Source organism: Apodemus sylvaticus, chromosome X, assembly GCF_947179515.1.
Source record: "Apodemus sylvaticus chromosome X, mApoSyl1.1, whole genome shotgun sequence".
Classification (NCBI taxonomy): Eukaryota; Metazoa; Chordata; class Mammalia; order Rodentia; family Muridae; genus Apodemus; species Apodemus sylvaticus.
The window spans coordinates 12,970,364-13,042,452 of record NC_067495.1 but is presented as its reverse complement, the minus strand read 5'-3'; the positions used below and the strand labels follow the sequence as shown (position 1 = coordinate 13,042,452).

The 72,089-nt window shown below is 41.8% G+C and overlaps 1 protein-coding gene across 1 annotated transcript; it reads right to left on the bottom strand.

Annotated features, from left to right (window-relative positions):
• Positions 1-37,974: 37,974 nt before the first annotated feature.
• On the bottom strand, positions 37,975-41,163 carry Usp27x (ubiquitin specific peptidase 27 X-linked; the record flags this gene model as incomplete). The annotated part of the gene is made up of 1 exon (XM_052171619.1): positions 37,975-41,163. A coding segment is annotated over one exon (2,253 nt), but the record flags the coding sequence as incomplete, so codon positions are not given.
• Positions 41,164-72,089: the final 30,926 nt, after the last annotated feature.

Sequence of the window (72,089 nt, the reverse complement as noted above, 5' to 3'; positions counted from 1 at the left end):
TCTTGGAACCTGTCCACAAGACCACCAGAAGCAATTTGCTTTCAATGGGCAAGACCAGCGGTATTCCTTTACAGTTTTAAATCAAGGATATATTAACTCTCCCGCTCTCTGTCATACCTTAGTTAGAAGGGATCTTGATAGTTTATCTCTTCCACAAAATATCACATTAATACACTATATTGATGGCATTATGCTGATTGAGCCAAGTGAGTAGGAAGTAGCAACCACTTTGGATTCATTGGTAACATATATGCGTATCAGAGGATGGGAAATAAATCCAACCCAAATTCAAAGTCAAAGAAATTCTTATAGGTCCATTGGTGTGGAGCATGCAGAGATATTCACTCTAGGGTGAAAGTTATTGTACCTGCCCTTTCCACCAGCACAACATTTAGTGGGTCTATTTGGATTCTGGAGGCAGCACATTCCTCACTTACACCAAGTAACTCAGAAAGCTGCTAGCTCTGTGTGGGGCCTGGAACAGAAGACTCTTCAACAGGCCCAGGCTTCTGTGCAGGCTGCTCTACCACTTGGACCATATGATCCAGCAGACTCGATGGTACTTGAGGTGTCAGTAGCAGAAAGAGATGCTGTTTGGAGTCTTTGGCAGGCTTCTATAGATGAATCACAGAACAGACCTTTGGGATTTTGGAGCAAAGCTCTATCATCATCTACAGATTCTCCCTTTGAAAAACAGCAATTGGTTTTCTATTAGACCTTAGTGTGAAGTGAAAACTTTTGGTTTCTTTGTAAAGTCAGTTATGTCAAAGGGTATTTTCCTGAAGCAGACACAGGCAAAAGGTTGTTTTGCTAAAGCAAACATGTAAAAGGACACATGATGTTAAGAAGGCCCCAACACATGATGGAAAACACTGGATGGTGCTGGTACGCCTTGCCATTCCTTAACAGTCATTGTTCGGCATGACTTCATAGAAAGAAATGCACCAAAAAACTTCTAATGGTATTCTGGTGACCTCTTGCTGCTTGCCAGGACTCAAACCAATTGCCAGGATGAGGTCAGATGATATAGATTCACATGGTAGGACAAGACCCGTACATAGGAGGACACATGATGTTTGGAGGAAGTATAAATAGGACTCAACAGTGATGGGGGCCTGCACAGCCAGCTTTGCAATGCTTTGTTGGTCTTGAGTCTTAGCTGATCTTCATTTCTTTGAGAATTTCTCCTGCTGGCCCTCCTGGCCCTGATTGCTCCTGCTGACTTGTGCCAATTTGACAAAGGCCTGGCTATTTCTGCTGGGTCGTACCACCACTGCTAATTCATATTTGCTATTTTGACACTACTGAACTGCTGGTATATATCCTGACAATGCAGATTGGATTGCTCAAAAAAAAAAACTATTTCTAAATAGGTCCACTTCCCCCCATATCCTAATAACCTTTCTTTCCCCCTACCTCTGATGGGTGATGGGCTAAAAGGAAGGTTAAAGCATTTAAGAACCGTCATTAAAAGAAGGATTTGAAAAATCTGAGCCTACATTAGTGGAAACTGAATGTTTGACAATGACACTAAGTTACCATGTGATGTGAGGTGCCCATCATGAGCTGGGTGTTAACTGACCCATTAAGTCATAAAGATGTGCACAGCAGCAACCCATTATCAAATGGAAATGGTATGTACCCGATCAGCCCTAAGCAAATCCTGAAGGAACAAGCACGTTATATGTAGAAGTTGCTCAAATTCCTGTTACACTGCTGTCAAGCATGCAGCTATAGCTTCATGCATGTGCCCAATGATTGGTTGACTGAGAGAGAAATGACTGAGGCTGCAAGTGATGCAGACATCACCCAGAAGTGGACAGCTGCAGCATTACAACTTTGAGAGACATTGCTGAAGGGAAATCTTCACAGTGGGCAGAACTTTGGGAAATAGATATGGTTATAAATTTTGTCTGGAAAGAGAAATAGCCTGTTCACTAATTCATGGGCTGTAGCCAATGGATTGACTGGATGGTCAAGGGACTTGGAGGGGGCATGATTAGAAAACTGATGAGAAAGACATCAGGGAAGAAGTATGTGGAGAGATCTCTCTGAACGGGCAAAGGCTGTGAAGATACTTGTATCCCATGCTCATCAAAAGGTGACTTCAGTAGAGGGAGAGTTCAGTTATCAAGTAGATAGGATGACCTATCTGTGAACAGTCAGCCTCTTTACCCAGCCATTTTTGTGCTTGCCCAATGGGTCTATGAACAAAGTGGCCATGGTTGCAGAGATGGGGGGGAGGGGTATGAATGGGCTTAACAACATGGATTTCCACTCACCAAGGATACAGCTGGATACAGCTGATGCTGAGCCCCAGATATGGCACCATTTCCCAGGGTGACCAGCCAGCAACCTGATGATACTGGACAATTTCCTCTGTGATAAGGACAACACTTTATCCTTACCGGAGTAGATAATTATTAAGGATTTGCCTTTCCTGCATGCAACGCTTCCACCAAAAACACCATACATGGACTTACAGAATACCTTATCCACCATCATGGTATTCCACACAGTATTGCTTCTGACCAAGGAACTCACTCCATAGCCAGAGAAGTGCAACAGTGACCCCATGATCATGGAATTCCATGGTCTTACCATGTTCCCCATCATCATGAAGCAGCTGATCTGATAGAATGATGACCCTTTGAAGGCTCAGTTATAGAGCCAATTAGGATGCAGCAGCCTGGAGGGCTGGGGCAGAGTTCACCAGAATACACTATACACTTTATTTTTTCTTTTTTTAATATTTTTATTTTCTATATTCTTTGTTTACATTCCAAATGATTTCCCCTTTACCGGATCCCCCCTCCCCATATGTCCCATAAACCTTCTCTCCATCCATTCTCCAATCACCTCCATCCTTTTTCTCTGTCCTTATATTCCCCTCCAATGCTAGATCAATCCTTTCCAGGATCAGGACCTTCTCCATACTTCTTCATGGGAGTCATTTGTTATGCGATTTGTGCCTTGGGTATTCAGGGCTTCTGGGCTAATTAATATCCACTTATCAGAGATTGCATTCCATGTGTATTCTTTTGTGATTGGGTTACCTCACTTAGGATGATATTTCCAGATATTTTCCATTTGCCTAAAAATTTTGTGAATTCATTGTTTCTAATTGCTGAGTAGTATTCCATTGTGTAAATATACCACATTTTCTGTATCCATTCCTCCTTTGAGGGGAATCTGGGTTCTTTCCAGCTTCTGACTATTATAAGGTGCTATAAACATAATGGAGCATGCGTCTTTACTGCATGCCGGGGAATCCTTTGGGTATAAGCCAAGGAGAGGTATAGCAGGGTCCTCCGGAAGTGTCATGTCCAGTTTTCGGAGGAACCGCCAGACTGATTTCCAAAGTGGTTGTACCATCTTACAGCCCCACCAGCAGTGGAGGAGTGTTCCTCTTTCTCCACATCCTCGCCAACACCTGCTGTCTCTTGAGTTTTTGACCTTAGCCATTCTGACTGGTGTAAGGTGAAATCTCAGGGTTGTTTTGATTTGCATTTCCCTAATGACTTCCCTAATATTGAGCACTTCTTAAGGTGCCTCTCGGCCATCCGAATTTCAGGTGAAAATTGTTTAGATCTGTACCCCATTTTTAATAGGGTTATTTGGTTCCCTGGGGTCTAATTTCTTGAGTTCTTTGTATATATTGGATACTAGCCCTCTATCAGATGTAGGGTTGGTGAAAATCCTTTCCCAATTTGATGGTTGCCGTTTTGTCCTTTTAACAGTGTCCTTTGCCTTACAGAAACTTTGTAATTTTATGAGGTCCCATTTGTCAATTCTTGATCTTAGAGCTTAAGCTATTGGTGATCTGTTCAGGAACTTTTCCCCTGTGCCCATGTCCTCAAGGGTCTTCCCCAGTTTCTTTTCTATTAGTTTCAGTGTGTCTGGTTTTACATGGAGGTCCTTGATCCATCCACTTGGAGTGAAGTTTAGTACATGGAGATAAGAATGGATCAATTCGGGCAGTGGCGGCAGTGTAGCAGTGGCTGGTCCAGCTGAAGGGCCATCAGCAGTGGAACCAAGGTGACACAGGGTCCAGTTAGGCCCTGCGCCCACGACCACTGACCTTCTCTGGCCAGCCGGGCTGCAAGCAGCTGCGGATTTATGGTACCTTTCACCTCACAGAAGCCACTTCAGAACTCTGCTTCCCACCAGTCAGGAGAGACTCACCTCCATCTTGGTTACGGACTCCAGAGAGATCAGACAGACTGAGGTACACAAGCATAACCCGAGGCCAACATTGTGGGGGTCTAAGCCCGACGGGCATTGGCCTGCACCCAGGCCCTGGGCTGTTCGGGAGGGGGGGGGGGGCATCGGGGTGCCAACCCAGCCAGGAGGTTTTTTTTGCCCGGGCTGGCACGCGTGCCGCCATTTTGCCTACAGGTCTCCAGAGAGCTCTAGCAGGCAAAGCCGGCTAACAGACATAGCCCTAGGCTAACAGAGCGAGGGTCTAGGTCCCGACAGGCCCTGGACTGACCCCAAGAACTGGGCTGCTCGGTGGGCGATCTGTGTGTCAACCCGCCCAGGAGGTTGTTAGCTCAGCAGACTCTGGGCACTTTCAGGGAGCGTGAGCGCACATGCCCGCCATCCTGGCCACCTGACAGACCCAATTAACAGTCATAGCCCGAGGGGAACTTTGCTCGGACCTTGGCCTCCCAGGCTTTTGCATGGACCCAGGGCCTGAGCAGCCAGGCTAGCCTTGTGTGCACCAACCTGGTTGGGAGATCGGCTGCCCAGCAGAGTGATCAACACGCTGAAAAGGTCCCGGCAGCATACACCATCAGCACTCCCTGAAGGAGCAAATGGGCACCATCTGGTTCACAGTCACAATCTGAAGCAAAGCACACTAGAGTTGCAAGGGCACCCAAGAGGAGGACAGCACATCAGCAATCTGCTACAGGGGAAACCCAGCCATATAGTGTTGCAGTAATAGCCCCAGAGCCCCTCAGAAGGCCCAAACACCAGCCAGGGACAAGACCAACTAACTCCAGAGAACAAGATGACAAAGGGCAAATGCAGGAACACTACTAACAGAAATCTAGGCAATATGGCAGCATCTGAACCAAACTCTCCAACATCAGCAAGTCCTGGTTATGCCAACACACCAGAGAAACAAGATTTGGATTTAAAATCACTGATCATGATGCTGCTAGAGGAACACAAAAAGGACATAAATGAATCTCTTAAAGAAATACAGGGGAACATGAATAAGCTAGAAACCCGTATAATGGAAACACAAAAATCACTTAAAGAAATGCAGGAGAATAAGGCTCAAGAGATAGAAGCCAATAAAGAAGAAACGCAAAAAAAAAAAAAAAAAAAAAAAAAAACTTAAAGAAATGCAGGAGAACTTGAGTCAAGTGGCAGAAGTCATGAAAGAGGAAACACAAAAATCACTTAAAGAATTACAGGAAAACACAAACAAATGATGGAACTGAGCAAAACCATCCTGGATCTAAAAAAAAAGAAATAGAAACAACTAAGAAATCACAAAGGGAGACAACTTTGGAGATAGAAAACCTTGAGAAGAAATCAGGAGCCATAGATGCAAATATAAACAACAGAATACAAGAGATGGAAGAAAGAATTTCAGATGCCGAAGATACCATAGAAACCATTAACTCAACAGTCAAAGAAAATGCAAAATGCAAAAAGCTTGTATCCCAGAACATCCAGGAAATTCAGGATACAATGAGAAGACCAAACCTAAGGATTATAGGTATAGATGAGAGTGAAGATTTACAACAGAAAGGGCCAGCAAATATCTTCAACAAAATTACGGAAGAAAACTTTCCCAACTGAAACATAGAGATGCCTATGAATATACAAGAAGCCTACAGAACTCCAAACAGACTGGATCTGAGCAGAAATACCTCTCGCCACATAATAATTAAAACCCCAAATGCACTAAACAAAGAAATAATATTAAAGGCAGTAAGAGAAAAAGGCCAAGTAACATATAAAGGAAGACCTATCAGAATCACACCAGACTTCTCACCAGAGACCATGAAAGCTAGAAGATCCTGGGCAGATCCCATGCAGACTCTAAGAGAACACAAATGTCAGCCAAGACTACTATATCCAGCAAAACTCTCAATCACAATAGATGGAGAAACCAAGATATTCCATGACAAAACCAAATTAATACAAAACCAAATTGGCTACCGGTTTGCTGTATATTGCTTTAACAATGTTTAGGTATGGGCCTTGAATTCCTGTTCTTTCCAAGACTTTTAGCATGAAAGGATGCTGAATTTTGTTCAGTTTCTGTTTTCCTGATCGGTCCATTGAGGAAAGTGTAGTGTTGAAGTCACCCACAATTATTGTGTTAGGTGCAATGTGTGCTTTGAGCTTTAATAAAGTTTCTTTTATGAATGAGGGTGCCCTTGCATTTGGAGCATAGATGTTCAGGATTGAGAGTTCTTCTTGTTGTATTTTTCCTTTGACCAGCAAGAAGTGTCCCTCAGAGTCTCTTTTGATGACTTTGGGTTGAACGTCAATTTTATCTGATATTAGAATGCCTACTCCAGCTTGTTTCCTGAGACCATTTGCTTGTAAAATTGTCTTCCAGCCTTTTACTCTAAAGCAGTGTTTGTCTTTGACCCTGAGGTGTGTTTCCTGTAAGCAGCAAAATGTAGGGTCCTGTTTACGTATCCAGTCGGTTAGTCTATGACTTTTTATTGGGGCATTGATTCCATTGATGTTAAGAGATATTAAGGAATAGTGATTATTACTTCCTGTCATTTTTGATGTTATTTTTTAAATTTGATTGGTTAACTTCTTTTGGGTTTGATGAAAGAAGGTTACTATCTTGCTTTTTCCAGAGTGAAGTTTCCCTCCTTGTATTACTGTTTTCCTCCTATTATCCTTTGTAGGGCTGGGTTTGTGGATAGATACTGGGTAAACTTGGTTTTGTCATGGAATATCTGAATTTCTTTCAATGATTTTTGTGTTTCCCTTGTAAGGGCTTCTAACTTTTGATCCATTTTCTCCTGAATTTCTTTAAGTATATCCTTCATGTGTTCCTCTACCAGCATCGTGACCGGTGATTTTAAATCCAAATCTTGTTTTTCTGGTGTGATGGGGTATCCAGGACATGCTGTTAAAGGAGAATTGGGTTCAAATGCTGCCATATTGCCTTGATTTCTGTTAGTGACATTCCTGAGTTTGCCTTTTGCCATCTAGTTCTCACTGGTATTAGTTGGTCTTGTCAATGCTGGACTCACCAGTGCAAGCTGCCTCTTCCCAGGTGGCCTCTGGTGCACAGCTGACCTCCTGCACTGCCTGGAGACAGGGTACTGTGGCCCAGGCTGTTCAGATCCCGAAGCAGACACCTGAAGGCTCCCGCTGGGGCCTGCTGGACTCACCAGAGCACACTGACTCCTCCCAGCTGGCCTCCCGGGTGCCCCTCTGGCCTCTTGCAGGACCTGGAGATGTGGCGTTGCAGCCTAGGCTGTTCTGGATCCTGAAGCGGAGATCTGAAGGCTCCCGCCAGAGGCCTCAGGACTGGAACCTAAGCTCCGTGCCGCCGGAGCAAGCTGTGCCACACTATGTGCTTTAAATCAGCGTCCAATATATGTTATGGTTTTTCCCAAATCTAGGATTCATGGGTCCAGGAACCAAGGAGTGGAAAAGGAAATGGTTTCATTCACTGTCACCCCTAGTGACTCACTGGAAAAATTTTTGCTTCCAGTTCCCTGCAACCCTAAGTTCTGTTGGCCTAGAAGTTTTCGTTCCAGAGCAGGGAGTACTCCAGCCAGGATCCACAGCAAACAATCCATTGAACAGGAATCTCAGACTTCCCCTGGACACTTTGATTTTCTGATGCCCTTAAGCCAACAGGTTAAGAAAGGAATAACAGTATTAGGAGGGGTAATTAATCCATATTAGCATGGGGAAATTGGATTGCCTCTCCACAGTGGAGGTAAGGAAGATAATGTCTGGAGTACAGGAGATCCTTTAGGGCATCTATTGGTGCCGCCATCTCCTGTGATTAAAGTCAATGGGAAACTACAACAGCCTAATCTAAGCAGGATGACAAAGGGCATCGAACCTTCAGGAAAGAAGGTTTGGGTCACTCCTCCAGGAAAAGAGCCAAGACTTGCTGAGATGCTTGCAGAGGGTGGAGAAAATATAGAATGGGCAGTAGAGGAAGGTAGTTATAAATACCATCTAAGGCATGAGACCATTTGCAGAAGCAAAGATTACAACTGACATGAGTGTTTACATCATATTTTGTTAAAAATGCATTTGTACGGATATTTGTGTTAATTTTCTTTATCATTTGACATAACATCAATTAATAGACTATCAATACTTATGCTCAAGTTTCAAATTCTAAAATGATATCCCTCAAGGGACATTGCCACCTATTCTAAATTTATAATGCATCTTCTGATCTACAAGTTATACAATGTTTTGGCATTCCTGGTTATTGTTTTCATTTGGAAATTAATGATAAAATAAGGAGATTTGATTGTGTATCAATTGACAAGGGATGGACTTGTGATGGCTAGCTGATCTGGTATTAGCTAAAACCAGAAATGGAGGGCACACTGTGAGGAGTTCTTGCTTAATCTGAAGTCAGAAGATCCACTTCTAATCCAGAGCTTTGAGGTAGGAAAACACACCTTTAATCCATATCTTTTGATCTGGCAAATCCCCCCCCCAAAAAAAACTAGAACATGCTTCTACAGGACATGTAAGGACATGGAAGGAGGAAGCTTTTGTTCTTTGCCTGCTTACTCTTGCTTCTATACCAAGTTTCTTCCTTAACTGGCATTAGAGCCTACTTTTACAGGATTGCAGTGTATGCTGAAAACCAACTGAGACGTCCAGCCTCCTGGACTGAGCAACAAGTGGATTCTTGGACTTTCTGTTCCTAGCCAGCCATTGTTGGATTATATGGACCTAAACTTGGCAGCAGTGGTTCAGGTCTTTGATTCCAACACCCAAGTGGCAGAGGAGGGCAGATCTTTAGGTTTGCGGCCAGCTTGGTCTACAGAGTGAATTCCAAGACAGCCAGAGATATACAGAGAAACCCTGTCTCAAAAATCCAAAGGAGGAAACAAATAGGATTAGCATCACAGCCTGTAAGCCACTCTAATAAATCCTCTATATACAACAGGGTTGTTTTATTTTGTTTCCTTCATTTTGGTGGGTTTTGTTTTTGTAGGATGTTTGTTTGTTTGTGTGTTTTGAGAAAGAATTTAAAGTTGGATGGATAAGAATGGGGAGATTACCTGGAAGGACTTATAAGTTCAATAATATGATCAAAATATATTTACGTTTTAAATTTTGTTTTAAATAATTAAAATATAGACCCAATTGGATTTTTTTATTTTTGAGGGGTTTTTTTGGGGGGGGGGGGGGTTGTTGTTGTGGTTGGTTTTTTGTTTTTTTTTTTTTTTTTTTGAGACAGGGCTTCTCTGTATAGCCCTGGCTGTCTTGGAACTCACTCACTAGGCCAGTGCTGGGATTAAAGGCGTGCGCCACCACTGCCTGGCTATGTAGACCCAATTGTAACAGAGAGTTGAATGAGTTATTCCAGAAGTATAGAAGATGAAATAAGGGAGAATTTTTTTTTACCCAAAGAGTACACAAAATTAAATATATGATGAATATGTACTAGAAGGTTATTACACAGAATGGCTAGAATTAATAGTGATGTCATTTACTTTAAATTTGTTGAGAACAGACATGAAATATTTTTGCCAAAATAAGACAATAAATATATGAGGTGGTGAATATGCTACCTAGATTGGGTGTGATAATAATTTTTAAAGCATTTGCATCTCAAAGAATCATTATATAGTCTTTTGGGGGGTGCATTTTCTTCTATTGAGGCTATACAAGGTAGACTGGCTAGAGAAAAAGGATCCAAATGCAGGCAACAGTCAGAGACAGCTCCTACTGTTTATATATATATGTATATATATATATATATATATATATAATGAATCTGGGAATATTCATATTAATTTAGTGTATATATATATATATATATATATATATATATATATATATATATATAATATGTGTGTGGGGAAGGGAATTGTGCCATTTGTGACACATGAAATGAGCCTAGAAGACACTGTTCTAATATAAAAATAAATATTGCTGACCACTTGTAAAAAAAGTAAGGAAAGTCTCTGTCTAGGCCCAATTTCTCCTCTAAACTCTTTATTACTTATCTGTCTTAAATTACATTTTCATTCTGTGTGTGTGTGTGTGTGTGTGTGTGTGTGTGTGTGTGTGTGTGTGTGTATAAGTGCATTGCCAGAGGGTTGCATCGCATGCTATGTATCTGGAGTTATAAGTGGTTATGTGCCCCTCTGCTTGAACACTATGCACTCTCAGATAAGAGCCATCTCTCTAGTCCTCTGTCTTCATTTAAAAAATAATGCTGTGATAATTTATTATAAGAAACTATTGCTAAAAATACTTCATATTAATCTAAGGAAACATGTTATTATCATTAAAAAATAACCTTTAAAGAAATGTCTTTGTTTCTTCTAAGGAATGTCCTTGAGCTTTTTTTAGATCTTTCATTTTTATTTTCTGTTTAGCCTGAGATTTTTTTTGACTAGTATATATTAATTATACAAAATAATGAGGTTTATTATGACATTTCCCTTTGGCTCTTGCACATACCCCTAAATTCTACAAGGAGGAGAGGACATGGTATTTGTCTGAGTCTGGCTTTTTGTTTAACATGATGTTATCCAGTCCCATCCATTGTCTTATGGACATATTTTCATTTTTCTACATAGCTGAATAAAATTTTACAGTATATTTACATGTGCATGTACATATACATGAGTATGTATATATATATGGGTATGCACATTGTCTTAGTCACTATTCTGAATTCCACATGAAAGAAAAGACACCATGTCCACAGCAACTTTACAAGAGAAAGCATTTACTTGAGGACTTATGCTTACCTAGTCTTAGCCCATTATCATCAGGGCAAGAAGCATGGATGGCTACAAGCATGGCATTGGGGTGCTACCTAAGAGCTACATCCTGACCTGCAAGCCACAGCAAGAGAGAGCTGGGTGTAGCATGGGCTTTGAAACCTCAGTGCCTATCCCCATGATTCCTCCAACAAGGTCAAACCTTCTAATTTTTCTCAAATAGTGTTACTCCTTGATGATAACATACTCAAATATATGAACCTATGGGAACCATTATTGTTCAAACCAACACACACATATACATGTGTACATAACATATAAATGTGTTTGTATGTGTATATGTATGTTACCTTTTTGTACACAGTAATGGGTTTCATTGGGACATTTTCATATATGTATATATATGTATACATATATATAAATATATATGTATATATATTTAGTATTTTGACTGTATGTGATTGCCTCCTTGATATCTCAACTTGAATGTCTAATAAATATCTCAAACTTAATATGTTCCTTAAAAATTTATATAGCCTCATCCAATATGTCTCATACCTGTTTCTAGAAAAATGTCCCTCCTGTCACTCAATCAAAATATGTCCACCATAACTTTAACCTTGGTTCCATCTCAAATTCTCTTCAGTTTGACACATTTTTGTATCCTGCATTCAACCTCCATATTACCAAAACATTCTGAGTTCCCTTCAAAATATACTCAGGGTTGTATTGCTTTCCACCTTCTCCATCACTAGCACAGTGTTCCTAGACACCATAATCTCTGGCTCGAATGACTCCAGTGTTCTCCTAGCTGCTCTGTATTCTGCCTTGCTGCCCTGTATATTCTCTTCACAAGAAAGAAGTTATAAAAAGTACTCGTTTGTGACACAAATTGGATTATGCCATTTCTTTGTTCAATACCCTTCAATACCTTCCCCCATCTTACTCAAATGAAAGTTCAGGGGCTGAAGTTATAAATGATTGATTTAGTGCTTGCTTACCATGTATAACACCCTAGGTTAAATTCCCATCACTTTAAAAAAAAGAAAAGAAAAGAAAAAAAGAAAAGGATGCGCTATAAGGGAGGAACTTATGATTCAGTGCATGTATAACTCCAGAGCCTCATCTCAACTGCTGTCCACCTCATCCACTCCTGTAGATGCAGTGATTTTATGTTCCTGGTTTTAGACTTGCCATGGTCTTCTCATCTCAGGACCTTTGTTCTTGCTACTCTTTCTCTATGGAAATCTCCCCTCCCTTCCCCCTGGACATCCTGTTGTCAAGCTTCCCCCTTCTGGGTCTCTGTTATATGTCTTTCCCTTGCCATCTACCATCATGGCTAAAGCTTTATTTCATTAACCATTATATTTATTGGATCCAGAACAGTACCCATGATATACTAGGTGTTCAAAAACTCTTACTGAATTGAAATAGAAGTATAAATAAATAGATTGGTCAAAATAAAATTGAGGATCATTCAGATAGATAGATAAATAGATAGATGGATGGATGGATAGATAGATAGATAGATAGATAGATAGATAGATAAATATTTTTGGTTTTACATCTAATTCTAGATAATTTATAGATTCTATTATACTGAAATTGGATCATTCTTTTAGATTTATTTATTTTATGTGTGCAAGTTTTTGCCTGCACATCTGTATGTGCATTATGCACATGCACAGTCCCCTGGAACAGAAGTTATGAATGGTTTTGTTCATCATGTGAGTGCTAGGCACAGAACTCAGGACCTCTATAAAAGGAGCAAGTACCTTCAGGGGCTAATCCATCTCTGCAGCCCCTACACCCTTCTTTTAAATTATACTTAATAAATTGCTACAGTGAAGGAATTATATAAATATAATCTTTTATTCTACTAAAATTATATTTTTAAATTTGTTAAATATTTGTTTCTTTTATCTCTTAGTGCATGTCCTAAGAGATTTCTTTCCCATTGCTGTTATAAACCTTATAAGCAAAAAGAATCTGAGGAGGAAAAAGTTAATTTCATCCTCAGTCCATCACTGAAAGAAGTCAAGGCAGGAACTCTAAGTAGAACACTACTTACTGGGTTTCTCTCTCTCTGTCTTTTTTTTTTTTTTTTTTTTAGCTTGCTTTCTCATATAACCAAGGACCACCTCATGGGGTGGGTGGCGCCCCCTCACAGTAGCCTGGGCCTTTCCATATCAATCATTAATCAAGAAGATACAACACAGATTTGCGTCCAGGCAATCTAACAGAGGCATTTTACTCAATTAAGAGCCCCACTTCTGAGATCATTCGAGCTTGTGTCAAGTTGGGGGCAGGGGCAGCATAGTACATTTACCAGAACTTCCAGCATCATGTTCAATGGTACTGATATAGTACAACAATGATGCATGTACAACTTTTACACCTGTAAAGCAAGAATTCGGAAGCCTGGGGAAGAAGGAGCCTGGGCTACACGGTGAGACTATGTGTCAAAGAAAAGAGCAACAGCATCAGTAGTTAATATTATTAACTGTAGGCTGGAGTAGATATACCTTTTCATTTCAGTATCTTTTGCATTTTGTTAGTTTTAAATTATGAATGGGGATTAAATTTTAGTTGCTTACCTAAAACTTAAATGACCCTATGGTTTTTCTCCACTTTATTTGTAATAACACTAGTAAAGTGGTAGTTGTAAGTTGATCTGCAAGGTAGTTTGTTAGGTTTCCAGTACTAGGCATGGTTTCGCTCTTGTTGCTAAATCCAATTAGAGAGTTTTGGGTAACCACCAACCTATGCATACCTTTGCAGCACGCTTTGAGTTACCATGTCATGATGGTCGTTGTGGTCCATCAGCATCATTTCTGGGTAGGACTCTTGGTTGTTTCCCTCCTTTGGAAGCTTGCATGAGGCCTTCTGGTACCATGAAAACTAGTTCTCAAAGAGGAGGATTTCAGGTTAGTTCCATTTCAGGGGCCTCTGGGCCCTGCATCTGAAGTACATGGTATCTTCAGCAATAGAACTTACCTTCCACCTCTGGGGGACAATCAAGAGCCACAATAATAGTCTGGTTTGTTTGGGAGGACTCTTTTTTCTATATTCTTTGTTTACATTCTGAATGCTTTCCCCTTTCCAGGTTTCCCCCTTCCCCATAGGTCTCATAAGCCCTCTTCCCTCCACCCATTTTCCAATCACCCCCTCCCATTTCCCTGTCCTGGTCCTCCCCTACAATGCTGGATCAACTCTTTTCAGAACCAGGGCCCCCTCTTTCCCTCTTCTTGGGTATCATTTGATATGCTAACTGTGTCTTGAGAATTCAGAGCTTCTGGGCTAATTAATATCCACTTATCAGTGATTGCATTCCATGTGTATTCTTTTGTGATTGGGTTACCTCACTTAGGATGATATTTTCCAGCTCCAACCATTTGCCTGAGAATTTCAAGAATTCATTGTTTTTAATTGCTGCATAGTATTCCATTGTGTAAATATACCACATTTTCTGTATCCATTCCTCCATTGAGGGACATCTGGGTTCCTTCCAGCATCTGGCTATTATAAATAAGGCTGCTATGAACATAGGGGAGCATGTGTCCTTATTACATGCCGGGGAATCCTCTGGGTATATGCCCAGGAGAGGTATAGAAGGGTCCTCCGGAAGTGCCATGTCCAGTTTTCTGAGGAACCACCAGACTGATTTCCAAAGTCGTACCATCTTGCAACCTCTCCAGCAGTGGAGGAGTGTTCCTCTTTCTCCACATCCTCACCAACACCTGCTGTCTCCTGAGTTTTTAATCTTAACCATTCTGACTGGTATGAGGTGAAATCTCAGGGTTGTTTTGATTTGGCGCATGCCTTTAATCCCAGCACTTGGGGGGCAGAGGCAGGCGGATTTCTGAGTTCGAGGCCAGCCTGGTCTACAGAGTGAGTTCCAGGACAGCCAGGGCTACACAGAGAAACCCTGTCTCAACAAAACCGGGAAAAAAATGTTTTCCAGGCAGTGGTGGGAGGACTCTTGAATAATCCTGACCAACCAAAAGAGGGCTTCTCATGCCTAGTGTTGGGGATTTTGTTAGATGGTCTTTGGTGCTTAGGGAGAACTATGAGCCCAGGTAGAAAAATTTAATTAAAATAATACAGGACATGAGGAGACAGAAAGAGACATGTGTTTTATATTTTTTCAGACATCCTTACTGTTGTGTTGCCCTCCCCACTCTTCAGTATTTATCTCATTCCCCATTTCCCCCTTCATATCACTTGCATGTCATACTCCTCCCTATAGTCCCCACCCCCGGTCCCCTCACCCCAAAGGTGGTCTTTTTTTTTTTTAACTTTCCTGGTTTCTGTGGTTTCTCCAGGCTGTGTATTCACAGCTGATGTTTTGGTACTAGAAGCCAAAGTGAGAAAGAACATATGATGTCTGTTCTTCAGGGTCTGGGTTATCTCATTCAATATGAGATTTTCTTGTTTGATCCACTTACCTGGAGAGTTCATGATTACATTTTTCTTTACAGCTAAATAGTATTGCATAGTATATATGTACCACATTTTCTTTATACAGTCATCAGTTGAAGGACATTTAGTTTATTTTTACTTATTGCAAATAGAACAGCAATGAATATCCTGAAGCAAGTGTCTGTGGAATAAGATGTCAAGTCTTTGGGGAGCAAGCCAAGGACTCATGTGGCTGGGTCATTATGTATATATTTTTAAGACTGTTCTAGACTCTGGACTGATTTCCAGAGTGGATGGACCAGTTTGCATTCCCACCAAGGGTAGATAAGGGATCCCTTTCCCCCACAACTCCTCAAGCATTTGTGGCTGCTTGTTTTGTTGACTTTGACTTCTGACTGGGATAAGATGAAATCTCACAGTTGTTTTGATTTCCATTTCCCTATTAACCAGGAACAATGAATAATTTTTTGAGATCTTTCTTTCTTTCTTTCTTTCTTTCTTTCTTTCTTTCTTTCTTTCTTTTTCTTTTCTTCTTTAACTGTTTTTTACAGTTCAGACTTTATACCCCTGTGGGTCCATCTTCTGACTATACCACATCCCTTACCTGCCCCCATCTCCATGAAGATGGCCCCACCCCACCCCATCCCACCAGAACTCCCTACTCCCTGGGGCCTCAAATCTCTTGATGGTTATGTGCATCTTCTCTGGCTGAATCCAGACACAACAGTCCTCTGCTGTATATGTGTTTAGGGCCTCATAACAGCAAGTGTATGTTGCCTGGTTAATGGCTCAGTGTCTGAGAGATCCCAGGGGTCCAGGTTGGTTGAGACTGCTGGTCTTCCTATGGGGTCACCCTCCTCCTCAGCTTCTTTCAACCTTTCCCTAATTCAACCACAGGGGTCCCCGGCTTCTGCCCATTGGTTGGGTGTAAGTATCTGCATCTGACTCTTTCATCTACTTGTTGGGCCTTTCAGAGGACAGCCATGCTAGGTCCCTGTTCATAAGCACACCATAGCCTCAGTAATAGTGTCAGGCCTTGGCGCCTCCCCCTGAGCTGGATCTCAATTTGGGTCTGTCACTGGACCTCCTTCTCCTTGAGCTCTTCTCCATTTTTGTCCCTGCAGTTTGTTCAGACAGGAACAATTCTGAGTCAGAGTTTTTGACTGTAGGATGACAACCCCATCCCTCCACTTGATGCCCTGTCTTTCTACTGGAGGTGGACTCTACAAGTTCCCTCTCCCCACTGTCAGGCATTTCATCTAAAGTCCCTACTTTGAGTTCTGAGAGTCTCTCACCTCCCAGGCCTCTAGTACATGCTAGAGAGTTCCCCCAACCTCCTACCTCCCAAGGTTGCTTGTTTCCATTCTTTCTGCTGTCCCTCAGAACTTCAGTCCATTTCCCCCCACCAATACCTATCTGATTATGTTCCCCTCTTCCCCTCCCTGTCCCATTTCCCACCGACATCCCTTCCTCCCTCCCTCCCCACTTGCTATTGCTTTCTTCTCCCTCCCAAGTGGGACTGAGGCATCCTCACTTGGGCCCTTCAGCTTGTTGACCTCTTTGGGTTCTGTGGACTGTATCCTGGGTATTCTGCACTTTACCCTAAAACAAAAGAATATACCTTCTTCCCAGCACCTCATGGTACTTTCTCCAAAACTTGCCATATAATCAGTCACAAAACAAACCTCATCAGATACAAGAAGATTGAAATAATCCCATGCATCCTATCAGATCATCATGTCTTAAGGCTGGTCTTCCATAACAGCAAAAACTACAGAAACCCCGCATACCCATGGAAACTGAACAACTCTTTACTCAGTGATAAGTAAAGGGAAGAAATAAAGAATGAAATTAAAGACTTCCTGGAATTCAATGAAAATATTGACACAGCATACCCAAACTTATGGGACACAATGAAAGCAGTGCTAAGAGGAAAGTTCATAGCACTAAGGGTCCTGGTAAAGAAACTGGAGAGAGCTTACACTAACAACTTAACAGCACACCTGAGAGCTCCAGAACAAAAATAAGCAAACTCACCCAAGAGGAGTAGAAGGCAGGAAATAAACTCAGGGCTGAAATCAACCAAACAGAAACAAAGAGAACGATACAAAGAATCAACAAAACCAAAAGCTTTTTCTTTGAGAAAATCAACAAGATAGATAAACCCCTAGCTAATCTAACTAAAGGACACAGAAAAGTATCCAAATTAATAAAATCAGAAATGAAAAGGGAGGCATAACAAGAGAAACTGAGAAAATTTAAAAAATCATCAGATCCTTCTACAAAAGCCTATACTCAACAAAACTGGAAAATCTAGATGAAACGGTTGGTTTTCTAGACAGATACCACATACCAAAGTTAAATCAAGAGCAGGCAAACTATCTAAACAGGGTCATATTCCCTAAAGAAATATAAGAAGTCATTAAAAAACCTCCCAACCAATAAAAGTCCAGGGTCACATGGCTTTAGTGCAGAATTCTACCAGACCTTCAAAGAAGAACTAATAACAATATTCCTCAAACTATTCCATAAAATAGAAACAAAAGGAACACTACTTAATTGAGTCTATGAAGTCACAATTACTCTGATACCTAAACCACACAAGGACCCAACCCAGAGAGAGAGAGAGAGAGAGAGAGAGAGAGAGAGAGAGAGAGAGAGAGAGAGAGAGAGAGAGATCTCAGTCACTTTATTCTTCATTTGAGAAATCTCTGGTTCAAAAATCTGAGACCTATATTTTGAATGGGCTAGGTTCTTGGTTTTGTTTTTGTTGTTCTTGGTTTTGTTTTTGTTGTTGTTGTTTTTGTTGTTGTTGTTGGTGGTGGTGGTGGTGGTGGTGGTGGTGGTGGTGGTATTTGGATTCATTATGTGTTTTGTATATAAGTCTCCTGTACAGCCAGCAAAGAAAGTTATTGAAAGGTCCTTGTGGGCTCCTTGAAGGAGATATAGGAAGCCAATTCCCTTCCTCTTCCTTCCCCTTTCTCTCCCTTTTCTCCCCTTTTCCCTTGGGCTGAATAGTTTTATGTCAATATGATACAAGCTAAAGTCATCAGACACAGAGAGCCTCAATTGAGAAATTGCCTTCATAAGACAAGGGTTCAGGCAAGCCTGTAGGACATTTTCTTAATTAGTGATTGAGAGAGGAGGGCTCTGCCCATTGTGGGTGGTGCCATCCCTAGGCTGGTGGTCCTGGGTTCTATAAGAAAACAGGCTGAGCAAGCCATGGGGAACAAGCCAGTAAGCAGCATCCTCTATAGCCTCTGCATCAGCTCCTGCCTCCAGATTCCTACCTGTTTGACTTCCTGCCCTCACTGCTTTCAATAATGAGAGTAAGCCAAATAAACCCTTTCCTCCCCAATTTATTTTGTTTTGTCTTATTTTATTTTGTTGTAGTGTTTCATTGCAGCAATAGAAACTCTAAGATATCCCTCTTTCCTCCTCCATTTCTTCCCCTACTCTTTCCCTTTCCCCTTTTCCACAACACTTCATCAGCCATTCCACACATACCCTATGAGTCTAATGACTTTATATTTCTTCTTTTCCCAGATTTATTCAAGTGTGGATAACATGATTGTGTGTGTGTGTGTGTGTGTGTCTGTGGCACACTTGAGATCTCTCCTGGTGAATTTCAAGTATACAGTTCACATTGTTAACTAGTCAGTATGCTACTACTCATTAGATCTCCAGTACTTACTTGTGTTTCCTTGATGCAGAGAGACAGTTAAACTCTGATGCATTGTGCCCTGGCCTAGCCAGTGACCTGAAGTGCTCATGGACTCACTTGGTTTTTGATTTCTCAAGTATCAGTTATGCTTTGCTACCTGATGCCCAAAGCCTTTACTATAATTCCTCCATTCTTTTTAGTTGTTTATGGCAAGAGAAGAGGAGAAAGTCCTGTGTTTTCTTTTAACCATATTTTTCCTTCCTCCCATTTTAAAATCTCTCTGAATAGTCACTTAAGTATTTTGTCTGTTTCTTAATTTATTTTGACTTTCTCTGTCTCCTCACTCATTGTCCTGATAAACTGGCAAAATTCCTTGCCACGTTTAGGCAACTTTGCCAGTTTCCTTTGTAAGAAAGGCTACTTCATGGACCAATGGATGGAAATCAGTTTTTGGTTCATAGACTCATCTACCTCTGACAGTGTATTAAAATTCCACTGTCAGTGGCTTGGAATATAGCTCAGTTGGTAGGATGCTTGTCAAACATGATCTCAATCCTCAGCACTGCACCAACTGGACAAGCATGATGGTCCACGCTGGTCATCCGGGCATGTGGGAGGTAACGGCAGGACAATTAGTAATTCAAGGTCATCCTTTGATCCTTAGCAAATTTGAGGCCAGCCTGTGCTATATGAAACCCTATATTAAAAAACAAACAAAAAATGAAATAAAGTACAATTCTAGCCCCCAGATCTATTGCTTCCCGAGCTTTATCATCCTAAGAGCCATAGACACTTAGAAATTACTACATTTTGTTCAGGGTAATATAGTGTAAACAAATTTTGTCCTGTCTCTCATGCAAAAATCTATAAAATCTAGACAGACTTCAGGGAGCAACTACTGGAAAAGTCTAGAAGTAGAGAATGGATTGAGCAGGAAGATAGATACCATAGTATTATGGAATTTTTCCAGTGTGTTTACCACTTTAAAATTCTTGGCAATCTATAATCCAAAAGCATATGCTAAAAATTTTAAAGTGCTAATGGAAAAAAGTCAGTAAAGGCCAAAATAAATATAAGAAAACATTAACTTCATTTTTAGAACATCAACATAATGTCAGTGTTTCCCAAGTTGATGTATGTTTATCACAATTCCAATGAAAATCCAAACAATATTTCTATCACCATTGACAAGTGGTTTACCAAAATTTGTATGAAAGAATGACAACAAAAATAATCATAAGACCATTTTGGAAAAAATAAAGTAAAAATATTCATACTACCTGATTGTAAGATTTAATTTAGATGTTAAATATCCTCAACAGGATCGTATGTTTGAATTCTGGCTGCCTAGCGAGGGTACGCTCTTACACATTGAAGATAGAGGCTTAGCTGGAGAAAGCAAGCTGCTGGGGGGCGAGGCAGAAGGAAGTCTTCAGGAGTTACAGCCTGGCTCTGCCTTCTCTTTTGCTATTCCTAATCAACCAAGATATGAGGAAGTTTGCACACACTCCCACTACCACACTTGCCAGTCATTCTGCACTGTTTCTGCTCCAACTGTGAGAAAAAAATAAGTCTTTCCTCTTATAAGTTGCTTCTTGTCAGTAATTTGGGTACAGCAACAAAAGAAACAAACCAAGGCAGTGTTGTACTGACAAAAGAACACACATAATGATTAATGCAGAATAGAGTCCAGAAAGACCCACACCAATGGTAATTTGATCTTTGATGAAGATAAAAAATGCAATTTAGTGGAGAAGAGATGGTTCCTTCAACAAATTATTTCAATACAACTGAATTATTTTATACAAAATAAAACTATTAACTTTCTGGCTCTTACAGTCTTTCTGCCTCCTCTTCCACAAAGTTCCCTGGGCACTAAGGGGAGTGATTTGATAGAGACATCTGATTAGGGCTATGTTTCCCAAGGTCTCTCACTCTGCATGATGCTTCTCTGTGGGTCCCTGTATTTCTTCTCATCTGCTATAAGAGGAAGCTTCTAGGATGATGGCCGAGCAAGACACTGATCTGAGTATAGCAGAATGCCATTAGGACTCATTTTCTCACCACAGGAATTTTTGCTTTTAAGGCTCTCTATAGCAAAATGACCAAAGCTCATATGAACTCACAAGACTACACAGCCCCTGCGCAGGTCCGTACTAGATCCTCTGCTATACACCATGGCTTCCAGTTTAGAGGGTTTTTTTTTTTTTTTATGGGATTCTTGAGCATGCAGTCAAGTGAGCCTTTGACTCCTGTGCCTTCTCTTGGCCAATTGTCCTTCTGTCTGTCTCATCCAACTTCAATGTCATACTTTTTGTTGTACTTTATTCTATTTAACTTTATAATACATCTTTAATTGACATTAACATTCAACCTTAACCCTATGTCTTACACACAATTCAAAATCAATGGGATACCTAAATATAGAACACAAAACTATGAAACTTCCCAAAGCAAACAAAGGACAAACACTGTGCAACTTGGTGTTACATGAGCTTAGATTGACTTTCTCAAAACCTATGATTCTGCAAAAAGCATTGTTTAGAAAATACAGAAGCTGAACACAGGAGAAAAGATTTCAAATAGTACACCTGACTGAAGGCTTATTTGCAATATACATTAACAACACTTACAGCATAACAGAAAGAAAACTAAAATTCCACTCAAATCTGGCCAGAAAAAACTTGAAAACTGTTGTGAACAAAGAGGGCATGTGGAACACACACACACACACACATATATGTGTGTATATGTGTGTGTGTGTGCGTGCATATGTAAAATCACTACACACTGATTAAAATGATGAGAATTAAAAATATGGACCCAAACCAACTGGCAGCAATATGGTAGAGCCGCCAGAGCTCTTGACATGCTTTTCAAGATGATAAAGTTGCTTTGGATGACAATTTGAAATTCCTCATAAAGTTAAACATTTGCTTACCATATGATCTAGCAATCCTCTTCCTGGGCATTTCCCATTGGGAAATAGTCACATGAGACAAATGAAAATGGCCATAGCAGTTTTGTTTGTAATAGCACCAAAGCAGAAACAATCCAAATGTTCTGCAGTGGGTGAGCGGATAAGCAAACTGGTACTACTCAGCCACTGAGATGGGCAAACCTAACAAACTGAATCTCAAAGGCATTATGCTGAAGGAAAGAAGTGTGTCTCAGAATGTTACATGTTCTGAAGTTCCATTTATGCAGCATGGGGAAACAGAACTATCACAGCAGAGAAGAGATTAGTGGCTTCAGGGCTTAGGGCAGAGGTATAACAAAGGAACAGCAAAATGGAGTCTTGCTTGGATAATAAAAAAATTCTTGGGTTGAACATGGCAGCTCACGACTGTAACCTCAGAACTCAGAAGGCTAAGACAAAACAATGATGAGTTTGAGGACAGTTTGGCTACATAATGAGACACTGTATTAGAACAAGACAGAAGAGGAGAAGGAGAAAGGAAATAAGGGATGGGAGGGAAGAAAGAAAATGAAAGGAAAGGAGGAGAAGCAGAGAAGAAAAAAGGAAGGAAAAGGCCTCTTTATTTTTATTGTAGTGATAGTTACTAAAGATCTTTTTTAGTGTGTGTTATATCTACCAATATTTTCCATACTACAAGTTGAAAGTAATAACAACTTCCAATTTTATTTCATTACTTCATTTTAAAATGATCATACCAGAAAGACATGGCACATTATATAAGTGTTTTTAAAGAAATTAATTGTGGCTCAGAAGTAAGCGAAAACTTTACTTCCATTGTTTTGCAAAGCTCTTTTTTATCTGGCTCAATAAAACACAGCTGGATGCTCACATCTGCTTCTACATACAATCCATTTAGCCTCAGCAAAACTCCTCTGAGCAGTTTGATTGAGAGAATGATAACAGTATTGTAACAGTAGCTTTGACTCGTTTTCAGGAAGAACTTGTGGTCTTCCAGAGGTTCCAAATGTCCCTTTTCATGATCATTTCAAATGCATTCTAAATCTGATGCCCATTTGAGGCAGTTCAGGTTCGTTTCAGATTGTCCGAACAAACTTCTGCTATCTTTCTTCTTTAACCCTGGAATGTGGGGGTCTCCCTTTTTTGATTTCGAAGGAGGATAGACCTATTACCTGAAACTTGTGTATTTGACATGGAATGTGTGACTCCTCACAACAGCCTTATCTACTTTTTATCAATTGTAATTTGTCTGTTACCATGGTGATTTTGGTAATCTCCAATTTGCTTGTGTGCTTTCCTCCTGCCTTTTCCTTGTGATTTCCATCTTTTTAGAATTGTGTTTTTGTTTGGCTTCTATTATAGCTTTGTAATTTATTTCCCTTCTCCCGTTTGTTCTGAGATTTATAACTGTGACTTCTGAATATCTCAGTCTCTTATCTGAACCTTAAATGAACCCATACAATCCCACATTGGACCCTCCTAAAGAGCCATATGTATCTGTTGCATTCAATGCCTACAATACTTCTAGTGTTTCCTGGAGAAGAGCCTCCCTTTATCTATGCTGTCCACCTGTCTTTGCTTGGGTTACTATCTCCTTTCCTCATTTTCCACAGGTTGTATGTGTGGTCCTTGAACTGCTTCCTTTTCAATTACCATTCATAATTTGATGGGCTGGGTATCTGTCTTAGCGTTTCTATTGCTGTGAAGAGGCACCATGACCACAGCAACTCTTATAAAGGACAGCATTTAATTGGAGCTGGCTTACAGGTTCAGAGGTTCAGTCCACTATCATCTTGACTGGAAGCATGGTGATGATGTACAAGCAGACATGGTGCTGGAGGAAGAGCTGAGAGTTCTACATCCAGACCCACAGGCAATAGGTCTGGCTTGAGCATCTGACACCTCAAAGCCTATACCCACAGTGACACACTTCCTCCAACAAGATCACAGCTACTCCAGCAAGGCCACACCTACTAATATTGCCACTCCCTGTGAGCCTATGTGGGCCATTTTCTTTCAAACCACCACAGTATATGTGTTTAAAATATTGTAAAGTAGGAGCTGAGAGATAGTTCGGCCATTAAAGGCTAGACTCACAACGAAAAATAAAATATTGTAATATAGTTCATATTCTTGACAAATATCCTGCTTCAAATTATATTAATTTTTTGTTCTAGGAGAATATCTCTCCTTTGTATTTGTCATATCCTACTGTGTTGTTTGAATATCCCCTATGGGTTTGGCTATTTGAACACTCGGTGCCCAGTTGCTGGTAGGTTTTGTGAAGGTTGAGAAGGTTTCCTTCAACATTGATGTTGTGCCACTAGAAACAGGCTCTGAGAGTTTGTTTTTAAAATGTGTATTTATTTAATTGTGTGTGTACATGTATGTGCCCTAATGTATGTATGTGCACCATGTGCACACAGGAGTCTGTGGTGGTCTGAAGAGGCCAAATACCCATGGAGGTCAGAGGAGGGCTCCAGGTTCCCTGAAAGTTCAGTTATAGATTGTTATGACTCTCCATGTGGCTATTAGGAATTGATTCCAGGTCCTTGCAAGAGTAATAGATGCTCTTGATCACTGCATCATCTTTCCAGCCAAGGCTTTGAGAGGTTAAAGCCGTGTGCCACTTACAGTTTGTTTTCTACTTCCGTTTGTTTTTGAAGATGTGAGCGCTCAGCTTCCTGCTACAGAAGCCATGCCTGCTGTTTGCTGCCCTGCTTCTCCATCATACTGGATTCCTAACTCTCTGGAGCTCCAGCCCAAATAAACTCTTCTATAAGTTGCCATTGTTGTATTTTATCAAAGCTAAAGAAAAGGAACTTAGTCAGGGTTTCTATTCCTGCACAAGCAGTGTGACCAAGAAGCAAGTTGGGGAGGAAAGGGTTTATTGAGCTTACACTTCCATGTTGCAGTTCATCACTAAAGGAAGTGAGGACTGGAACTCAAGCAGGTCAGGAAGCAGGAGCTGATGCAGAGGCCATGGAGGGATGTTTCTTACTGGCTTGCTTCCCCTGGCTTGCTCAGCCTGCTTTCTTATAGAACCCAAGAACACCAGCCCAGGATGGTACCACCCACAAGGGCCCTCCCCACTTGATCACTAATTGAGAAAATGCCTTACAGCTGGATCTCATGGAGGCACTTCCCCAACTGAAGCTCCTTTCTCTGTGATAACTCCAGACTGTGTCAAGTTGATGCACAAGACCAGCCAGTACAGGAACTAATACAGCACAAGGGCAGGGGCACAGGTAGCAGCCTTCTCACTGGATGGCATGGCAATGAAGAAGTGTATTGTCCTTAATTTGAAATCATTTTAAAATAATAATGAAAACTATTAAAAGTTGATCTGGATTTTATTATCAGCAAGCACCAGAAATCCTAAACAATGTCTATCAAATGATTTCACTCTCAAAAGAAATGCTCTATTGCCTCCATTCGCATGCTGCCTGGGCCACTGATTAAACCAGATCCATGAGTCAAGCCCTTGATGCCATACTTCATGAGAAGTTGCCCAGTTTTTACTAGTGTATTATTATTTTTTTTTTTTTTGGTTTTTTTCAAGACAGGGTTTCTCTGTGTAGCCCTGGATGTCCTGGAACTCTGTAGACCAGGCTGGCCTCGAACTCAGAAATCGCCTGCCTCTGCCTCCCAGAGTGCTGGGATTACAGGTGTGCGCCCCCACTGCCCGGCTTGCTAGTGTATAATTTGAAGCCTTTTGCATTTAACACCTTTCATCAAACATGACGTTCTCAGGATTTATTCCTGTTGTATCAGTATGTTGTTCTTGATATACCTATCATTTTGTCACATAGGAATGTCATTTTTTGTTTCCTTATTCATAAACTACATACATGTTGGATATTATGAATAAGATAGCTATGAACATTCACATATAAGTTTTGTGTGCGTATATGTTTTCATTTCTCTTAGGAATACACCTAGAAGTCAATTTGCTAGACTATATGGTAAATCCATGTTTAATACTGTGAAGAAATGACAAGCTGTTTGTTAGGCAGATGTTCTCTATATATTCCTACTGCCAATGGATGAGGGTTCTAACTTTTCCTTATCATTCCAATTTTTTGTTCATGACTGGTTTGTGTTAAGTATATTTCTGCATTTATTGTGATAATAATGTTTCCCTTCACTATATTAATATTGCACATTATATTGACTTATTTCCATATCATTTTTATAGCACTGATTTTTGAGCCCAGGGTCTTGTGCATACCAGGCAATGAGTCTCTGATATTTACAACTCGAACTAACTTTGCATCAAAGAATAAATCCCATTTAGCTGCAGTGCAAATCCTTTCAATATGCTGCCTCTCTAAGTATTAATATTTTGTTGAAGATTTTTTACATGCATGATTTCTCTTTATTTTTTTTGGACTATTTATTCTTTGTGAGTTTCATGTCATGCACCCCAGTCCCATTCACCTCCCAGTCCCCTCATATCTGCCCTTCACCTTTGTAAACTCCTCCACAGAGTAAAACACACACACACACACACACACACACACACATACACACACCAAAAGCAAAGCATAGAAAAGATCTCATCATGGAAGATGTAGTGTGTCACAGTGTGTCCTAAATTATGCCCCTCTCTCTGTCCACACATCTGCACTTGCAACATCTGTTCATTGCAACAGCTCTCTCATGAACCTTCTATCTCTGCTTTCTTTCAATGTGGACACTGCCTTTGGTTCTCTTCGGTATGCTTTGGTGTGCGCTGTGGGGGGTGGGGGTTGCTTTGATGTTTTCTGTTTCCTGGTATTCCCTGAGCTTTGTGATTTGTTGCCTGTTGCTACTTTTGTATAGCTGAGCCATCCTTGTTTCTGATAAGTCTGCCTTTTCTTAGTGAGAGCTCTCCAGGGAACCAGAATGAACAGGAGACAGACAATAGAATATAAAGTTTGTTTACTGCCTGTTGTGGATGAAATGACAAGAGGCTTCAAGTCCTTCAATGCCCTTATTTTAGTTTCAGTTCCCTGCTTTGGAATTTCTTTGCATATTGCTCCTCAGAGAGCATCTGCCCTGCAGTTCTTTCCATTGTAAGTCCCTGCTGTGCAGGAGGCTAGCTGGTGTGGCAGTACAGTGCTGGGGAAGGCATTGGCCTATACTCTTCTGATTACATTTTAGTCTCTTCATGTGCCCAAGTCTTAACCACTGTGGCCTACATGAATGTTTCTGTCTTTTCTCAGGAATTTGAAGCATCTTCCATAATAACCGCCCCCCCCCCCCTTTGTGTGGCATTTTTAACTTTATTTCCAATAAGCCTTCTCTGTTACAACTATGGGATTATTCAAGAAGCCCTGAGTGGGGTAGAAGGCATCTAAGATAACATTTCTGCATTATCCTATGATGAAGTTTCCTCTATCCCAAGGGTAGACTTCTGTTGTAGAGAAATACCTTGTATGACACTATATACCTACTAGAGCCCCTATCAGTTTTGGTTTTGGTTTGTTTTGGTTGGTTTTGGTTTTGGTTTTGGTTGGTTGGATGCTTGTTTTTTCTCTGGTCCTCATATTGCTGGCTAGTTTTATGCCAACTTGACACAAGCTACTTTTATTTTGGAACAGAAAACTTCAATTGAGAAAATGTCCCTATCAAAATTGGCCTATGGGCAAGCCTGTGGGGCACTTTCTTGATGATCTATAGGCGAGGGCCCAGCCCATGGTGGCTGGTGCTGGCCTTGGGCTGGTGGTCCTGGGTTCTATAAGAAAGCAGGCTGAGCAAGCCATGATGAACAAGCCAGTGAGCAGCACCCCTCCATGGCCTCTGCATCAGCTCCTGCCTCCAGGCTTCTGCCCCAACTTCCCTAGTAAGATGAACTTTCTTTCCCCTTTCTTCCCCGACAATGATTTTAGTCATGGTATTTTGTCACACTAATCAAAAATCTGAGACACTCGCCGTGAGAACTAGGTGAGGTTATTGTAAGGAAAGTCTTCAAAAGTTTGGGGCTTCTGGAATTGTGCCCCGCCCCCTTGCACCGCCTGCCAGATGTTATACATCTTTATGCAACTCCACACTTACTTTGCAGCAATTGTCCAAATTACTAGTCAAGTGTATGGTCTTACCATTCATTTACAGATTCCACAAACTCCTGGTGCAGTTAAGCACATCTCAGGCCCTGAATTTCTTTGGATCTGCTTTCTCCGGATTTCAGGATCAATTTTGCAAGTGATTTCTGCCGTGGTTTCAGTTCTCTGCTAGGCTCCAGGAGAAGCCTTTCAGTTTACTAAGTTCTCACGTTGCAGGGACCTTAGTGCTGATGTCTAAGCCTCTTACATGTCAGAATTGAAAGCAGAGCTGCTTCACAGGGTCTCATTAGTTTATCGTTGCTTTCCTCTTGGCTGCATGTCCCCTCCCTGGATCCCTTTATTATCATATTAGTGAGGTCTGGGGGTGGAGGAAAAGCTATCCAAAAGCCTCCTTAGATTTGCTAGCATTAAGCTGTCCTGTCATTTCTTGAAATACATAAAATGTCACCATAATATTGCATTCTCACATACACAACTAAATCGTCTTGGTAGTATTTTTCACATTTATTTTTTTTTTATAAATGAAATTAGCGAAAATATTCTTGATACAGTTCTTACCCACTTTTGAAAAGATCACGTTATAGTTGCATCAGATGATGTTGTGCGACAGTTTCCTTCAGTTTCCTGGAATAGCTTTTACACAGAAAGGTTTGGCAGATACCAATTTAGAAAACGTGTTTTTACAGTTCTAAGAAAGAGTGCATTTATACTACTGATTTGATGTTTTAAAAATATTTGCCTTTTAAACTTCATCTCCTTCAAGTTTTATAGTTATATTCTAGAAAATTGTTCACATTACCAACTATTTTATACTTATTGGTAAACAAGTTGACCGTAGCATTTTTTTAAAGTTATTTTTAGCTTTCTTGCTATGTCTCCGTACTTTTTGCATGCGCCTTCTCCTCTGTTTTCTTGTGGAGTCTAGAACTGTGCCCCTTGTCTACTCAGAAATTTGTCTTGTTTATCTTGTTGCTTTATCTACTGTTTCTGTTTGTGTTGTTACTTTATCTACTATTTCTGTTCCATTCATGTGTAATCTCACAGGAATTATACTTCATCTTCAGCTTAAAGCTTCATTTTGTGTGGATTTCCTAACTTGTGAGATTAAATTTTTTGATCCTGTGCAGTACATTGACTATTTCTTACAAGTTTCCACTCCTATATCTCCATCAGTTCTAAATGGTTTCTGCTTACAGTATGAGTTCTTCCTCAACCCAGTTGAGTTTCTAAACTATTAAAATATTAAGGAATTTTATTGTTGCTCTTTATTTCTAATTTAATCCCAATATAGTTAGGGAATTGTGGGAACAAAACCACTTCTGTGATATTTGCTGAACTTTGCTTCATAGCAAAGAATGTGCTCAGTATCCCAGTGGGCTTGGGTAGGGGGGAACCGTGTATTATTAACTCTTAGATACATAGAAAGTATTGGTGTGTCCACATTAGATCAAAATTGATAACTGTGCAGATCAGACCTTTGTTTTAGTGCATTTTTGTCTGAGTTATCAAACAGTCTATGAAGTAAAAATGTCTAAATCTTCCATGGTGGTTATAGATGGGGTTAGTCTTTTCTCCTTGTAATTCTGTCCATTTTGCTGTATAATTTGAAACTATGCTACTGAAACTCATGGTTTGTTTGTTTGGGTTTTGGGGGTTTGGTTTGTTTTTTTTTTTTAACATCTTCCTGCTGAATTGTTTCCCTTATTTTGGCCTTATACTTGATTTTGTAAAATTTAAAAGCAGACTTATACTAGCTTTCTTTCAGTTGGGATTTTCATACATTTTTTCTCCATCCCTTAATACTTCAAGTCTTAGGAGCTGGAGAGATGATTGCTCGGTGGTTAAGAGAACTGACGGTGGGCCGGGCGGTGGTGGTGCACGCCTTTGATCCCAGCACTTGGGAGGCAGAGGCAGGCGGATTTCTGAGTTCGAGGCCAACCTGGTCTACAGAGTGAGTTCCAGGACAGCCAGGGCTATTCAGAGAAACCCTGTCTGGAAACACCACCCCCCCCCAAAAAAAGAGAGAGAACTGACTGCTCTTCCAGAGTACAGGATTCCCAGCATCCACATGGCAGCTCACAACTGTCTGTACCTCCAGTTCCAGAGTATCCGACACTCATATACAAACATACATGCAAGCAACATCAATACACATAATGTAAAAATAAAAAGCTTCAAATCCATGATCTTATGTTTTGATATGTCTCTCTTTGATTATATTTATTGTTATTATTTAGTAGTAGTAACAGTAGTAATAGTAGTAGCAGTGTGTGTGCTCGCATGCTCACACACATGTATACCACAGCATGTGTTTGGAGTTCACAGAGCAACTCTGTAAAATTGGTTTTCTCTGTCCATTTCTATGTGAGTTCTGGGGACACTGCCCTTTGATATGTCTCTCTTTAAGGTCACATAGCTGGTTTTATTTCCCATAATGCATCATGGCATTCTATTAGCTAGAAATGTAAGTAAATGCACATTTATTATTACCTGTACTGGCTAGTTTTGTGTGTCCACTTGACACAGGCTGGAGTTATCACAGAGAAAGGAGCTTCAGTTGGAGAAGTGCCTCCATGAGATCCAGCTGTGGGGCATTTTCTCAATTAGTGATCAAGGGGGAAGGGCCCCTTGTGGGTGGTTCCACCTTTGGGCTGGTGCTCTTGGGTTCTATAAGAGAGCAGGCTGAGCAAGCCAGGGGAAGCAAGTCAGTAAGAAACATCCCTCCATGGCCTCTGCATCAGCTCCTGCTTCCTGACCTGCTTGAGTTCCAGTCCTGACTTCCTTTAGTGATGAACTGCAATGTGGAAGTGTAAGCTCAATAAACCCTTTCCTCCCCAACTTGCTTCTTGGTCATGATGTTTGTGCTGGAATGGAAACCCTGACTAAGACATTACCATTGCACTCTTTGGATTTGTATTGTGCTCTCTTTTCACCTTTGGTTCCCCCACCCCACCCCATCCCACACAAACTGTTTAGTTTTCCTTCTCCTTTGCTATCATTGGTTTGATTGATGGGATTCCCTATCCCCCAACTTCTTCCTTAAGTAGCTTGAAGATTATATATTCTTTCAGTCATTCTGTTTTCCCTTTATTCTGGTATGCATGTTAGGAAGTCATGATTTCATTTTCCAAATTGCTGTCCCAGCACTGACAATGTGTACATTTCCTATTTCTTGTTCTTTGTTTTTCCAAGTTTATCTCAAAGCTCCCTCATCACTAATGTCCACAACTCTAGCATATACGGCCATTGAGTTGGTGGTTTATTCTTTTATAAATCCATTTCCCCCAAAAATGTCATCTCACATTTTAAAGACTTGCTGTCTTTCTTGTAGATGTCTTATAAATTAGCACCCTGCCTCTTTAAAATATGCCTCACATAGCCAGGCGGGGGGGTTGGGGGGGGCACGCCTGTAATCCCAGCACTTGGGAGGCAAAGGCAGGCAGATTTCTGAATTTGAGGCCAGCCTGGTCTACAGAGTGAGTTACAGGACAGCCAGGGCTAAGCAGAGAAACCCTGTCTCGAAAAAAACAAAACAAAACAAAATGTCTCACATGATTGTTTCAAAGTAAATGTGCAGTAACCAGGATCTGAGTCTGCATGGGTTTGTTTTCATTGTTTCCTTACCCAGCATGCTCTCTGGTCATTCTCCATGAATATTTATTGCAGGAGGTTCCCTGAGACCTTTAGAGACTTTGCTTTGTTTTTACTGAGCACCGGTAGAGTATCACCTGTCTGATTACCACTGGAAACCAAGTGTGTGGCTTGAAGTTCATTGGCTCCCCCAGGCCATTGGTAGTAGTGCATAAATCTATGTAAGGCCTGGAGTGTCAGGAAAGGATTTGTAACACAGGGTCCTAAGTTACCCTTTCTTTTTCATCAAATGAGCTCTATTAGATGCCAAGGCAGCCTTTCGTGTAGTTTTCTAGAACTGTTAGTTATGGGAACAGGCTTTGTTTCCTCTCTCATATTGTATCAAAGCTCAGGCATACAATACAGGTAAATGCCCTCACAACAAATTGGCTTACGTACTCCAGTGGCCATCTTACCTGTCTGATTTCAAGCTTCCATCTAACAATTAGCCTGGAAATTTCTGTCCTCTTGATGCTTCATTGTCTTAAAGTGGTTTTGAAGGATTTTATCCAGAAGTTTTCATTACTTTACTAGAAAGGTTGAATCAAATTACCAGCTCTGCTTTTGCCAGCCACAAAAAGTCCCTGCTCTTAAATGTTTAAACATTCTTGACAATGCAGAGCAACCTCGGGCCATATTCCTACTGTCTTTCAAACAATACAAGAACCTTAAAATGTTTCCAATATTAGCAATCTCCTACAGTCTGGCATGGTTTTTTGCTTCGGTGTTTTTAGTGGCAGCATGATTTTATACTCTTATTCAGCATTATTACTAGGTTGTTTAGTTGATTTGTTTTTGTTTTTGGTTTTTTTTTTTCCGTTTTTCAGGCTCTCACCTTTAAGTCTAGGCTAGCTTGGGACTTGCTATATATAGCCAAGGTTAGCTTTGCAATCCTGATCCACCTGCCTCAGCCTCCCAAGTGCTGAAATGAGCTACCACTCCAACAGGTATTGTTTGTTTTTGAGATGGAGTTTTGCTATTTTATCCAGGTTGGCCTTTAACCTCTGAGTTTCAGAAAATCTTTCTGCTTCAGTCTCCCAAGTGGTTGGGACTTTGGGTGCATATCAGCATAGGGTTCTTGTTTTATATACTTACTTCATTTGCTTTCCTCACATTTATAGGTTTTTTTTCCTTCCCTATCCTTTTTTCTCTCATTCACCCCTCTCACCTTTCCATTTCTCTCTACATGAAGTATAGTTCGCAGAATTTTCACGCGAGTCTGTTATTAGCTAAAGGCTCATAGCGTTGGTTTTCTGAAATTGTCCTTACTTCACTCATCAGTATTTCTCCTTATGCCAACTGGTGACTCACCTTCAGGGCACATCGTATCTTTTCGAGACCTGAGTTTCCCACCTCCACTCCACCCTTATCAGTAGTGTTCTTTCCACCTATTCTAAATAGTTTGAGAATTTCATACATGAGCATCGCATCTGCATCACTCCCACCACTTTTCCCCTCCCAAATTCATGATCCCTTTTAAAAATATTATATATATATATGCACATATATGCACACTGTATATATAGCCCATAATTTATCTTTGCTCATATGTGCATGCATCCAGGGCTAAACACTTGGAATTAGACAAAAATATGTAGGACTTGGTCCCAGAAAGCCACCAATTCTCTATTACTATTAACACATATTAAGTGTAGTAATTAATAGGTTTCACTGCAGCAAAATTGCATGTGTACAGATATCCTGTAGGGACTGCATGTTTACTGTTGCTTGTTTCTAAGAACATCTTCAGCAGATATTTTTCTATGAAGGTTCTACATGGCCTGGTTTGTCAAGGTTTATTGTTTGATTTTGCGTATGTTCTAGATATTTTAATGTTTCAACATGTGGATCCATTAAGACACAGAGGGGTAAATTTAGACATCCACATCTACACGTGACAGGCCCAGGGACTTTCTTTATCCTGGTTGCTCAACATAACTCCGTTTAATGGGCAAGCCAGTCTTCCAAAGGCTTCACCCTGAGATATCAGCTGCAACTTTTCTTCCTTTGGTGGCCTTGAAGCTATGTTGCTGCTACCTGTGTGACTCACAGCTCAAAGCATCTAGCCCCTAGGGTCTGATGCCGGGAACTAAAACTTGATGCCGGGAACTAAAACCATATTGCGTAGTTGCAGTGTTGCTGGCTTCTTTCTGTTTTTCTAGACATTTTACATAAATTTAAATTTTCGTTATAGTTCATCTCATGTTAATATGTGCTGGTACTGGGGGAGGCACTATTCATATCATGTTAATGTTGCCAGAATCCCTACTTCACACACATTATTTTGTACCTTTATAATTACACTTTTTTTTCTTATCAATTTTATCATCATAAAAGCCCACTTCTTTAAGAGACAAAGGAGCAGTCCCCCCACTAAAGCATCTAGATGACAGGCATATAAGATGCCTGGCCTCTGTAGGATGTTGGATTATATTCCAGAACTACTAACCATGTAGTTCAATCATTGTCCCAAGGTATAAATTTTCTTAGCACAGTGATTGGCAACATTTAAACATTTTAGTAGCAGAGACCTTTCTTCAAATATTTTTAGGAGCCCCTAAAATATAAAACAAACTGCTGTGGTTGAAATGGGGTTGAGGTGTCCGGACCTCCCCCACCCTTGTTTCCTAAGGTGTTCCCCAGAGCATCTTTGTACAATCCTTAGGTTTTAAGTATCACTAAGTAATAAAAACAAATAGACAAGATCAGTGGCTCCCAAAATGTGGTCCCAGAATCAACATGGCCATCACCCAGAAATGTGACAGAAATGCATCTTCTCAAGGCACCATTCCCTATCCAGGGAACCTCAAACCCTCTGATTATGAGTGAGCCATCAATTCATAACCATATCTTTCTTGACTCTGACACTTGTTAATTGGAGAGCTTACTAGCGCATAGCATCCTGTTCCGTTATCAGGGAAAACTTTGTAATGTTGCCCAAGATTTGTATTCCTGGATATTTACCCAAGCTTCTGCTGAAGGAGGAGGGGGGCACCTGAGTGAAATGATTCCTTCCGAGCTTTTCATGACAAGATAACTTGAAATCCTAGGCTTATAAAACTAGACTGAGCAAAAGAAGCCCTGCATCAAAGATCGCATCCTGACCAATTAATTGCCTTGATAGGAAGTACAAAGACAAGCAACGCTGACCCACACTGAACGAAATTAGCGTTGGCAATTCCGAATCACCAGCATGCTCTGTTTCTCAACCTGAATGCTATTTACAGGGATGTGTTCATTTTGCAGAAATTCATCATGTTCTAAATAATATCTGCATGTTGTCTGGTTAATGCACTCCAGCACAAAAATTGCTCACTACATGGGCAATTTGCAGGGAATGTTAACTGTGAAATGACAGACTACTCTGAGTCCAGAGCTGCACACTGTCAAGAGGATCTGAGCCTTCACTCCTAGGTGTGAAATGTAAATTGAAGCAAGCAATTCCCAGCACTGGTTCTACCCCAGCAGTGTATGGATGTTACTCCGTTTTCTGATTGGAAAGAGCTTTTAGTTGATGGCATCCTCAGAGAGTATGGGGAAGCATCTACCAAAGTGACCTGCAGGCCAGAGTCACTTCTAGCATCTAGCGATTCTAGGAAACTGGCAGTAACAAAACTCTGGAACTCCAATCACGATTTAGGCCAAGAAACTGTAGAAAGAACGTGTGATGGGTGCTAATGTTGGACTTCATCCTGTGGTCCTTCATTTTCAGCGCTGTGGGTTACTAAGGACCTCAGTCTCAAGCAGCCCTCTTTTACCTGTGTTCTAGGGTCAGATCATATACATAAAAACCAATTCTTTCTGCAAATTGTGACTATATGTGGAGGCAAAGAATGACCTTTACTGGATTTTGCTCCCCTGTACTCACATAGAAATACCAGTAAAATAATCCAGTTGTGTCTCCTAGCTCAATAGGTCACAAGCCAATTTTTCACCATCTTGCAGAACATTTTTTCTTATTCTGTGCACTCTGTCCATATAAGCTGCTACTGGAAGATTTAGTTGCTTCTCTCCACCACCCACACTTCCATTACCTGTGTGCTCAACATGACATTAGTGAATATGCCTGCTACCTCCTGATCCCCTTGGTACCCCTAATTGTGAAAAGGCACATTGGTGAGTATGCCATTGTGAAGGAACATATTGGTGAATATACCTGTTACCTACTGAACTCCTCGGCATCCCCAATTTTGAAGGAGCACATTGGTGAATACGCCTGAGTGTTACCCTCACAATCCCCTTGGCACCCCCAATTATGAAGATGCCTGGTCACGTGCCAGACATGCCCATGCCTGAATCTCAGTTTGGATTCCAGGCTAATACCTACCTGCTGAACAGATGATGTTCTGGGTCCCGCAGTGGCATGATTTAAAAGCATGCCCTCGACCACCATCATATTTCCATGACTCCGTTTGGGGGTTAGTAATAAGCAAAGACATAGGACTAGGTTTTGCAGTGGGACAGTTGGTCTGTTGCTGGAAGGACAGGGTGTTTGTTTTTCAGACACAAATGGGAGGTTTGGCCAGGAAGTACCAGCCATAGATGCCCTGGTGGTCTGTGCCTTCTACCAAAGGAACAAGGAGTTGAGTTCAGCTTCGCTACTCATCCATCAGTGGGTCCCACTTACCACTATTCCTGAGTGCAGGATATTTACACGAAAGCTTCTGTATTGGAAAACCTCAAAATGGGGAATTTTCTGTTAAAGAATGTGTATACCATAGGACAAGGACTGTGGAAATGTTCCTGGCTGAAGGAGACTGAAGATACTTGACAAATGTAATACTTTACCCTAGACCAGATCCTATGATGGAATAACTCTACTCAGGACATTTGGGGGTCAAGAGAGAAACCTGGCTTTGAAATGATAAACACTGTAACAATGCTCACTTGTCTAAAGCTTCACATGGTGATATATGGAACATGTGTATGCTTAGAAAATGCCCATTGAAGTGTGTTGGCACAAAGGGCCCTGATGTACACACTTTATCCATATTGAGTTTGTACACACACACACAATGTTTGAGATGATAAAGGGAATGGAGCAAAATGTTAATGGGTAGAGTGCAAAAGGGTGTTTTTGTTATTTTTATATATTTCCTGTGAGTTTGAATTTGTTTCCAAATTAAACACTTGGAAATGTTAAAGGACAATTTCTGTGCAAGCAGTCAAAATCTGCTGGCACACGTCTGACTGAATTCTTCACATGGCAGACGTGAAGAATAGGGACATAAGTGTGTCTTCCTGAACAGGGCTACCAATCCTATCCCCCAAAACTGGCCAGATAACTGAACAAATGGCGTCTGGACCTGCCCATTTATCTCCCCATCCTAAAAAACACCCCAGATAACAGCACAACATTTTTTTCTGAGGACTGTGGTGCTAAACACATTTGGGTAATGAAAGGAAGGAGTATGTTCCTTCCTTCCTTCCATCCATCCATGCATCCATCCAGTAAATGTTTTAAGTACTTGCTATTTATGTGCCAGGAACTGTGCCAGGGGCTGAAGAGGTAACCCAGGATCCAAAAGAAAACGCTGTTCCCGTCTTTAAAAGGACTCAGATGTACTAGGGGATACACCTTAGTGGCAGAGTGATTGCCTAGCATAGATAAGGCCCTGGGTTCATCCCTACATCAAAATTATGAGATCAATGGAGTACACCCACAACCATGTAAGTTTCTATTTCCAAATGAGTTGGCCATTAAGTAGACTTAGGAAGCTGTTGGGAACCCCACCCCTTTTATAGACAATGGATCCAGTGTGCATGCATCTGATCCACATTGAGCTAACTCTCAGGATTTTACAGGCAACAGTTACTTTCTGTAACCAGTGCTGATAAAAGGATGCACAGTGTTTTCTCTATCCCAAGGTCTTCCCATCTGTTTCAGTTTACCTCTCCACAGGCTGTTCTGTCCAGTGTAGCAAGCCATTCTACGAGCATCTCTAAGCTGATGGAGCCCTGAGTTTTGGAAGTCTTCTGATCTCTGCCTGTTGGTAAATACTGCAGCTATGCTCACAATGCTTTCTGAAGGCAAAAACAAAACACCCCAAACCACAAACACTATTCGGTGGAAGCCTGAGCCATTAAAACAATGTCATTGTATTTCAAAGGGACAAAAGGTGATTAGTTGTACCCCCACCCCCAATCAATCTGAGGTGTGACACTGAATATGATGCCCTATATATACACGCAACAGTGGAGTTCACTGCCCTGGGGAGAGTTCTTAAGATTGCTTGTTTATGACTGCATGTGACATGTGTTTTTCTGTCCACCGGTCTCAGGTGGGATTGGCATTCAGTTCGGATACACTCTGGCCGCCCAGTCCAAATAAAATTCAGATTCAGATCCAACAAACAGTTTACTGAGTCTCTACAAAGTTCCAAACCTTTGACTTTGACACATTTTTATATCATTTACTCTTTAACAACAATCGTTTAAGGTAGGAATTATCTGCATGTTACAGATGAGAAAATAATCACAAAGAGGCTCACTGATTTGCTCAAGTATATCATACAGCTTTAAAAAAATACACACACCCAGACACACACACACACACACACTCCTCACACACCTACACTGTCAGCTGAGGCCTGTCCTTGTTAATTGCTTATCTTACAGCCTTCTCTACTTTTGGAGCACCTGTTGCTCCCCTTCCACAAGCCCGGTTATTTCTTCTTTCACTAGCCCAGGTGAGCTTTCTTTTTTTCTTAATACTGCGTTTAATAGCACAAAAATCACAAATACAAAGAAACTGGCAAAGGTATTTGTCAATGAGATATCCTTGCCTCCTCCACTTCACTGCTTTCATCCCCATGTACATAATGGGGTACATAATAAGCTTTTTATTCCCCTCCCCCCACAAACATGTGGCTGTTACATGATTGGTCAATTGAAGCTGAAACACCCATGGAGAAAGATGTTTTACGGTTACAAGGGCACACACACACACCCCAACACCACCCCCCTCCCCCCTACATCTTCCCACACAAACTTTTGGAGGAATATAGGATACGAACCAGTGTCACAATTTCCCTGCTCTGCCTTTCCCCATCCAGAACATTCCTGCCACTTAATTTCCTTCACGTGACTGCTTAAGACTAGAGCCTCTTCTTCCTCCCCTCCTATTTCTCTTCTGATCAGGACTTTTTTTGGACACTGGATACTGTTCAATTCTTACTCTGTAAGGCCCACCGGCCTCAGTCATGTAGATCAATCAAATCTCGAAGCCTGTTGTAGTTGTGTCGTCTTCCACTCTACGGAGGCCTGTGTGGTGCTTCAGTAGGCTTGTGGAGTCACTTCTTTCACCTTTTCTGGCTCAGATTCCAGGACCTGTTTGTGATAGAACAGTAAATACCCTTCACTGTCCAGCACATCTTTGATACTGGCCTTGGTGATTACGGCATCATCACACCTGAACCACTGGTCCCTGTGGTGCCGAATGAAACTGGTGTAGTGGCCACTCTCCAAGGTTCCTTGATGATTAACCACAGCAAACAAGGAATACTTATTCTCGTTGTTCCCACTATTGCTTGGGAGCTGCAACTGTCCATTCATCCGGGTCTCTTTACTTGACGCCATAAATGGTGTCATATCCAGCTCCAGAGGAAAGGAAATGTACGTAGTGATCTTGCGCCTCTGTTTCGCTGAGTGTTCAAACCGTTTGAAATGAAAGCAGGCAACCACTGGTAACTTCTTCATAGTGAGCTGTTTGGTAGATTCTTGGTAGCTTTGGCAACTACCACACTTGATTTTGGCACTACTTCCTAAGTGCTCTGGCCTTGTAAACCTCCGCAAGCAGTCCGTGAGGGTGGTAACGCCTGGTATATGGCTTTCGCCATTCAGGCTGCTCTCCCTCCCAGGGCTCATGGGCCAGAAGGATGTGCAAGAGCCAGGCAAGTCCAGACTGATGTCCCAGCATGGGTCTATAGTGGTGGAGACACCATGGCAGGCTTGGCAGGTGACATCGGACTGCAGGCCACCGGTGAAGATTTGGTCTATGATGCAGTTACAGTGGTTGAGGTTGCTGGCCACCTTACCGACATCGTCACCTTTGCAGTGCCTGTGCAGGACATCTAGCGCAGCGATGAGGAACTCGTGAGCATCCTGTTGCCTGTACCCTGCTAGATGGCGAGCGTGTATCCACACCAGGTGCAGTAACTTATAGGGCACATGAGGCGATGGGTTTCCAGAATACAGCTCCCGAAAGAGCGAAGACATCTCACAGACCAGACACAACTCCGGGCTGGGCATTTCGCACCGGTGCCTGTCAGAGAGAAAGAAATCTCTCAGTATTGGAGTGTGGGTCAGGGCCTGGACAATGCAGTTCATGAAACACGTGTTGCCAAGATTAATTAGTCCTCGTAAGCCGATGGTGAAGCTGGAGGCAATTCTTCTTCTTCGTGGGTTGTGCCCCAACAGTTCTAACTCAGGTCTGGTGGTTTCCCAGGTGGGATATTTCTCACCAAGGCCTGGCACTGAACACTGTTGAGAAACCTCTGTCGAGGTGGACGCTTGTAATTTCAAGGCTTCTCCTTGCTCTTCTTTGGCAATTTGCTCAATGTCTATGTCATACACATAGTCTTTACACATGAAGCAGTATATGCCTCCGTAATAAAGATCTACCGCCAAGTTGTGCTGTTTTGTCTCAGCGTGCTCGTGGATGTGTTTCTCTGTGAAGCAGCCAAAGAAGACACAGGAAAGGCAAGAGTGGAGTCTGTTTAAATGGGTGCCACACACATGACACACGCACGACTTTGCCTTGCTTTTTCTGGTCTCTGGGGTTCCACACCACACGAAGCACTGGTAGATAACCCGCAATTCCTGCCTCCAGTTCTCTCCCACCTTAAAGCTGTTCACGTGGGAACAACCTGGTGGCCCCACAGCAAAATCCACATCCAGGCATCCGCCCCCAGGACCGCGCCGGGGTCGGGGCCGGGTCCGGGGCCGGGGCGGGGGCCGTGGCCTAGGCTGCGGCGGGGTACGGAGCCTAGTCTGGGGCCGGGGCCGGGGTCGGCGGCGCGGGGCACGACTGCGACGCGGAGAGGGATCAGGGGGCCGCGGAGGATCGGAGGGAAGGGTGAGGGGAGGAACCTGGTCTCCACTGCCGCCAAGACCGCTCTGCGCTGGGTTCTCATCCTTCGGCTCCTGCTCGGGCTGCCTCTTAGGTTCAGGCTCAGGCTCCGGTAAGGGCTGGGGTTCGGGCTCCGGCTCGGGCTCAGGCTCCAGCTCCTGTTCGGGCTCCGGCTCGGGCTCCGGCTCGGGCTCCGGCTCGGGCTCGGGCTCCGGCTGGGGCTCCGGCTCGGGCTCTGGCTTAGGCTCCAGCTCGGGCTCCCGCTCGGGCTCCGGCTCGGGCTCCAGCTTGGGCTCCGGCTCCAGCTCCAGCTTGAGCTCAGCCCCGCGGCCCGGACCCTCCGCGATCTCCACCTTCCCGGTGGCGTCCACCTTCCCTGCTGTCTCCACCTTTTCGGTGGCGTCCACCTTCCCGGCCGCCTCCACCTTCCCCTCTACCTTCTCCGCCTCCACCTTCCTCTATGCCTTCTCTCCCGGCTCCGCCGTCTCCGCCTCCTCCAGCCTCCTCCGCCTCCACTGGCTGCGGCTCCTCCCCCTGCTCGTGGGGCTCGGGCGGCCACTGGGCGTGGTGGCGCGGGGGCCACGCAGACCTGGGGTGTCCCCCGTCCGGACTGAGGGAGCGCGGTGGTTGTGGCAGCTGGACCCAAAAGGGACTTTCACTGAAGGAGGCGGCAGCGGAAGCAGGCGACGCCCCCGGGAATGCTCCCGCCGAAGCCCCCTAGCGGAGGCCGCTTCTGCAGCCAGGCCCCGTTTCCTTTAATTCAATATTTCCCAAACTTGCTGGTTCACGACAATCACGTGGGGGAGCATGTTAAAATTACAGATTCCTCGGCTCCACCCGCAGGCCTACTGAATCAGACTCTTGAAGGGAGGTACTCCGGAACCTGGATCTCTAACTAGGGACGGAGAAACTGCTAGTGATCAGGCAAGTTTGGGAAACACAGCTCTAATTCATTGAGGCTGGCGGGAAGTGGGGCGGGGACCGCGCAGTCTCTTTAAGGCGCTTCCAGCTCTCAGCTCCAATCGCTGCTCTGACCCCCTAGGCGGTCTCCTCCCCTCTAGTACTGCCCTCAAGGGTGCAGCTTCCCCTAGCCTGTGGGGGGCGGGGGGGGGGAGCGAATGGTTGTCTCGTCTAGAAATGTCTTCTGAGGCCATAAAATATCCCTCCACAAAGTGGTACTTGAGAATAAAGGCGGGAGCTCCGACATCCATCCTTCCAGAGGCTGAACCTGCCTGCAGCAGCTGAATGTGCCCCCAGCATGTCCCAGTCTCCCCTCTAAGTGCAGATCCTGCTCTCCCAGAAATGATGAAGCTCAAACTCTACTTGGGGCCCGGCCTGGATCCCAGATCTAGAGGGAAAACAGTGCTCCCAAGGCCGCTCCACCTGAAGCAGAATGTCCCTTTGACTATCATATCAGCACATCCTGTGCTGGCTCCTTGCCTCCTCCTCAGGCTCCAAAGGCCCTGGGTGGGATGACTCTTTGACAGCTGGTCTCCAGATCCAGCACTCCCTGAGCAGCCTGTGGGCAGAAACCGGTACTCCAAGGCCAGCAGGGGAAACCAGACACTGCAAGGCTGTTCCTACAGGTTGCACCTCCCTTAAGCTGAAAGGAACCCAAACTACAAGGTCTGAGACCCTTACAATTTAGCAGAGTCTCCGGTGGGCAGCAGGTAGGAATAAAAGGGGGAACTTTGGAGCTGCCAGTGAGGAGAAAGGTTGGACACCAGTCTGGGGGCCCGCTGTATGGAAGACAGCATCACAGAGAGCAGGAAGAAGGAGTCCAGACAAAACAGCTCAGGTCTTGTGCAGAGTGTGGGGATGTCAGAAGCAGCTGCAACTGCTGCTTCTGGAGGGTGCAGCCAAAGGCAGGCATCAGCATGTGTGGAGAGTGAGCTGGGAAGAGTCTGGCGCCTCAGTGTGACAGCCAGCCGGCTGTACCTGGTGCACAAGGATGGCCCTACTCAAGGGGCTGTGCTGCCTGCCAAGCCCAGCAAAGTGTCCCTGGTCAGCACTGGGAATCAACCTCCACCTGAGTCATACTTCCTAGAGGAAGCAAAGACACACTCCTTGGGGATTACGCAGGGATCTCGAGCCCTTACTGAGGCTGTCTGGTTCCTATCTAGCCTAAGGCTACCTTAGTGCGTCCCTTCCCTAACTCAGCTCTGTTTTCACTTCCTTGAAGCATTCTTCCAACAAATGCCTGCCCTTTGTTACCTGCAACTAGAGGAAGTCTAACCAGTATGGCTACCAGAGGAATGATGCATCTGCTAAAAATGACTGAGCTCATGGAGTACGAGTGGAGAAGGCAAGGAAGTAGCTTCATCCTATCCTCACAGACTAACAACCAACAAAGACACCTGGAGATCGCCACACTTAAGAGTCCTGCCACTGTGCAACCCTGTGTAACCCAATTGCCCCACGAGTCACCAGCTTCCTGTGAAGCACACAGAGGCACCTGGACACCACCCAGGCCAGCAAACTCTGGAAGTCGGGGTGCTCTACCATCATTCATCCCACCATCCATGGCCAGGCATTGTACTAAGAGCTAGGATCTCCGCACTGAGACAAAGACACCCCAGGATTACAGTCAGATTTGGCTTCCCTAAAAGGAACACACACACTAAAGAAGTGACTTTAGGACAACTAGCAGAAAAGAAGCACCAAATATTAAAATAAATAAATAATAGTTGAGTACTTTTCTTTTAAAAAGGGGGGGGTTCCCCTCATTAGAAATTTTGCAACTTTAGTGATTACTTTCTTACATTCATTTCCTCATTCTATTCTTCTTTTGCTTTAGGTACCAGTGGCACAAGTCACCATAATCTTTAGATGTGTAGAGCTTGTGTAGTCTGGATTTAGTCCTAGGCAGATGTGACTGTCTCTGCCTCACAAGGACCTGGATAAACCTACAGAACACCTTAAGAAAGACAGCTCTTCCTCAGTTTGTGAACCTAGGAGTTAAAATCCTGTTCTGTCCACAAGGTGGCAAAAGAGTAAATGACAATCCCTAGGAATTTTTGTGTGTTTTTGTAAAACTTGGTTTGTATCAAAATGCTCTCTAAAAATATTTTGAAAAACGTGGTCTCCTTCGCACAGTTTCTGGTTGACATCTAAAATTTTGCATCGTAAATGTCACTTGGCTGCAAAAACATAGTTTCTGACAAGTGTTAACCTTCAGAAATGAAACTGTTATGTCGGTATATTACACAAATCTGCTGAATCCCAAATACGTTAGTGAGTTGAGAGCCACCAGCATCTGCTTTAAAAACTCATAACAGAGCTCTTTGACAGTTGCAAGTTGTATTTTCTCCTGGAGTTCTTAATTCTTCTCTAGACTTCCAACAACAACAACAACAAAATTGACCCCAATAACACATGCTTTTGCAGTTAGAGCGATTTGATGGGTGCTTGTTTCCATGGGTGAATATTGCTTTATTGCTAGAATGAGACAGGACTGAACATCATGTCCTTCCTAATTTGTGTTCAGATGAATGTGAACACAGAGAGAGAGCTCTTTTATTCTAAATGGAAATAGGCATTTCTTTTAGAAACATCACGCAAGCCTTTGCATCCTTTTGGAAATATCACACAATGGTTTAGCTTCAAAACTCTTTCTTGTGATTTCTCAGCTAAGGACTCCACTGGGGTTTCCTTCCATTTTATTGGAAGCAAACAATTAGGAACCATCTGAGGTGCAAAAAGATTCGATTCCCATTCACTGTTAGAGCAATTTGCTGGTTCACCGTAGATGTGGTGTTCGGAATTGTCTCTCTGGCACCCTGAGGATTTTACACCGCAGGGTAGTGCACGCAGGTGAGATTCAGAATGGGAAAAGGCGCTTTTCTTTTGTAAGTGCAAAAAAGAAACACGTGAAAGTGGAGATGGAAAAAGAGAACCAGCTTGACGCCTCTATCACAACTATGTTCTCTGGCAGATCAATTTTAAAACACTACATATAAAATAGGAAGATGCAGAAATTGATTCCCTTTCATTTCTCATACTCCTGAGTAATACATACTTCATTTTGAAAGTGCCTCATTTATATTTCTTGTCATAAAAGTTACATATGTGTGTGTGAGAGAGTTTTAAAAATGCATAGAATTTTTTAATGTATAGAAGAAGGCTTGGTGTGAAAAGTGAAAGCCCATCTCTCCCTCATCGATCACATCCAATTCTGCAATTTGCAAATTGAAATTTGTAAGAAAGTTTTTATGCAAATGTAAGTGCATATGTATATGTATACACACACATATCCTTTTATGAAAGGTTAATGAGACTATGCTATGCAGGTGTTGTCTCTAATTGCTGTACACAGTTAATGAAATCCCAATAAAATTACAATGAGTTTTTATGAGAGGTTTTACAAGATAATCTTTAAGTTAATATGGAAGACTAAAGAGCATCTTTCCCTTTCTGCTTTCTTCCTCCTGAAATGAGGAGTTAGTGACTATAGTGGAAACCATCCTGTAACCAGCCACAGTGGAAAGACCAAAAAACTAATCACTTCTGGATGTTTATGTTAAAATATTGCCGGAGTCTTTGAACGATACTTTATGAATACATTCAGCAGCAGTTTGGTTTCTTTCTTTTGGGTACAGTCAATAATATCCTAGACTCCGAGGCTGAAGAGATGGCTCAGCAATTAAAACACTGAATCTTTCCCAATGGACCTGGATTCAGTTCCCAGGACCCATGTGACACAGCTCACAACCATCTGTGACTCCAGTTTCAGGGGATCTGTTGCCCTTTCTGGCCTCTGCAGACAACAGCAACACATGTAGAGCATAGAGATACATTCATGCAAAACATATAAAGTAAGCATAAAAAAATAAACACACATTTAAGATAAGATAATTTTTTAAAAAATCCTAGAATCGATGTCAACCTTTGAAGTCATTATTATTTGGGTCCAAGTTATGTGTTAAATGACCATAGGCATTCTTTGTCACTCCTGGCCTAGTCACAAGTCTTTATTCTGGCTTTTTGGGCTCTACCAAATATCATCTCCTTGGTTGCTTAGACCTCTCTGCCTATCATCTTGGCCTTGCATCAAACAGATAGTTCATACTACTGCTTCCAGGCCTACACCCTCATTTCTTCTGGCTGGAAATCTCTTCCCTTAGAAACTCTCATGGCTTGAGACAGTGAGATACCTCAGTGCATCAAAGCCATGATAGCCTGAGTTCAGGTCCTAAGATCCGCATAATGGAAAGAGACAACCACAAGTTGTCGTGTGACTTCCATATGCATGCCATTGCATATGTGTGCTTGTGAGCACGCACAAATACATATGCATGCAAATAATTAGATGTAACTATTTTAACATAAAAGGGAAATCCTCATGATTTTCTTGCTTACTTACTTTAGTTCAGTGTTTAAATGTCCTTAAATGTCACCTTATGTCAGAGTCCTTACTTGAGCACTATATAAAATAGTATCTTGTCCCTGCTCTATTTTTCTGTTTTGTTTTGTTTCTTGAGACAGGGTTTGTCTGTGTAGCCCTGGCTGTCCTGGAACTCACTCTGTAGACCAGGCTGGCCTCAACTCAGAAATCTGCCTGCCTCTGCCTCCCAAGTGCTGGGATTAAAGGTGTGCGCCACCACTGCCCAGCTCTATTTTTCTTTAGAACACCATCCCCACATGATGTGTTAAATAGCCACTCCATGGATATATTAAATATTCTACATGCATATGCAGTCATATAATTAATCTAACTCCTTGAATAGAAATTGCTCATTTGTCTACTCTCAATATCTACTTCAGACTTTTGTATAGTTAGTTATTTCTGGGATGAGAAAATGAAATGTTATCATAACTGGAGTCCTCTATATATTCATGTGTCGCTGGCTTTTTTGTTTTACCTTTGCTTGTGAATTGTTTAGTAACACCCTTTGCTTAATTTTCTTATAAATTCTTTGTGTTGTTTTTTTATTCTCTGTTTTTTAAGGCAGGGTCTTACTATGTAGCCCTAGCTGTCCTAGGACTCACTGTGTAGTCCACGTTGGCTGTGAACTCACAGCAATTTGCCTGCCTCTGCCTCCCAAGTGCTGGAATTAAAGTCATGCGCCATCCACCCTGGCTTCTTCTAAATTATTAACCACCTTAAGCAACACTTAAATGGCCCCAGAAGTATGTCACCTGCTAGGCTATTTAATGTGTTTAACCCTTGCTACAATTTTAAGAAGAAAATACTGTGCCGCTCCTCATTTATAATCAAGGAAAGTGAGACAAATATAATGCCCATAGTAACACAGATCAGGTTAGATCTGGGATTCAAACTTAGTGGCTAGAAAATAGTTTGGACTCTTAACTCCTAAGCTCTTAGCTTTTTGTCAGTTTGATTATAGTATATGCTTTCCATTTATCACTGCTATATTTTATTCTTACCATAAGTTTAAGATTATTTTGTAAACACATTTTTCAAACTTTAAAAGTATTTTTAGATTGTTTTATTGTATTGTATGAATGTTTTGCCTGAAGGCATATCTGTGCACTGTGTGTGTACCTGGTGCTTTGAGGGGTCAGAAAAGGGCACCACATGCCCTGGAACTAGACTTACAGATGATTGTGAGTACTGGGAAGTGAACCCCTGTCCTCTACAAAAACAGTGCTCTCAACTACTGAGATATATCTTCAGCCTGCCTATGTATTCTTGATTTCAGCGTCTTATTTTTGCGGAACAGTTTTTTTCCCGGTTATAGAGCAAGGGCAGAGGACCTATGATGAAAGAGAGAAGGAGAAGGGAAGAGGAGAGGGAAGGGGAGGGGGAGGGACAGGGAGATGGAGGGGAGGGGTGGGAGAGAGGGACAGAGAGTGGGGAGGAGTGGGGTGGGAGAGAGGGACAGGGAGGGGAGGGGAGGGGTGGGAGAGAGGGACAGGAAGGGGAAGGGGAGGGGTAGGAGAGAGGGAGGGGGAGGGGCGGGAGAGAAGGAGAGGGAGGGGTGGGAGAGAGGGAGAGAGAACAAGCTTGGTTTCAGGAAATGAAAATAAGGCAAGAACAGCTTGAGACTGGTAGCAAGAAAGAGAAGGATGAGAGTACAGCCAGGGTCCTGCTCGCCTTGAGCCTTGTGTGCTACATTTGACTTTTGTTGCAATTGCATCGAGAATTATCCATGAGCTTTAAAGCAATGACATGGTATGATTTATGGTTTTCATACAATAATTACAGTCTAATAATAACAGTAGCAAACATAGCTAATGGTATGCCAAGTACTGTTTAATAAGTCATTTACTGTGTTATTTACCTTTATAACACACTGATGATAGAAGGGCTAACTAATATCATTGTGTTATTCTCGCTATTCATAGGAGGATTAGAGCACAAAAAATGTTTAAAGGTCTGGTGATGTAGCTCAGTGGTATTATTTAACATCTACAGGGTTAGATGGATTTAGTTCCCAATAATGTAAACATTTATGAATTAAATACCTTGTATTTGCTTATGTTTATGTTTATACATCTAATTTCAGTAATGAGATATTTGACTCTTACTTTCCCCAAGCCCTTAGTTTTTCATCAGTAGCTGGAAAGTCTTCCTTCTATAAGCTAAAAAAGAAAAAAGAAAGAAAGAAAGAAAGAAAGAAAGAAAGAAAGAAAGAAAGAAAGAAAGAAAGAAAGAAAGAAAGAAAGAAAGAAAGAAAAGAGAGAGAGAAGAAAATATCAAATCCAAACACAAAACAAGTCTGGGAGTCTGGGAGCTTAGCCCTACCTGGCCCACTTGGACCTTACCAAAATTCTCTAAAGTCAGGATTTTCCCATCTATAGGCTCATTCAAGATGACTAAAGTTAACTCATCAGTTCCAGCTTCCCATCTAAGAAGAGTGTCCTTATAGATCCCCCCTCCATACATACACAGCCTTACTAGTAACCAGCGAACTGGAATTATCTGGCTTCACCATAGGCCTCCAGAAAACCTCAGTGAGCCTGGAGTTATAGGAAAGATAGAAAGTGGAGGGACTGAAGACGCCCTTTTGACACACATCGATCTGGCTCCAGGTACCCTGCATGCATGGGGTTCCAATTGCCCATTCCCTTCTCTGGAAGAAAAGAGTCAAAAGAGGAAACAAATGCAAGGCTATGGGAGCTGCCACAAAGATGAAGATTATGCTGCGTCTTGTCCCACGCAGCCATTTCCGCAGTGTTTGCCACATAGTCTGTTCCTAGTCTCTATGCATCTTCAAGTGTTGACTGCATCCATGTAAAACCACTTTACTCTGCATCTTAAGAAAATACTGGAGGGGCTGGGAATGTAGCTCACTTTGCTATGCTGCTTGCCTAACATGCAAAGAGTTCTAGGTTTGATTCCAAAAACAGTATGAAAGAGGCAGGGTGGAACAGCACACAGAGGTTCAGGGTTATTCTTGGAGAGTTAGAGACTACCTGGACTACGAAAGATCCTGTCTCAAAAAAAAAAAAAAAATAGCACAGGAACCCTTCCTTGGTCGGTGTCCAGTACTTGAAGTTGGCCCTGCAAGATCTAGATTTACCCTGGGCCTGAGCTTAAAAAGAAGCACCTCAGTGTGCTGGAGAGATGACTCAGCAGTTAAGAACAGTAGCTGCTCTTCCAGAGGAACTGGTTCAATTCCCAGCACTCACAAGGAAGCTCGCAACCGTCTGTAACTCCTGTTCCACGGGGTCTGGCACTCAATGAGGACAAAGCCTGAATGGATATAGAATAAAAATAAAATTTAAAACGAGGAAGCACAATGAAATGGTTTCTGCCATTTCACTCACCAAACTGTGGAATCTAGCTTCTTGTGCTTTTCTCTGCTTCTTCCAGGCTTGAAAGCCTGGCTAGAGTAGTAGAGGTTGTTAGATCACATCCAAAATAGCAGATCCAAATCTTAATCGTCATTTTATTTGCCAAAACCCTCAAAGAGCAATGCAGACAACATTCTACAACCTCAACAGAGAGAAATTGAGTTATGTGTGACAAAAATTAGGTGTTCGCTATTCAATTCAACAATTCTGCTTTTAAGAACCAAAACCAAAGGCACACTAGCTAAAGAACAGTAGGACACACGGACAAGGACATTCATTTCAAGGGTGTGCAATAGCAGAGGCTGCAGGGGGGCGGGGAAATCCACTGTTAAGGAACGGATTGACTCAGTTATAATGCAAACATACATGTAATATGGAGAACAAAACCAAATTTTGTTTTTTGAAATTTTTTACATTTAAAAGTTTTGCATTTTGTGTGGGTGAGGTGCATGTACCATGGAAAGCAAAAGACAATCTCCACCTCTCTTTCCACCACGGAGGTTCCAGGTATTAAACTCGGGTTGCTGGGATTAACAATGAGTGTTCTACTCACCAAACAATCTTGGTGCCCAGAAATAAATTCATATACAGTGCTTGGGAGTCAAAGGCCTTTGGATGTTGAAATCTTCTTCAGTGGAGGACAATACTCACAAATGATTTTTTTTTTCAGTAGGCCAAATGATGTGGGAAACTTTCCAACTTGAAACATTGCTCAAGGTTATATTATCACAGAGGGCGAGACAAATGCATATTATGTTCCTCCTGGCACAGTAGAGTAGGGAACACACAGCCCCTTCTATTAGGCATCAGTGCCAAAATGAAAAAGAACATAGAAATGAAACCCAATCAGTGGTAAAATTACAGAATTTTAAAGAAACTTAACAACCAAATATAATATTTTGCTTGGATGCTATTTTGGGGGGAAAATCAACTTTTTAAGTCACTTCCTAAGCTGATGTGGTGGCTCATAAGCATTCAGGGGACCAAGACGGGACTATGACATGCAAGCCAGCTTAGGCTACACAGTTAGTTTAGGAGCAGCCTATCCCAAAAATAAAAACAACAAAACTCACTTCTTGAGACAATCAAGAGACTTTCAGCATAAATTGCTACTTCATTACACTAAAGAGTCACTATAAGTAAATTATAACAACAATAATACAATTGTGTAAAAACTGTTTTTCTGAGCTGGGCGATGGTGGCACACGCCTGTAATTCCAGCACTTTGGAGGCAGAGGCGGGCAGATTTCTTAGTTCGAGGCCAGCCTGGTCTACAGAGTGAATTCCAGGACAGCCAGGGTTATACAAAGAAACCCTGCCTCGAAAACAAACAAACAAAAAAACAACAACAACAAATGTTTTTCTGTCAGAGATGCCTGGTCCTCTTGCTGTATCCACATGGTGGAAGATATTAAAACAAAAAGTGTCTAAAGCACTTTCCTCTAGCCTTCCATAAAGTACTGAGTCATCCGTAAAAACAGAGCCTTCTTCACAAATTCTCTCCTGAAGACATCATCTCCTAATATCACCACAATGGGGATTAAGTCTCAACATGAATTTTGGAAGGAATGCATTCAACCCATAATGTAGAGGACTCCCCAGACTCTATGAGCTCTTGCTAAATTTGTATCTGCAACGAGGAAACATAATCAGTTCACATCTCTTGTGTTCTCTAGACCATGGACCTTCAGATATATATATCCCCACCCAAGCCTGACTGGCAACTTATGAATATGAAGCTTTTCATGCAAGTGTATTTCTTCATCCACTATAGATGATTTATGGGAATTGAATATAACCTCCATATGTGCTATCCTGGATGACACTCTATTTCTTCCTTCTAAAATTTTATTTTATATGGACGAGTGTTTACCTCTCTGTATGTCTATGTACCACTTGTATGCCTGATGCCCATAAACTCCAGAAGACAATGGTGGGTCCAACTTGGACTGAAGTTCCAGAGAATTGTGAGCCACCATGTAAGTACTAAGACTCGAACCCAGGCCCTCTGGAAGAGCAGCACGCAGTCTTCTCTCTGAAGCATCTCTCCACACACACACACATTATTTCTTCATTCTAAACTTGACATTAGATTAAGAAATGCTTTACATGCTTTATCAAGCAATCATATATTTTAACAGGGTTTTCAAAGTCTCCAGTTTCTTTGAAGGTTTTTATTGCTGTATATTAATTTTATATACAAATGGAGTACAATATTATATTTTATCGATATATACAGTGTGCACTGATCAAACCCTAGGCTCGGGGTAGAAGATTTGCTTAGTACTTGAAGGCCCTAGATTCAGACACCCGGTACTACAAAAGAAGAAATTCAACCTCCCTTTATCAGCCATGCCCAAACTCTGATAGTCACGATTCTCCATTCAGGCTAGCAGTTTATAGTTCCCACGTATGAGGATATGCAGTACATATCTTTCTGTACCTAGTCTGTTCCACTTAATATAATGATGGCCAATTCCATTCAATTTGCTACAAATAATGGGATTTCACCTTCCTTAAAGGCTGCAAATATATTTATCTCTGTTTTGTCTCAGCCTCGAGATCAGGCATGTATCCTGAACTTAATATGACTCCAAATGGAGAAAAGATTGCCATTCTGGAGGTATTATTTGCACACAGAGAAAAATCCTTGAGTTGTCAAGACTTAACTCTTCCTAGAATGCAACGGAGATTTAAGTCACTCTTTTTCTTTTACAACTTACATACACTGAAAGTGTGCATAATTTTATGTTTGTTTTTCTTTTTCTTAAATCATGGTTATTTGTCCATTCATTTACTGTGGATATGCACACATACCATGGTGCACAAATATGTGGAGTTCAGAGCACAATTTTTATGAGTCCCTTCTCTCATTGCATGTTGAGTCCCAGAATCCAAAGTCAGGTCCAGGCTTTACAGCAGGTGACTTTACCTGTTAAGCCATCTGACTGCCCCAACACCTTTGTTTTTAAAGGCAATATGCTCAAAGACGCTTCATCTTGTTATTCATGGCATGATCAAATATTTATTTGGAACACATATAAGCTATGTATCAAGCAGAATTTTGAGTTTCTTGGTAGTAAGGAATTATGAGAATATTGCTAAATTTTAATTACAAGCTAAATGTGTATCACTAAATTGAACAATAGTTCACCTAATTAAAATTTAGCAATGTTCTCATATTTCCTTACTACCACAAAACTCAGTATTACCCCATTAATATTAATCTTATTTGTACTAACACAGATGACTCCTTGTTTACAATAGTTTGACTTTCTGATGGTCCAAAAGCAATATATATTCAAGAGCAGTGCTGAATATTTTGATCTTTTTCAGGTTAGATATATACAAGCAAGTGTGATAGTCTCTTATAATGTCCAGTCAGTCCTGCAGTCAGTAGAGGAAGTCTCAAAGACCCAGCAATGTATGGTGTCTTAGACATGTGGTGTGCAATAGTTACTTAAATTTAAGGATTTTGATTTTTGTTTTGTTTCCCTGGGGTGTGGGGTAGTCCCTCTTGTACTTTAGCCTAGACTGTAATTCTCTAGTAGCCTAGGCTGGTCTCAAACAAAATGATGTTCCTAGTTTGGTCTCCTGATGGCTAGGATTATAGGCATGGGACCACCACTAAGGCCAGCCCATTTAATAATGTATTAATTTACATGATTTTCATTTAAAATAGGCTTTTTCATAAGTAACTCCAGTATGAGTAAAGAGCATCCTTATAGGAGTAAAAAAATAGTTTTAGATGATGTCTCATGTTATATTTGTCCTTTTATTGAAAATGGATTTTGATTATTGTTTCCCCTCCCTATATTCTTCCCAGTTCATCCCCTACAATCTGGATCCAGTCCCTTTCTGTCTCTTATTAGAAAAGAAAGAACTTCTAAAATATAACAACATATAATATAATATAATATAATATAATACAATAAAACAAAGACTGTCACACTGAGGTGGGACAAGACAAACCCACAGAAATAATGAAGCCCAAGAGAAGGTACAAGAACCAGTTCACACACTTAGGAACCCCATAAAAACACTAGCCTGGAAGCCATAATAGGGTTAGGGTTAGGGTTAGGGTTAGGGTTGGGTTAGGGTTAGGGTTAGGGTTAGGGTTAGGGTTAGGGTTAGGGTTAGGGTTGGGTTAGGGTTAGGGTTAGGGTTAGGGTTGGGTTAGGGTTAGGGATAGGGATAGGGTTAGGGTTAGGGTTGGGTTAGGGTTAGGGTTAGGGTTAGGGTTAGGGTTAGGGTTAGGGTTAGGGTTAGGGTTAGGGTTGGGTTAGGGTTAGGGTTAGGGTTAGGGTTGGGTTAGGGTTAGGGTTAGGGTTAGGGGTTAGAGTTAGGGTTAGGGTTAGGGTTAGGGTTAGGGTTATGCTTGCCAGGCTCTAGTACAAACACATTTTCCTAGCTGTTGTTAAGTGCGTTTTTACATTTGCATCTAGGCAGTTAGGATTGGGAAAACTGCAATTCTGCATGCTGATGTTTGGTCTTGTCTTTCTTGGGTAGATATTTTGTTTCTTGGGTTCTGTTTTTTTTCTCTGGTTATTAATAGAGTTTGGTGTCTGTGTGTTTTCTGGTAGGAAATTCATCTCGCGTTTGTTTGGTCTATCCGCTAGGAATTCCATGTAAAATGTTCTTTTCGGTTGAGGGACCTGAGAATGGGCATGGGCTGGGAGGACTGACTGCATTCACCAGAGGGAGGAAAACCAAGGATTCTTGGATGTGCTTGGTTAGTCACCTGGGAATGAGGGCAGAGTGTGAGGAGAGGCCACAGCAGATCTGCTACAGATATGAGGATAATAGTGGGGGATTGAACTTGGAAGGATAGAAGGAGAGGTGAAGATCTGTAATTGGCTTACTTACTTCCCTAGTCAGAATGGTTTATGGGCTCCCAGGGAGCACCTGCTGGAGTTAGGAGCTGGAACAAAGCAATGGGCAGGGGGTCGGAGTTTGGAGGGAGAGATCTGTGTAATTCACTGAAGATAGATGCACTGGGGGAAGGGGCTGCAGCGGGTGTTCAGCTACAGAGCTTGGGATGAAACTGGGAGATTGGACCTGGAGAAGCCGAGGGGAAAGTCATGATCTACAGTCAGCCTAACTGCTTCCCTGGCTGGAGTGGCCTGTGGGTTTCCAGGAGACATCTCATGTTTAAAGTGACTTCTACTACTTGGAGACGTCAACTATAAATTCTAGAGACTCAAATTAATGTGACATCTACTTAAATAACATCTATGAACACAATCAATATGACCAGAAGACTTTAAAAATCAGAAACTCTATCTCTTGTGAAATTCATTCCTTTTTCTGGATCCTGCAAAGTATCCCCATAAGGTTTGTATGGTAGGCCAGGATAGGAAAGGACCTTGCTTCATCAAGGCTCACACCATAGCAGGATCATATCCCCTGGACCTCTTTATTATTGAAAAGTTTTGGCTTCTAATTTGTTGCTCATAAGAGTTTCATACTCGTGTCTGGGAGTAAGGGAATATGTCTGAGGGAGTGACTGTGGCATTTCTATTAATCATTTTTCCATTCACACAGTATATGGGTTTCCTTCATGTTTCAAGAGTTCGGTTTACAGAGTGTGCAATTTACTGTTATGGCTGCCAAGGGGAAAGTAAATGTGTAGCTAACTCATAAATCCGATTGTTCTACAAGAGGTCAAACATACAGCATAGGGCTTGGGAGAAGAAAGGAGTCAGGCTGGGCTATGAAGAAGCCTCCATGGATAACTAGTATTTGAGGCAGACAAGCAAGGAAGGTATTTGTGGAAACTTATTTCAGGCAGAGAAATCTCAGTCAAATCTTTGGGATTATAAGAGGCCTCAATGAGTTTATTCTAAGAAACTGCTGGTAGAGCAATTTCTCAAGTGGGGGTCTGGGGGACAGGTACAGAAAAGAAATCTGAAGCCAAAAGCTAGGCCCAGATCACATGCCCTGTAGACCATGACAAGAAGTTGACTAGTTATTCTGCAGGCACTGGGAAACAATAGAAATATCTAGATGTGGCATGCACTCTACACATAGCTCTTGCCTTCAGGCATAGAGGAAGTAGACTATCCAAAGTAGACTAGGCCACATAGCAACTGTGACCATTTGCAAGGAGTACTAATTTTTATGTAGATTGACTAAGGGGTAGGGAGTATAATGAATCCTTGATTTCTACACACACACACACACACACACACACACACCCTTGTTTTGTTGGTTTTTCGAAACAGGGTTTCTCTGTGTAGCCCTGGCTGTCCTGGAACTCTGTAGACTAGGCTGGCTTCGAACTCAGAAATCTGCCTGCCTCTGCCTCCCAAGTGCTGGGATTAAAGATGTGCACCACCATTACTTGGCTATATCCTCGATTTCTTTATTAGCTAATGGGCAATGAAACAGGTCACATGGTTAAGGAAAGCTGTGACTTGCTGTCATTATCTGTTAACATTAACCAGGAATGGATTTATCTACTTTTCCCAAGGAAAGACTGTCCATCAGACAAGAACTGTCACTCCAAGTATCCAAACATTCTCAGACCAAAATATAATTTCTTCTTAGAGCTTGACAGCTTCTGACCAAATTTCATCTCTACCTCATAAAATAAGTGTGGCAACAATATGCTCAATACCACACCTACAGCCGGGCGGTGGTGGCGCACACCTGTAATCCCAGCACTTGGGAGGCAGAGGCAGGCAGATGTCTGAGTTCCGGGTCAGCCTGGTCTATAGTGAGTTTCAGGGCAGCCAAGGCTACACAGAGAAACCCTGTCTCGAAAACAAAGAAACAAACAGAAAAAGACCACACCCACTGCATCTTGGGCCAAGAAACAAACCACCCAAAAGAGGCATAGCACATTTCCCCACATAACATTAGATCAGAAAGATTTGGATCAATAACTGCTGCATACTTTAAAGAGTAAAAACTTTAAATTGTGGCATTCTCATCCTTGTTACAATCCATATTTTAGTGACTTTGTTCCTAGAACCCTTCATAATACCTCCACTGCTAACACAGATGAAGCAGTACTGGAAAGCATCACTTTCTCACTAAGTGTGGAGAGCCGTCATCTGCCATTCATTACATGGTCTTGCAGGAAGAATGAACTGGAGACCTGGTTCTGTGAGGTTACACCACAGGTGAGCTCAAGCATGATATTCAGCCTGCCTCTCGAGAATTAGTAAGGATCGCATTGCTACAAACTAATAGAAACAACAAAGGTAACAGATTAGAAATATCTGAGTTAACAGTTTTATCAGGTAGGGCTCCTCATAGAATTGGAAAGACATGTTGTCACTTCAAATTTGGAAAGCTCTAAGCATGCCAAAAAAAAATTGATGCTAAGAAATATGGCATGGGGCTGGAGAGATGGCTCAGTGGTTAAGAGCACTGACTGCTCTTCTAGAGGTCCTGAGTTCAGTTCCCAGCAACCACATAGTGGCTCACAACCATCTGTAATGGGATCTGATGCCCTCTTCTGGTGTGTGCAAAAACACAGCATATACACATACACATATATACATATATATGTATATACATTATATATGTGTGTGTGTAACATTTTTTTCAAATTGTGTCTGAACACTATCCCTTCAATTCTAGGTCTTCAAACAAGGTGAAGCAGATTTTTAAAAAAGAGAAATGTAGCATGAGGGGAAATCTAGCATTCTGAGGAGATTTCAGGCAGAAGATTCTCGAACTTTAGTCCATTGGATAAGGTTGTTATTCCTAGTGGAGAGTTAACAGCAGAAGGAAATCATATTACTTGCATCTGTGTTGGAATGTTCCCTTTTATCGGGTAAGAGAGAGTGTGTGTCTGTATTGAAAAAAAGTGGGGGACTTGTTTTTGTGTTCTGATGAAAATGGCAGGCCGAACAATTTCTCTTCTGAAGGGCATAAGGTTGTAGTTCTAACAGATGGAGAGGGAGTGGAGAGTGGCGGTGACTCCACTCTAAAAAGAAAAAATCAATGGAAGGAATCTGTTTGAAGTGATGAGGCATTCAGAGAGGGCCGAGACAAGAAACCAACCCCTGATTTTATGGTGTGCTTATTCCCATATAAGTTCCACTAAAAGGGCATGTTGAGACACTCAAATCAAAACAAGTGAGGGAGACAATGTAGGCTCAGAACACCTGAGGAACTCACAGAAACAAGCTCCACTTAGCCACCCACTTATCCCAAAGGAGGAAGAACAGTTATAGAGATGCTTAAAATTCAATTGATCCCAGGGACATTTCCCAGGGCAGGGACGATGCCCTAAGTACAGAGAAGCTTTCCAAATGGCTAATGGAGGGGAGGGAACGCCTGGAGTGATGTAACAGTGAGGTCAAGAGGAAATTGTCGGGGTCTTTTGGGTCAAACAATTGATAGAAGAATATGTAGAAGGAGGTCAGAAAACACATAAGGGATATTTGGGTGTGGCTCAATCAGAAGGCAATGGTAAACCATGAGCAAGGTCTTCACAAGAATCATTTGGAAGCCATTTTGCTAGACATCCTCAATAAGGATGGAGTCAGGAATGACAATAACCACTCCAAAGCTACACTTGAAAAACTGACATGTGGTTAAGTGAAATATGGGCAACGTAGCTTTTCAATTATTACAACCAAATATATTTAAAAGCCAAACAAAATGGTTACTATTGCCAGGAGGGCAGCACAAAATGTGGCATTTTTAATGCCAGCACTCAGGAAGCAGAGGCAAGTGGTTTTCTCTGAGTTTGAAGCCAGCCTGGTGTACAGAGCGAGTCCCAGGCTAGCCAGGGTTACATAATAAAACCCTGGCTCAAAACAAACCAATGACAATAACAACGACAAACAAAAGGTTAAAAAAAAAGTGTTTGTTTCAGTGGATCTCTAAAAACCATCTATAAAAAATCTTTATAATTGTGATGGTTATTTTTGAGGTGTCAACTTAACTTGTCAACAGGAATTACCTGGAAACTCATGCTTTGATTTTGAGTGGACTGCATGGGGAAGACTGAGCGTGACAAGCACTATCCATGCTTACGGCTGCACTACTCACAATTGCTGGGAAATGGAGCCAGTCTAGATGTCTACCAACAAGTGACTGGATAAGGAACAGGTGATTCATGCACACAACGGAATTTTATTCAGTCATAAGGAAAAATGAAATCATTACATGGCAGGAAAGGGAGTGGCGCTAGAAATTATTACATTAAGGAAAGCGACAGTCAGGAAGACAAATACATATTTTCTCTCTTATGTACACCTAGGTTTGATGGTTTGAATATGTTGATGAGTGGGGGTATGGGGGCATGCCATAAAAGTAGAAAGGAGACTGTGAAAACAGACAAAGATGACTCGGGGGAAGGGAAGACTAATGAACACATGTGATAAATGCAGAAGCAAGGCAATTGGGGGAGGAAGGGCCCACAGGAGGGGAGCAGAGGCATGGTGGGAGCGAGGGAAATGCAACAAATACAAAGGTGGCACCATTACATGCACTACTTGGCATGCCAAGTTTTGAAAGTGAGTTAATAATTGTAGCTAATTGACTAGAGAGGTATATATATCAGTAGTGTACTGGCTGGTTTTGTGTGTCCACTTGGCACTGGCTGGAGTTATCACAGAGAAAGGAGCTTCAGTTGGGGAAGTGCCTCCATGAGATCCAGTTGTGGGGCATTTTCTCAATTAGTGATCCAGAGGGGAGGGCCCCTTGTGGGTGGTGCCACCTTTGGGCTTGTGTTCTTGGGTTCTATAAGAGAGCAGGCTGAGCAAGCCAGGGGAAGCAAGCTAGTAAGAAACATCCCTCCATGGCCTCTGCATCAGCTCCTGCTTCCTGACCTGCTTGAGTTCCATTCCTGACTTCCTTTTGTGATGAACAGCAGTGTGAAAGTGTAAGCTCAATAAACCCTTTCCTCCCCAACTTGCTTCTTGGTCATGATGTTTGTGCAGGAATAGAAACCCTGACTAAGACAAGTAAGGAAAAGACCAATTTGACTGCTTCTCACGTGGACCCAGTTCAAGAGTGTGGGTCATACTCAAAATATGCATATACACTCACCTGTTGGTTTTGGAGACCAGTGTCTCTCTCCTTCAAGCACTAGGTCTCAAAGCATAAGATTAGAATAAAACTTGCCTGTTATTGACTTTACATATGAGATGCTCAGTCTAAGAAAGGGAAGTTGTCTGCATTCTGAGGCAAGACTATCCCCAGATGTGTGATCATTCCACCGTAACAAATTTCAAACTAAGAAAGCAGGAATGCAGGGTCCCCAACACATAATTATTTCCCAAGGCTATGCAGGAGTTACAAAATGAATTGAAAGGGCAGGGTTTCTCCACTGGATTTGGATCAAGGCCTAACATATTAAAATTTTCTCTCAGTAGGGATTGTTTAGAGATGGGGAAATGTATACAAGAACCTGGAATCCTACAAGGAGCTGCTCAAAAGCCCAAGAACCCATAGAGTGGGTCAATGAGATGCATTCTGGGGTACAAACGCAGTATATGTACATTAAGATTAGCTTGAGCTTAAAGTGGTCATGACTTAAGAACACCCAGGGTCTTTTGTTTTCTCTAACTGAACAGAGTTGTATAAGAAAAAACTGCTGCAACACAATTCTCTGACAGAGTCAACTGGGTGGTGAAGAAACAAATTCACGTGAGGAATCATATATTCATTCTGGAATTCAAATCATTTGCAGACCAGGGTTACCTCAAATGCCCAGAAACAATTCCCATCGCCACTGATATCACAGAAGAAATGAGCGAAATAATGAGAGTGTCTCACCAATGAAACAGAGCTAGTACCAGGGCTCATTTGCAAGCATTCCTGTATGATTATTCAGAAATCAAGTAGAACTTGGTTGGAGGAGTATGTTCTGTTGTTTCTGTTTCAATTTGAGCCTTCAATTTATCAGTAAACCCATCTGCACCGGTGATAATCTATGACCATTTATTGAGTGGGAAAATAGTTGGGAAAGCCTCCATTGTTTCCACAGAAATAGCTCTGTCTTATTTATTTATCATTACTATGACCAATTAATCTTAGGAGGTAACTACCTACTAACCACAGGAGAAATCAAGTTATACTTTTAAGATGGCCTTTTTTAAAGTAACATATACTTCTGTCCTCCACACACGTGCACAAACATGCATCTACACCTGAACATGCATGCACATACATACGTTGCAGAGAGAGAATCTCTTAGTTTCTTAGGGCTTCTGTGGGAGGAACCATCACAAACAGGATTGCTTTTATTCTTTGTTCTGGAGACCAGAAAAGGAAGGTGGTGGTAAGGCTATGAACTCTCTGGAAGCTGCAGGAAACGATTTGTTCCATGCATTTCTCTTAGATTCTGGTGTCTGGGGAAGTCCCAGGCATTCTGGGGTTGTGAACACATCACTTTCAACTCCGCTTCTGTTGTCTTATGGCATTCTCCCTATATGTATGTCTATGTATGTCTGTGTATCTCTTCTTCTGAAACCAGTCATATTCGATAAAGGCCCATTCATAACCTCATCTCCACCATAAAGACAATGCCTCCAAATGGATGGAGCTGGAGAACATCATACTAAGTGAGGTAACCCAGACTCAAAGGATCAATCATGGTATGTACTCACTAATAAGTGGATATTAGCCTGGAAAACTGGAATACCCAAGACATAATCCACGCATCAAATGAGGTACAAGAAGAACGGAGGAGTGGCCCCTGGTTCTGGAAAGACTCAGTGTAGCAGTATAGGGCAAAACCAGAACAGGGAAGTGGGAAGGGATGGGTAGGAGAACAGAGGGAGGGAAAGGGGCTTATGTGACTTTCAGGGAGTGGGAGGCCAGAAAAGGGGAAATCATTTGAAATGTAAATAAAAAATATATCGAATAAAATTTAAAAAAAAAAGAAAAGAAAAGAAAAAACAAAGACAATGCCTCCAAAGTAAGTACATCTTTACAGGTACTGTAGAGTCCAACAAAGCCATATCAGAGTCAATAAACACCTTAGTACAGCATGATGCTGTCATAAACTGGATAAAGGAGAGAGGTGATCGTGGAGAGGAAATCCTGCTTCTATTTTTCCAGCATGCTTTCTACAATTATCCCAAACCAACAACCTGAAGAACAGCTTTCAGCTGAAACCCGACATCACTGTAAAACAAATTCCCAAACACACCGCAAAATTGGCTTTTCTTGGTGGTAGTTCAATAGTTAAGTTGAGGTTATTCTAAGATGAGAGATGCCCTTGACCCTGGAAACACTCAAGATATTTGAGCTCTGAGGCAAGAGGGTTCTTGAAACTCAGAAACGGCCTAATAAAGCACAAACCCCACAGATCACATACCTCACATCTCCACTCCTATAGACACTGTCAAGTAGTGGATCTGATCTAAAGGTTAAACTACCTAAGGCTTAATGCTAAACCTGGACTCAAAGCTTTTCCTTTGGTTTTGTTTGGTTTTGTTTTTTTAAGATTTATTTATTTTATATATGTGAGCAACATTGTCTCTTCAGACACGCCAGAAGATCTTATTATAGATGGCTGTGAGCCACCATGTGGTTGCTGGGAATTGAACTCAGGACCTCTGGAAGAGCAGTCAGTGCTCTTAACCATTGAGCCAGCTCTCCAGCCGTTCCTTTTGGGTTTATGAGACTGAAATGGTAAGAGACACACATATTGAGACCTGACTGACGTTTTAAGGAGGCTCTAAAACACTGGCAGGGCCAAGAATAGAAGTTAAAAGTAAAGTGTAGTTTCACAGTTACAACTGATTTTAAACCATTTTAGTAGCCAAAATTTGTTAAATGCGCTCATGAGTTTCATTAAAAATTTGTATGCCTGTATATATGTCTTTTTATCATATGCCATGCACGCATGTGCTATTCTCTGTGTCCCCATCCCACTCCTGCTAATCCCCTTCCTCTTCCCAACTACACCCCCCCCATACTTTCCTTTCTATTATGTATGTGTGATCCAGTGGGTTTCATTAAAGCTGTTTACAAGAGCATGAGGGAGAGATTGTTTACAGGAGCACAGACACCTCATCAATGGCTACACCACTGAAGGAGACGCCTTTCCTCCCCAGCATCAACTATTTTATGGTCCTGCCTTCTGTGGTTCCCATGCAGATAACCACAGCTGCTGGGAGCTCAAGAGCAGCGTGCAAAACTGTGGCACGCCTGGGAATCACTATTTCAGGCCTGGGTCCCACCTTTCCTCTGCCGCTCACAACCTTTCTATCTGCTCTGTTTCCTGAGCCTTAAAAGGGTTGATATAAATGTTCTACTTATGGTTAAACACTCAACTGCCCATTATTCTCAATATTTTGGCCAGCTTTAAGTCTCTGCCTTCACTGAGCAGTGCAAAAAGAAACTTTTCTGAACAAAAATAATCTAGCTGGCAATTTGACAGGCACATCATTGTTCATTTAGCAAAACAACAATAGCTTCCCAACTAGAGCTCAGGACTTCACCAGGCCTGGGCTTTTCACTGGATTTCAATTCCCTCTTTCGGAGAGGGCCTCAAATCCAATTAGAAAGTGTTTGGCTACCCCCCAGAACAGAATTCCCACCGTGCTCCTCTCGCCTGTATTGTAGACTATTGCTGGACACAGGGCCCACAGCTGAGTAAAATTAGTGATGGAAATTCGCTTCCAGAAGTCCATATAGCATCTCCTAGGAAGATAAGGGCTGGCCAGAAGAAAGGACTAACTACGCTCTGTGACCAACACACATAGTGTCTTCAGCAATAGGATCTTACCATGTAGCTCTAGATGGGTGAACTACAGCAGTAACAATTGTCTATATTACTTTTGGTTGAAGTTTCCCCACCCTCTTCTCTCACTTTTCTCCTTGACCCCTCCTCACTTGAATCTTCTCACTCCCAATTATCTCCCTTCCACTTGGTGTCATGTATATATTTTTTCTCATCCTGTGGGCCTCTGTCTACTTTCCTGGGATCCATATTCACTCACTTCCCCATAAATGCACATATTCAAAAGTTAGAAGAAAACCATGCAGTGTTTGTCTTCATGGCCTGAGCTCTTTTACTTAATACACTATTTTCTACTTCCATCCATTTTCATGCAAATTTCATTTTTCTTTACATAGGAATAAAATTCCATTGTATATATTTTCATTATCTATTCATGAATTGATGGACATCTACACTGATCTCATTTCTTTTTTAAGATTTATTTATTTATTGATTTATTTATTTATTTAATGTATATGTGAGTGCACTGTTGCTGTCCTTAGACACACCAGAAGAGGGCATCAGATCCCATTACAGATGGTTGTGAGCCACCATGTGGTTGCTGGGAATTGAACTCAGGCTATCTCTCTAGCCCTGATTCCATTTCTGTGCAGTTGTGGGACACCAATTTTCTGACTCATTATTTCTTTTAACTTTGTTAAAGACTGAGACATTTCTCACTGTGTCCTATTTCCTTTCTCCTTGTCCCTCATAGGTATGAGAATTGGATTGTAGTACCAAGGTTCCCTCTATGTATTTCATTCTCTGTCACCTATAGGCCTGTGCTCCAAACAATTTCATATGCATCTGGTCCCATCTTGTTAGCTGCTTCTGGAAGGTCTAAGCTCACATAAATTGTACTACTGGTGGGGTTCAAAAACACAGATGCTCTGGTGGCATATGAAGACTATGTCACTCAACAGCTGATGGGTAGAAAAGAGGAGATCCTCACTTGTAGATGAGTCCTTTACACGGGGAATAACCCAAGTACTGAATAGTTCACCGGTAGTCCAGTGGTTCACCACGAATAGACCTGGGAAAATGTTTACTGGAAGAAGAAACCTTATAAACACAATGATTCTGACTTTCAAAAGGCAAGACAACATACACAAAGGTTCTGCTCTCTGGTAGACAACAACCCAAATAACCATAGAAAGAAAAGCAAGATGGTATAAGAACCCTATGTTCTCTTCATTCCATGTTACAAGTGAGTAGGATGGGAAACAAGGTTTTTCCTTTTCATTTTTAATTAAAAGTTGGGGTTTGGGGTTTTTGTTTGGTTTGGGATTTTTTGTTTTGTTTTAGTTTGGTTTTGTTTTGTTTTGGGGGGTGGTTTTCAGGGTTGTTTGTTGTTTTGATATACATATATACATATACATACACACACACACACACACACACACACACACACACACACACACATATCCCTGGCTACCCTAGAGCTAACTATGTAAACTAGGCTGGTCTTGAACTCACAGTGACCCACCTGACTACATCTCCAAAGTACTGGAATGACAGACATGCATCAACACACCCAGCTATTTCCCATTAAAAGTTCATTATTTGTACTCTCATTTCCTTTATCTTCTTTATTTGATTTTTCTTTCTTTGATTATGGGCCTTTGATAGAGATGTTTGGTTCTAACTGATTAAACCAGACAACGCAGTTGAAATATACACATTTTGTAAATTCATTTTGCTCTGCCATTTTTTTTTTTGAGATAAGGTCACAGGGGCTTCAGACTACACGTGTATCCAAAAATGACTGTGAACTTCTGATCCTCTGCCTCCACTTCCCAGAATTTGAGAATTACAGGCCTGTTGGGGATGGAGAAGGGGCACACAGGGCAAATTCATCTCACAAAATCAGATATTGAATAAGGAGAAACAGCGATACAGGCTATTCTGCTTCTTTTTTCCTCCTATTCATTTTCTCCACTTTCCCCCCGTATTTAATATCTGATTTTGTAAATCAAATTTGTCCAGTGCGCACCTTCTCCACCCCAAACAGACTTTCAGTATGAGGCATGGGTTGGCCTGAGGCTATAATCTCCCCAGCTTCAACCTCCCAAGTGCTAGAATTGTTTCATGTTATCTGTTGGTATTCATTCGCCTCCCTCCACTCCCACGTCCCCTTCGCTTGAGCTGCCTATCTCCTTCATTCTTTGTTCACTTTCTTTTCGCCTCTGTCTGCTATATTGTTCTAGCACTGATAACTGGTCCCGCTCAGCTTGCTTTCTTTCCATTGCTGTGTTTAATAGTTAATATTCTATTATACACTATACCACCCTCATTCCTTTACCTCTCACGGTATTAGAGTTGGGAGGACGTTGTTTTTAAGAGGTCATTACTGCATTCTCAATAGCTTCGTGGTCATCCATTCCTTTGGTTTGTGTTTATCATCACATGGTTTTCTTCCTTCACTTATTAAGTAGAGATTTGGTGGCCTTAGTAATTTGTGTTAGAAATTATCTTTCAGGGCTTTGAGATTTTAGAGTATAAGCTGAGAAATATGCTGCTATTCTGACAGATATTTCTTTCTTGCAGCCTTCAGTATTCAGGTTGCAGGATTCTGTCTTTCTTTGTTCTGCATATTTAGTGTTTTAACTATAGTATGATGTGGGGAGGTTACTACAAATAGATTGGCATACAATACAATACAATGCGATACAATACAAAAATGGTGGGTAATTCCTATCTCTCACCAAGAGGTAGGTTTCTTTCTTTTTCTTTCTTTCTTTCTTTCTTTCTTTTTTTTTTTGTTTGTTTGTTTTGTTTTGTTTTTCGAGACAGGGTTTCTCTGTGTAGCCCTGGCTGTCCTGGAACTCACTCTGTAGACCAGGCTGGCCTCAAACTCAGAAATCTGCCTGCCTCTGCCTCCAAGTGCTGGGATTACAGGAGTGTGCCACCACTGCCTGGCTAAAGTTATAGTTCTTAATTGGCTAACAAAGTCACAGGTACAGGGAAATGTCATACATGGATGAATATTGATGTTGCCAGAAGCCATTTTAGAGAAAATGACTTTACTGCTCTGGGATACCTCCTTATGAGTTCTTGGTCAGGAAGGCCCTAGAAGTCCCCCTCTCAAAAAATAAAATAAAGGCTCTCCCCATTACTTTTGGTTGCCCATCAAAACTGAATGCTAAGACTATGTTGCTGAAGGATATCATACACCTTAGTTGCGCGTTATAGAGAAATCAAGCTGAAACTGTTCTGGAATCTTCTTCCCTCCTGACTAGTTTTCATACTGTTGAAGGTACTGTTCAGGCTTCTGAGAGAGAAAAATCCATCAACAGTCTTAAGCTCCAGTCAGCCCTATAAACTACAATGCTGTATTCATTATTTTTTTTGTTGCTCTGATAAAATACCATGACTAGGGCAACTTATAGGTAGAAAGAATTGATTGGGACCTACAGTTCCAGAGAGAGAGAGAGTCCATATGCTGAGGGAGGTATTGCAGTAGGTAAGTGGCGTAGAAAGTTGAGAGAGTACAGATATACTCAACCTCAAACACATAGCAGAGACGGCAAACAGGAAGTACAGTAAGACCGTGACGTCTTACAGCCAATGATGTACCTTCTCCAACAAGGCTCTACCTCCTAATGGCTCCATAACCTCCCCAGCCAGCATTACCAAGTGTTCAAATACCTGAGCCTATGGGACACACATTTCATTCAAACTACCACAAAGGCCAACCTGCTTCTATTCAAGATATGCCAGTAGCATGATAGGGGCATGGCTGTCATGACGGTAACTAAATGCTCCTGGATTGGATTTGCGCTTGACCGGAGGAAATACATGCCTGGTACTGAACTGGGTCACACACATATGGCTGGGAAGATCATAGGTGTGTGTGGGGACTTACTACAGTTGTTTTGTTGAATTGGCATGGCACCAAACTGCCTTCTACATATTTGTGTTTTTAGTTTTTAGTGTTTTTATCCATAGACAAATGCTACTCTCAGCCTTAATTAGAAGAAGCTTCTCTCTGCAGTGAATATCAATGAATATAGACATTCTTATGATGCTGAGAATAAGTGACAGTTGAGTGTTCATCCTTTTTTGTTTTTGTTTTTTTTGGATTTTGGTTTTTTCGAGACAGGGTTTCTCTGTGTATCCCTGGCTGTCCTGGAACTCACTCTGTTGACCAGGCTGGCCTCGAACTCAGAAATCTGCCTGCCTCTGCCTCCCAGAGTGCTGGGATTACAGGCATGCGCCACCACGGCCCGGATTGAGTGTTCATCCTTAAATAGGCCATATGCCACTCCCTCTAAGGCAAGGTTCAGGGAACATTGCAGAAAAGGGAGCGGAAAGAATGTACGAGCCAGAAAACAAAGAAGATGGCTGTAAAATGCCCTCTCCTGGACGTGACACAGCCATTGCAATCATTAATTCACAGCAACTGGAGTTCGTGTACTGAGCATGCTCAGAGGACTGAGCCTGCCACCTGAGGATCAGGAAGGGTCTCGTAGAGTCCCATGGGAAGCAGTGGAAGCCCTGAGTGTGTGTAGTCCTGAGTAAATTGGGAGTTGTTGATATGAGCCAGCCATGTCAAGTCTCAGAGCCTCAGACCCATGGGAAAATGGCATCGGCTTCCCCCCGGGGTGAAGTTCAGAGGGATGGCAAAGCCTCTGGTCCATATAAGGATATTGATAGTCTGAGAAAATGTCCATCATAGCTCTCTCTCCCTAGATATTTATGGCCGGAAGACTGCTTCCCTTCAGAGACAGCTCCTACTGAGATTAGTTAAATCTGTAAACAAAACAAATTCAATGTGAGAGAGGGCCTTATTGGTAGCAGAGGGGAGAGGGGAGAACAGGAGTGGGACTGAGATAAGAAAGGATGACTGGAGATGGCTCAGCTGCTAAGAGTACTTTCTGCTCTTCCAGAGGAACCAAGTCTATTTACCAGAACCCATATCAGGCAGCTCCTACCTGCTTATGACTCCAGCTCCAGATGACCCAATGTTCTTTTCTATCCTCCATGAACCTATATGCATGTAGCAGACACTCACAAGAACGCATGTACACTCACACAGACATACACACACAGACACAGAGAGACACACACTCATAAAAGACACATACACACCCACACACATATAAAATTAAAAAAAAAACATTTTAAATTGTCAAAGAAAATAAACTAAGAAAAGATGAATAGGAAACCTGATGGATTTTAAACGTGGCTGTGCCACGTTTGAGCTTTTTACAGATCATAATTTCGAAAACAAAACAAAAAAAAAAAAAACTCCCTACAAAACTGTTTTATATAATAGGGAACTTTGAACATTGTGAGATGCGTGTTGCTACCTTAGGCTTATAATAGTGTGATGAGTTCATTTTAAAAGGATCTGTCTGTTTTCAAGACAGCTGTTGAATAGAATGTATGTCTATGAATTGACTAAGAGCAATTGTGCAGGAAGGGTGTGGTCTAGGTAGGTGGGTTACCCAAAGAAAGTAGATCATGCCTTCCTAACATTGAAGCTGAGTTCTGCGTACACGATAGTTTGTTATGCTGGTCTCTACGATCATTTTTTTTTCCGTAACAAAATATGAAGGCAAAGTTGCAAAACAAAAAAAGGCTCAAAGGTACATTAGCACAAAGAATGGCAGGCCCCAGGCTAGCAACAGCAATCTGGGTAACCGCCTTTTGCTGTGAAGCAATATTTAACCTACAACAGAGTTTGAAATTCCACATTTCATGCATAGCAGCAATCATGTGCATTTTGAGCTCAAAACAAGTAAAACACAGTTTTGTTTTGTTGTTGTTGTTGCCATATCTTCAACAAGATTGCTTTCCGCAGGCCAAGCAAGAAAATTGCTGGTCAAAACTTACAACTTAAAAAGAGTGTGGAGGAAAATTCCATTTAAAATAGTAGGTCACGCTTGCTGTCCATTTTCATATCATTTTATTTTTCCTATATGTCCAATTTCTTTTTTATTACACTTTTATTATTTTTAAATTTTTTCAAACAATATATTTTGATAATATTCTTTCTGCTTCCCAAGTCCTCCCACATTCTCCCTACCTCTCTACACACACACCTTCATCTTTTTTCCCTCTTGCTCAAAAAAGAAAAAAAAAAAACAGAAAGAAAGCTAAACAGAGCCCAAAAAAATCATAACAACAAAAAGCACACAGAACTACGCAACCTATTTTGGCTGAGTTAGTTACTACTGAGTATGAGGCCTTCCCTGGAGTGTGGCTGATGTACCCAGTCTCATTCCACTGGAGAAAACAGATTTTCTCTCTCCCAGCAGGAACCAATGTTCCTATTGCGAATAGTTTCTTGGTTGTGTGTGCCCACCTTCCCTCCGCTGTGCTGGATTTTTTCCCCCTGGCTTGAATTCGTGCAGGTCTTTGGCATGCTATCACAGTCTAGGTGAGCCTGTGGCGTCATCCCTGTACTGAAAGACATTGCTAGAAACTACTGAGCCTTGGTGTGGTGGGTGTTAGTTAGTTAATGGTGGGAAGGGTTGATATGGGAAACCTCAGTTTGAAGAAGATACAGGGGAATTATGAAAAAAAAGATATTTTCAGTGTAGCCAGTAGGAAACATGTGTAAATGTATGGAAAATTTAAATTATATTAAATAAAACATTTCTGATCAATAAAATTCTTCAGTAAATTTGAACACCTTTGAGGCCAGTTTGAGAGACTTCTTTCCTTGTAATGCTTCAAAACCCGGAAAAAAAAAATCTTCTTGCAGTTTCTCTTCTCCATTTATTTATTTATTTATTTATTTATTTATTTATGTATTTAGTCACTTCACATCCTGCTTGAAGTGACCCTTCTCCTCCCAGTGCCCCCTCACATGGCCCCTCCCCCACCTCCCCTTCTTCTTTGAGAAAGGGGAGCCCCCCCCCCATACTAGCTCACCTTGGCACTGTGGGACTGGGCATATCCTCTTCCACTGCGGCCAAACAAGGCAGCCCAGCTTGTAAAAGTATTTTATTTCAATTTCTTTTGAGGGTAAGTCATATTATTTTTGTCTCTTTGCTTTTTACATTTTTCATCAACCTTTGTGAGTTTGTACATGGACTGAAAATATGACTACAACTACCATGTCTGTGTGTGAATAACAATTTTGCTTCTGTTCTTTTCCTGCTTGGGAAATTTCAAAAGCATTTTAATGCTTTTGCATTGTACGTTTTTTTCCCCTATTATTTTAATGCCATATGATCGTGTGTCAAAATTGAGGGTATGAATGATACTAGAGTTTCCATTTGGAGATATTTGATAAAAATTTTAACCTCATGTGTGGCATGTTTTAAGCTTTCTAAGTCATTATGTTTATATATGTTGATAATTTTATGTATTTCAAAATTGGGGGGTGATTTATCATTCTTTTTTATTGTAAATCTAACTTCCATAAGTTAATTATTCCTACTCAGTTTAGAAGTGCCATCAATCTGCAGTTTCTTTTGTAGTAAGAACATTTAACGTGAGGTCTACTCCCATAAGTTTTGAAATGTACACTATAGGGCTGGTAATTAAAGGCGCAATGCTACACAGTGGATCTCTAAAAGTCATTCCTGTTGCCTTGTGAAACCATATCCACCCTGAATAGCAGCTTCAGATTTCTGCCTCTCTCTGTCCCAGCCTCAGTCAACTACCGTTTACTCTCTGCTCCAATCTGACTGTTTTACACTCCATATATAAGTGGAATCATATTGTATGTGTCTTAGAATTAGCATAACATCCTCAAGTTTCATCCTTGTTGTCACACTTTGCAGTACTTTTGCTATTTGAACCATGCAGCTGCCCATTCGTGATCTTCCTGCCCAGCTACCAGTGTTAGGATTGCAGCTGTATGCCACTGCGGTGTGTGTGGGGGGGCGGGGGGGGAAGGGGATGGGGGAAGGAGATCTCACTTACATTAACTAAGGCTTGCCTCAAACCACAATTCTCCTGCCTCCACTTCTAAAATACTGGGATTACAGATGTGCACCACCACATTCAGCTATTCTGTGTTCTTTGTTATATCGTTCATGTGGAGTCTCGTTCCTCTGCCTCCGCCACAGACAAACATGGGAAATGCAATATGGCCTGCAAATTAATTTCCCTGCTTTAAAAACGCACCCAATGGGTTTCACAACTTGTTATTGCCCGGTTTTTTTCTCAGAATTTATATTTTCCAATGTTTCTTTCTCAGAAATGTTCCCTCACTCTATGCATCCAGGCTTGTTAGAGTTTTCATTGCCTCTCCCACTCCCAGCAGGGCAGGGTTGATTGAGCACAATGCTTCTCCATCCAGGGATATTATGTTTTTGCTTTGCTTCAAAATTGAAGCTTTTATCTAATTTGGACCCGTTTTTGCATCATGAAAGACTGGGCTCAGTGTGTCAGGGTCAGGGATGCAAGCCACTTTCTAGGCAGGCAATAATTGGTTGCAAACTCCATAATTGGCTTGATAAACATCTTTTCTGATCATTTATAATGTGCCTTCCATTATACTAGAGGCTAGAAAGCCAAAGGCTCTATTACTTCTCTGAAAGAAGAAAATGTATGTAATTTGGTTCTGCTAATCAGATATACTCATGTGAAAATTACCTTTCAAAATGCAGTCAAGTAGGGAGAAACGTGGCAAAGGGAGTGCCTTCCATCTTACCACTGTGGTTCTGAAACAACAGATGTGATGGTGCCAGTTTCCACTACTCCATATCACAGCCGAGATAGAATGCTACTCAAGCCAAAAGCTGTCACAGATTCCTAATCTCAGGGTTTAGGTTTAGATTATTTGATCCTGCACACAGCTGTCAGGAGACAGCTTCCCTGCTTCCCAGCGGTGGCAAAAGTGTCCTCCTGCTGTGACTTTTTTTTAGCCGTCCCAAGCCTAATTCCTGCTCTTTTAAACCTCCCAATGACTTTGAAAGCAACAAATTGTGTTAAATGTATACAATGTTATAATAACTGCAGCAA